Source organism: Festucalex cinctus, chromosome 6, assembly GCF_051991245.1.
Source record: "Festucalex cinctus isolate MCC-2025b chromosome 6, RoL_Fcin_1.0, whole genome shotgun sequence".
Classification (NCBI taxonomy): domain Eukaryota; kingdom Metazoa; phylum Chordata; class Actinopteri; order Syngnathiformes; family Syngnathidae; genus Festucalex; species Festucalex cinctus.
In genome coordinates this window covers 31866050-31938138 of record NC_135416.1, presented here as the reverse complement: position 1 = coordinate 31938138, position 72089 = coordinate 31866050, and the positions used below count along the sequence as shown (strand labels likewise).

The 72089-nt window shown below is 39.4% G+C and overlaps 3 protein-coding genes across 9 annotated transcripts; 2 read left to right on the top strand and 1 right to left on the bottom strand.

Annotated features, from left to right (window-relative positions):
* Positions 1-1822: 1822 nt before the first annotated feature.
* Positions 1823-12117, bottom strand: LOC144021276 (uncharacterized). Its single transcript, XM_077525416.1, has 11 exons — positions 11708-12117; positions 9219-9317; positions 8944-9105; positions 6990-8355; positions 6843-6896; positions 4561-5194; positions 4284-4472; positions 3383-3440; positions 3171-3292; positions 2939-3090; positions 1823-2509 (listed from the first exon to the last, which is right to left on the bottom strand). The coding sequence occupies exons 1-11, from the start codon at positions 11801-11803 to the stop codon at positions 2412-2414; spliced, it is 3030 nt and encodes a 1009-aa protein (XP_077381542.1). The 5' UTR covers positions 11804-12117; the 3' UTR covers positions 1823-2411.
* Positions 12118-17679: 5562 nt separating this feature from the next.
* LOC144020664 (LIM domain-binding protein 1) lies at positions 17680-45761 on the top strand. 5 transcript variants are annotated; one of them, XM_077524355.1, is made up of 11 exons: positions 17680-18279; positions 36356-36458; positions 40328-40372; positions 40573-40648; positions 40735-40837; positions 40954-41126; positions 41219-41341; positions 41432-41515; positions 42379-42502; positions 42974-43122; positions 43648-45761. In XM_077524355.1, the coding sequence occupies exons 1-11, from the start codon at positions 18252-18254 to the stop codon at positions 43876-43878; spliced, it is 1239 nt and encodes a 412-aa protein (XP_077380481.1). In that variant the 5' UTR covers positions 17680-18251; the 3' UTR covers positions 43879-45761. The 5 variants fall into 5 exon arrangements, with proteins under 5 accessions (XP_077380481.1, XP_077380480.1, XP_077380485.1 ...); XM_077524354.1 differs by lacking the exon at positions 17680-18279 and adding an exon at positions 25723-25816; XM_077524359.1 differs by lacking the exon at positions 17680-18279 and adding an exon at positions 32672-32691.
* A 1671-nt stretch (positions 45762-47432) lies between these two features.
* Positions 47433-69715, top strand: LOC144021130 (armadillo-like helical domain-containing protein 3). 3 transcript variants are annotated; one of them, XM_077525178.1, is made up of 26 exons: positions 47433-47572; positions 49351-49460; positions 49535-49591; positions 50066-50212; positions 50308-50415; positions 50480-50572; positions 50663-50737; positions 50809-50895; positions 51081-51137; positions 52177-52220; positions 52598-52658; positions 52754-52800; positions 53941-54016; positions 54304-54397; positions 55628-55729; positions 55844-55902; positions 55992-56057; positions 57738-57807; positions 58035-58095; positions 58183-58271; positions 59140-59222; positions 60186-60312; positions 60717-60792; positions 62219-62297; positions 68837-68953; positions 69086-69715. In XM_077525178.1, the coding sequence occupies exons 2-26, from the start codon at positions 49359-49361 to the stop codon at positions 69176-69178; spliced, it is 2070 nt and encodes a 689-aa protein (XP_077381304.1). In that variant the 5' UTR covers positions 47433-47572; positions 49351-49358; the 3' UTR covers positions 69179-69715. The 3 variants fall into 3 exon arrangements, with proteins under 3 accessions (XP_077381304.1, XP_077381305.1, XP_077381303.1); XM_077525179.1 differs by having other exon boundaries at positions 47459-47567; XM_077525177.1 differs by lacking the exon at positions 47433-47572 and adding an exon at positions 47674-47834.
* The last annotated feature ends 2374 nt before the right edge of the window (positions 69716-72089 follow it).

Sequence of the window (72089 nt, the reverse complement as noted above, 5' to 3'; positions counted from 1 at the left end):
AATAAAGTCGTTTTATTTTACTTTGTGATGGTAGTTCTTAAGGATAGTAGCAATGGTAGACTTACTTCATTCGCGAGCGTTTCACCGTGTAGAGTGTTTATGGAACGGTTGTCGCTCATTCGCACTTTCGTGCTCACCGGAGCGGAGGAGGTGTGTCCCTTGGTGAACAAGGAAGTGGAGCACTTTAGCGAGTCAACAAAAAGTGAGCACCGCCAACTACTTTCACCTCTTTCCTGGCACTAAACAGTCGTGGCACGATTTTCTCCTTTTTTGAGGTACGTGATGCCACTTTCGCTTTTTTTAGTGGCGCGAACTCCATTGACTACAATGCAAACGCGCCGCCGAATCGCCGTCCCTCGCTGGTAAGCATTAGGCTTAACACTAGCCTGTGGTGGGGTCTTTTTCGGTCCCATAATATCAAAAGTACACTCAAAATGTCTATCAAACACAAACCGCGTCCGCACTAAAAGAAAGGGGGTGACGAACTGGGACGCCGTGAGCGTGCGTCAGCTTCTCGTGGCCGCCACCGTGGTGCTGTTCGACCGCGTGGTTTGGTTCGTCCGCCGAAAAGTAGTTCGTCAGCAGAGACTAAATTCTCGCGAATTTAATGTTCGTGAGGCGAAAAGTTCGTGAGCTAAAGCGTTCGTCAGCCGAGGTATCACTGTATAGCTTTTCGAGCCGCAGGTATCAAAATCAATATTGCTCGTTAACTTTAAATAGGCAGTTAACGTTTGCCTTTGCAGCTTGTATTGTACTTAAAAAATCAAAAACAGCAGCGTCTTTGAAGTTAATTGCCTTCAATTAATGCAAAAATAGCTCACCAGTGATTGGACACTGTGTCTTGCTAAGGAAAATTAAAGCACAGGAAGAATGTCAACATTTATTTACTTATAAACTCAACAACGCACATGTGTCTTAATGTACCAATATTCCTATATTTTGTTTAAAAATGAAATAAAATGTGTTACTTTAAAAATTGCTGTTTTTATTTCTCCAAATAATAACCTTATTTATTGATTGATTGAATTTAAAAAAAAAAGATTATTAATTCAATCTCTGGTGTAATAACCTTATTTATTGATTGATTGAATTCTTATTTTTCATTTTATTATTATTAATTCAGTCTCTGGTGTAATAACATTTATTGATTGATTGAATTATTTTTTATTTTATTATCTGTTCTCATTGCTGCTGGACATGTAAACTTCCCAGGGGGAGCCATCGCAAAGGGATCAATAAAGTAAAGTCTAAGACTAAGTGTAATAAATTTTCCTTGCTCTGCAGTGTGTACACATTTAGACCAGGCGTGCCACTTGGTGGTAAACTAGAAGAGCTACTAACAAAAACATTTTTGTCGTCCAGCATAATAAACATGTCTTTAGGTATGCATGACTGTTATTATAAAATGCAAGTAAATTAATATAAATATCAGGATACGTATCGCCTTGAAGATCATGTATTGGGATAGGTATCGTATCGTGACCCCTGTATCGTGATACGTATCGTATCTTGAGGTTGGCGGCAATACCCAGTCCTAATGTGAAAACAAATGGCGTATTGCATTGCTTTCCATGTGACTAGCATACAATCTAGGTACTGTATATTGTAACAGTAGTCAAATGACATTTCATCATATTTTGAAATCAAAATAATCCCCACAGTTTACAAATAAAATTACAATGATCCTAAATCCAATGCTTTTCAATGAGAAGAGAGATTCCTTTCACAAAATTAATGTTGCATTTGAGGAAGGTGGAAAGTTGGATTGATCCTACTCTGATTGTCCCACTTCAATGTGTAAACAAAAATTAATAGCACAATAGAACACATAACAAAAGCTTTTATTTGTTTTTACATATAAACATTTTTCTGTTATGGAATGCAAGAAATATTTAATGGTTCTGCTATTGCATGCGGTGGTAAATGAGTACAACAACCGAAACAAGAGCTTAAACAAGGGCAAGACCGTACGTGTGCACGGCAGAGGCAGGCCTCACCACATACGAAGTGCAAAGAAAAAAAAAACAAAAGAAAAAAGAAAAGAGGAAAAAATACAAAGCAATAATTGCATTAAATTCTATTCCATTTTCATTCTGTTGTGTTGGCCATATTGATTTTCATTTTGACCTAAATTAAATTTATGCTTACTTTGTAATTAAAATTCTTATGACCAAATGTGCATGAAAAGAATGCTGATATAGTTCTGTAAACATTTTTTTTTAAATGTCTAACAACTCATTTAAAGGCAAGTACAAAACTTATTTTGGCTTCTTTTTTAAACCTAATATCAGTGCCATGAATCTCACAGGACATCCCTGTTCGGAAAGTGGGGGGCGGTGGGGATCACGTAAGTAAACACAAAAGATTGCTACATAAATGCAATGGCTTTCTCTCTCTTCTCCTCTCCAGTGCTACCTCAGTCCTCTTTGGGCTTGTTTCAGTAGCGAATCAAAGTCAAGCTCCTGAAACTTGCTCTTGGTTGCAGACGGCTCTGCATCCAATTTTGCATCTGCGGGACACAGTTTGAAACATGTTCAGTGATCGAACTGTATCTAAGAACGAGTTAATGATAACAGCCAGCATGCTTTCTAGAAAAAATATACAGTACAATAGAACCTCTAAATTCAAATGTCCTTCAAGTCTTATATGCGAGTATTATTTATGGAAAAAAAATGCCTCTGAATATGCACAGGACTTTGGAGCTCAAACCACCGGTCACTTCAGCAGTCTCAATTCTTTCGTTCCTTACGTTTTATTATTTACATTGCTTTTTTTTTTTTTTTTAAGTCAGTTTATGGCAATAATACTTTAGACTGGATTCGTTTTTTTTTATTTCCACTCTTTCCTATGGCAAATAGCAGTTCTGAAATCCAAGCAGCATCTATAAACAAATTGTGCTAGAGGTTCCACTGTACTTGGCACGTAGTTACACTCTCACCTAGATCAGCATAGTCTGAATTACAAAACTGTCTTCTTCCTCCAAAGCAGATGTCAAAGGGCAGCTCATCAGGCCTTCTTAGTTTCCCACCATTGTCGATGGCCGCAAATGCATCATCCACGTGGTAGAATGTGACAAAGCCATAATGGTCACTTGAGGAAGCAAACACAGTCATTTCAATACTTCACAATATGTACTCAGAGTACACAGCAAATGTTCTCTTTGGATTTACCCTTTATCTCTAAAGTGCAGCGACACACATTCTACTTCTCCGAAATGAGAGAAGCGCTCTCTCAATTCATCGTGCGTCATGGATCTGCGGATGCGGCCGACATACACAACTCTGCGCTCATCCTTTAGCAAAAGATGTTAGACGCAATTTAGCACGTGTTGGACATCAATTACTAAGAGACACAAGGTGCTATACAGTACTTGTGGACTTACCATGGCTTTCAGCTTCTGAAGCCTCGCCTTGTGCTCCTTCTTGAGCTTCCAGGACTCTCTGCAGGTGAATAAGATTATATTTGAGTGATTAAAGAAAAAAAGGTTTTTTGGGTGACTGTAATGGTTTAATGGCATTTCTATGTAAAAGGATTAGAGCCAGCGAAGTGGGGGGAAAAAGCGGTGGCAGGATTCTCACTTATTCTCAGAAATCTGACTTTAAAGTGAGAATTTTGACTTTAATCTCAGAATTATAACTTTAAAAGTGAGAGCTCTCACTTTAATCTCAGAATCCTGACTTTAAAGTGACAATTCTTACTGTGACGTGACGTCGCACTATGAATTGTGGGGGAAGACAGAAAATTAGAATTCTGAGAATAAAGTCAGAATTCTAAGATTAAAGTCACAATTCTCACTTTAAAATCAAAATCCTGAGATTAAAGTCAGAATCCTGAGATTAAAGTCATAAATCTCACTTTAAAGTCAGAATTCTGACTTTAAAATCAGAATCCTGAGGTTAAAGTCTGAATTCTCATTTTAAAGTCATAATACTGAGATTAAGGTCATAATTCTGAATTCTCACTAAAGTCAGAATTCTAACTTTAAAGTCAGAATCCTGAGATTAAAGTCAGAATCTGAGATTAAAGTCATAATTCTCACTTTAAAGTCAGTATTCTGAGAATAAAGTGAGAATCCTGCCAATCCTTTTTTTTTTTCTCTCACTTCACTGGCCATAATCCTCTTCCCTACATTTAAATTCATTTCAATGGTGAAAATGTGTTTGATAGACAAGCACATACATGTATGGTCGTGTAATAAATTCAACTTGAATGTCAAGCTACCATTCGATTTTTATCACTACTGCGTTGTGTGGCTATTGAACACCCTTCATTTGCAGACTCACCTGTAAACGTTTCTCCTGCGAGTATGAAAAGTTGGCGAGGAGGGCGACGGTGACCGAGAGCGAGACCAGGATTGGGATCTCGATCTGTTACGCCTTAAACGTGTACAAGACAGGCGAGGCGGCGAACGAGAGACAGAGCGAGAAGGGGACGAAGACCAAGACCTGCTTCGGGAACGCTCGTGATGGGACCTGCGCACACATATACGACTGCAAATTACAGTTGAATACAAAAATGCAAACTGAAGATCAAAAGTGGGCATAATATAAACATGACTACCGTCGTCTTTTTGGAGAGCGGGATTCCGAGCTGGAGGATGATGAAGACGAACGAAAGCTGTCTGCGAGGCGGGATCTTCTCAGGTATCTCCTCTTCTCTCGTCCTCTGCTTGGAGGGCTGGGTGGAGGTGTAAGTGGGGTACATGAAAGTGCAGAATCTGTGCTGGATGAGCTTGACTGGTGTTTCTCATCAGCTCTGATGGGAGAGTCACATTTCTTCTCCACCTCACGAGTGTTCTTGAAAAGAGGAGGAGCACTTGTATGCAAATAATCCACAGGCACACAGTAATCATGATCCACGAACACCAATGAACACATATGAGTAGGTGCTGCCAGCTCTGAACCGTTTGTCTTCCTGGATGGCAGAGGGCGAGGATCAATGATCTGGATCCCCTTGGACGGTGTTTTCCGTCTTATACTGACAACTTCCTCAGTATCGAGAATGACTTCGGTGCCGACAGGCTCAGGAGTAACGTGCTCCGACTCCTCATCATTTTCGTTGATTTTTGGTCTGAGCGAGTACAAAGTTCTGTCAGGTTTGTGTTCTTTAGTGGAGGTCTGCATTAGCGTTGAGGTCCTTTCTGAGTCTTCGTGCAGATTTGGAGGTAACACATTTGAAAAGATAGCTGGTTCACCTGAAATAGAGACAACCCAACAGGTCATGTGTGCAGATACACAAATATACTGAGGGAGTTCACAATTAGGGGTTATGTGTTGCAGTCTATCGTCTTGACAAATGTGCTAAATACATTAAATATGTCTGAAGTGCAGAAAACGTGCCAAGACTGAGAACAATGTAGTATTGAACTGCTGTAACAGCGTTAAAACGTTTTTTTTTTCTTTCTGACCAATAACCCTTGCAACAGCCTTACTTAATTTTTTGTATTCCTACAAATTTGGAAGGTATGTTACCAATCTCTGTATTGTGTCAAATTTACAAAACATCCCCACACAAAGATCCCTTGACAGACTACAAACTACATTAGGACAGAGGTCACATTTAGGCACTGTCCTATTGTTCCTTGTGTTTAAGGGAGGGGCGGGAGTTAAACATGTTTGTGGGTTCCAAGGGAGTGGCTGTTATATATGTTTCCAGGTTCATAGGGTTCAAGGGCGTAGCTGGCTGCTTAAGGCCCTGTTTACACGGAAGCAAATTCCTCAAACAAACCTTGTAGAGACAGAACCATCTCAAGACATGCGAGCGTCCAAAAGAAGACGCCTAGGACGTTTAACGACTGTAATATATATGCCAAGTCTGGAGTGGCGCTGTAACACTGCCATAGGGAGTTAAGGGAAAGCGTAGAAGAAGAATCTGTGAAGAAGACTGATCTCAATAGCCGGTTTATAGCCGGAGCCGCGAGGCCGCCATTTTCCTCCTCCCAAGAAACGTTTCTCGGCATACCATCCTATAGATTTACAGTATCAAAATTAGAGACAGTACTTAGTAGAAACAACAAAGGTCTAGCAACTGAGTGATAAAAGAAAAGGGGTCTTCAAAGTAGTTTAAACGGCAGTATACTCGTGATGGGAGGAGTAAGATGGCTGTCCTACAGCTTCATCGGCTTGCACAGGCGTGTATGGGCTATCGGCTATCCAGTATCATATTACAGATCAGTGAGATGAACACAACACAGGAGACGTGACAATGCCAAGTGATTCAAGTACAACATCACGCAAAACATTTTGCTGTAAAAACATAAACAAGCTAAAGGAGGTTGCGCAAAACAAAGACACGGCTATCCGCCACCGTTGTTGACAGACTGTCGGTTCGTGCACAGTCACGGGAGAATTACGTCATCACCAGAGTAATAGCTATCCTGCTATGGTGTCCACATTAGAACGTACGGGGCGCGTTTTGAAATCTTTCCACTCCGGAGCCCGGTTTCAAAAGTGATCAGTTTCAAGCTCCGAAACCACGCCGGCGTGTGGACGAACTGTCTAAAGGGTAATACATTTATGTGAACTAATGTGTCAGTTTTGTTTTGGAGCGTAAAAAGACACACAAAAAGACTAGCCTTTGTCTCTTCATCTCCTTATTCGCTGCATCTCCACATTTGGGATCTTTAGACTCTTCATTAGTCACTGGTCACACTACGCAATATGTTAACGTGATATTGATTAGATACTGACAAATACACTTTTGGTTAATACTCTCTTAAGGACAACAGTGCAAAATTCGTCATCATATGCTGTTAATTGCTGTCAGTCAGTTAAGGAAAACACAATAAAAACTAAAATGACGAAAAATCTTTTCAACAAAAACATTATATGCCGGCGAATTACCTTGTTTCTCCTCAAACCGCTCCAACAAGCTGGTAAGATCACAGGCTTCAATCCCTTAAGCAGAATAAACAGACCACAATGTCAACAACCTGTTCATTTCTGTGCTATATGTGGATAAGAATTTATAAAAGTCTGTTTGTTGTGTACCTGACTCAGCTGCAGCACTTTGCTCGTCCAACGTGACAGAATCTGGCCTTTTTGGCAGAGAAGTCTTTGGCACTAGCGTGAGGTTTTGTGGTTTCCTGTGTTCTGAACTGGGTTTTGTTTGAGGTGTAACTAGGAATTGGCCATCCACTTCTTGACTCGTATGAGGGTCAGCACTGGACACTGGTGAAGAGTGACAATTTGCTGGGGTGGCTATCTGGCTAACAGGCAAACGAATGATGACAGGGTTTGGGGGATCAGTGCTGAGCAGTGGCGGGTTTTTTAATGGACTTTTCTTGCTTGTAGCTCCTTTGTGCTCGGAATTGGACTTTGGGCCATCAAGTGATGTGTGTTTAGATTTAACTTGAAGAGATTTGAATCTGCAATGCCTACCAGCAAACAATGGCTTCTTCTCTTCTGGTTGGGAAGGATGACGACATGATGTCCTGCAAGTAGCTCTTTGAGGTGTATAAGTACTGTTTGTGGACTTCTCTATCAGATGGGATGAAAGCTTTACCTCAGAGAGGTTTTGGCTCTGCCCATTTGAACAGAGAATGGGGGTCAGTTCTTTGGGGGGTTGGGGAACTGAAGGCCACTTGGTGGTGTTACTCCCCGTTTTCTCCACCAGAGGTTGCCTTTTCTGTCGTAGCTGTCTGTACTCTTGGAGGCTTAACGATTTGGCTTTGACTTTAGCTTTTGCCGGTGCATCGTCAGCCGCGTTATTCATTTCTAATGATATAGATGGGCCTACAAGTATTAGACCAGCTGGACCTTCGGGTGTGTCTGCAGATGCTACACCAGGGGGAGTCTTCTCGTTGAATTCAGCTTCCAACGACTGATCAAATGAAGCCACTTGAACAGAGCCAAAACTGACTCTTTTCTTTGCCTTGGGGAACAGACAACTGGATGATTTGCCAGTGAGCAAGGCGCTTTTTAGCAGTGGACTATTTTTTTTTGCAATGCCGTCTTTGTCCTCCTGTGTCTCTTTCAGGGGTGTTTCATCATCGTCAGATACAACATTTATATCTTCATCACTGTCTCCTGTGGGCTTCTCATATTTCCATATTTCTCCCTGAGAGAACATTGTGTTTTTCTTCTGTATTTTCTCCCATGGCGATTGTGATGGTCCATCTGTGCTCTGTTGGCCCTTCCCCTCTTCCTCCACACGCATCTTAAGGCAATAGGGGTGCATGAGTTTCACCAGGTTGACCAGAGAAGAGGAAGTGAAAATATTCACTTCAGTCTCTGCTTTCTTATTTGGGCCTTGAAACAATGTTTGTTGCTGAAACACCGGCTGAAGTCGGGCGACTTCTTTTCTTGCGTCATTCTTGGCTCTCGGTCGAAGTTTGGCAGCAAACGCCATTTTATCCTATAGACAAATGGACACAGGAAAGAGTACAAATGTTTTAACAAATCTGCTCCCTGGCATTGTTACCAGGAAATGACATTTTGCGATACGTATGCTATTTGATAAAACAACAAACAGCATAGTGTGATTCTCAAGGAAAAGCTGACTGCGCTGGCCGCTGTAGCTATTTACAAAGAAAAGAAAGAAGAAACTGTCTGTCTCCAATTTCAGATCATGACAACCCCAAATATAACTGGTCATTATGATTGACCGTTGTCAACATCTGCGCTGTTGCAACACCATTTACGAGCGATTCAGCATTTGGAATCACAGCCTAACTAGTTGCAGATGGTCAGCAACTCATGAAAACTAGTTTCAGAACCCCGTACAGCGCACACGACTGAATAATTTTCAGTTGTGTTTGGTTGCATCCCTTGGTGTGCTTTAGGACCACTATTCTGGTGTTGCAACAAACCACCATTAAGAATTTTGAGTAGTTTTCATCGAAAGTAGTTGTCCAATGCAATTTATTAATTATGTCAGTTTGGAGGGGCAATTACGTTACTGAATGATTTGATGACGAAAAAACAAAATAATAGTTGCACTTACTGTAGTCATGCTGTTCCCAAGCTCCTGACAGTTGAGGAGCTTGCTATCTGGCAGGGTGTCAAAGGGAGAAATTGTGCTGCCGACATCATCCTCCACACATTCTAACATCTGAGTTAGAGCCGACAGCAAAGTCTCGTTCTCTTCCTCCGCTTGCCTTGTGTCCTGTAATATGTAACAAAAGCTATTGACTATTTTGGCTCAGGCACTTTTAGCGAGAGCACATGAACACAAGGCTATTTCTCAGCGCTACTGCCATTCGTGACTTGCACTCTGACCTCTGATGAAACAGTGGAGTCCTCAAAAATGGCCAAGATGGAGTCTTCCATACTGGATTGCATGTCCTCCCCACCCATGTTGCCTCCACATGGGCTGATCTACAGAGACATGGACAAAAAACAAACAAAAATAGAAACCTATTCAATACTTCCAATTGCAAATGATTTGTTATCTACACTGAGTTAGAACTCTGCAATATTGTGGGATGGAACAGAACAATAGAGGGTTCGGAAGTGACCTGAAGTTTTGAAGCTTGCACTGTCTTTTGCCAGGCACAAATATAACTGGTTGAATTTGTGGAACGTGTCTCTAAGAACACTTGCCACAATAAAAAAAAAATATATATATAAATAATAATAAATAAGCAAAAAAAAAAAAATGAATAAATAAATAAAACATGTAAAGACAAGGAGATGGGATTGAAATTTCAATGTAGTTAGCGGATAACAATTAGCCAATTTATCCTATGATTTATTTTCTTCTGGGTTAGATTACCAGCTGGTATGTATACAATTAATAGGTGCATTTCTGCCCCCTAATGGACAGTTTTACAGGCTTTCTAGCATGTATTACAACTTTATTCTCTTTTCACAGCTCTACAGTTTCCATCAAAAAAAAAAAAAAAAAAAAAAAAAAAAAAAAACGAATTTTTTTTTTGTACTACCTTTTTCTTCACCATTGTATTTTCCATCAGTTGTGATACAATGACACCATACTGCCTCTCCCATGTCAGTCTTTACCACTCTTTGGGGAGGTGACTCACAATTGTAGGTTGAGATATGTGTGCAGTGTGCACTGTGCAGGTCTTTTGCTCACCAGACACTGTGGCTAATGATTTCCCAGAATTACTAGCCACTCAGCATTTTCACTAGTGATAAATTTGTTGTTGGATAATAGTGGTTATGTGCAACCAATTTCCGCATTTAGCAAAAAAAGTTCTTCCGGTAAAGAAGATTTGGCGAGGTATTCAACCAAAATTTAAAAAGGTTCACATTGAGAAATTTTCTTGAAGCAACGGTACGGAAGGTCATATACTATGTCAATTTATTGTAATCCATATTAACGGAGAAGTCAAGTAAAAAAAAAAATATATATCTTTACAAAAACTTTGTGTTGCTTTACGTGTGTGCCCCCACTAGTCTGGGCTAAAGGTATTCTGATTAATATTGCATTTGTGGAATATGAATTGGCAGCAAAATCCACCCACTTTAATCTATCTCAAGGGATTGCCCATTTTGTCACTTGCTGTCAACTGCAAGTGACATTGCGGTGCCTAAGGGCTCAGGTAATGACCAATCATATCTCACCTGTTTTCTGTGTTTGACCATTAGACATTCACAAGCTGAGTTCATTGGCACTGAGATGTCGAGTTCACTTGACAGAAAATGGCAACATTCGCCACCACTTGCTATGGATAAAAGTGGGTGGATTTTTCTGATAAATTCATTTTCCACATGCATAATATGAATTAGAATACTGTGATAAGACTAGTGGGTCTGCATAGAACACATTGTAAAGTAAATTTTCAAAAAAAACTCACCTAATGACATTTTCCCCTGAAATCACAAGTTTAAAGTATTTTTAAAGTGAAAAATTATATGTTTAGGGATAATTGTCCATGGTAAATGTATGGCCTAAAACTAAAAATATAGACAGTTATAAACACTCAAAATTCAGACAGTATTTAAGGGATTTGATAACTAAATCTTAGTAAAGTGCATTGCATAAGTTGACACAGATGAATTAGATACAATTTGCTGTCGAGTGTAGAATTATGTAAAGTTGTGAACCATTATACTGTAGCACAACAAAAGAGTGATGACAGCTAATATCAGGGATTCTGTTGCCAGTACCACCAACTGCTTTAATCACATTTGACACGCTACAGGTATTTGTAATCAGTTATCAAAAATAAGGTGGCCCTGGAAATTATATACCACAGTGGTGAACCAATACACACACACACAAAAAACTTTTCTCTTCCGCTACATAATTACCAGTATTAAATGTGACGGTTTTAAATAGAAAGGGATTAAAATAAAACACAATGACGTGCTCTAATAAGGACACCAAATGTCTCTTCTATGTCGTTAGTCTTGGAACGAAAAACGGTACGATACGCCTGATTCGGTGGATAGTAGTCAGCACCGGTTTGAATTAACCAGCGCAGTCATAAAATGCTACACTACTGCTTTCAGCACTCCATTGTTAATTCCAGTTGTAAGAAGAAAGACCAGAGCAGTATAGCCCGACTGTTGGTTATACGTGACATATAGCTGTTTCTGTACTTTTGGGGGCCAAAAAGCCTGTTCGAGGTCTAGCTAACAGTTGATCGCTAACCTTCTACCCTGCTGCCAACTCAAGCCCGGTCTCAGCCACGTGTCGCCACGCGCACATGTGCCGGTGAAAGAACCCCCTCTACGATCCCGAAAAACCTCTCCAAAATCCTACTTGATCAACATAGTAGCTTAATTAGCGAAATCGATACCTGGTAGGGGCTTCTGGTGCTCAGAAAATCTACGTTGCCGGCATTTAAAGCCCCGTCTATGGGCCTCCACTGCGCCGCCATCTTGCCGCTCCACATGGTCGACTTGGCAGTGGACACGTGGTCACCGGCAGCGCGCGAACAAGGTGGCTGACCTGAGACCAGTTTGGGACTCACAGCAGATTAGGAAAGACATGAAATCAGATCCTAGGTCGGATATCTCTTTTCCGCTCACAATGCCATGTTTGGTTCGGGATGTTTTTGTTTCATCATGTTGGCCAGTTTCTGACAACGTTTCTTAGTAGCTAGTACATTTGCGTCTTGGTTAAGAACGTTAAATTCACCAAATACGAGCTTCTCTAATGCAAGCGGCTTTGATTGCGCCGAAGCGACATCTAGTGTTCAATCGACAAAATCACAGTTTCACCTACGGTACATGGCAGAGTGACTGAGACAAATCTATTTTTATTTACGGTATCTGTACTTGTACTTGAGTTAAGTATCTATTCTTTTATTCCACACATTTGAAATCAGATATCTGTTCTGTCTAAATCTTAGTACTTTGTCAAAAAGGCTTGTTACTTTTAGTATAAAGAGAAATTGAAAGTCAAAAGCGTTAAATATGTTACTTGAACTTGAGTATTTATTTATTTATTTATTTATTTAACTTAAGGTAAACGCGATGAATCAGATGGTCCATGTCTGTAGTAATTGGATATTACGTTTGGAAACAGGTATTAGAAATAGAAAAAACGACTATTATAAGAGCTCAGCTTGTCAACATCACATGAGCAGACCCAGAAAAGAGGTGAACCATGATTGGTTGTTACCTGAGCTCAAAGGTACTGTGATGAGTGATGACTTACCTGAAGGAAACTCGAAAGCAACATTTAAAATGATCCCTTTTAACGTCTCGATGAATATTTGCCAATAAAAAATAGAGCTCTACATTACAATTCAGTGCTTCTAATATGGGTGTTTCTTAGTTTATCCACTAGATGGTAGTATTGACTTATACCCTTGGCACTCCTTTCTATTACAGTATTAGCTCTCAAAAGTTGTGTTTGTTCATGGGATGATTGCCCTCGCCACCTATCCACAGAAAATACCAATCAGATAGTGGATACATAGCAAGTGCAATGCATAACAAAGTGAGGCTCATTGGCTCGTTATACTTGTGCTGTTATCTTGTATTATCTCCCCGTTTTTCATAGAGGACGTTGCATGTGTCTGGCCTGTTATCTCTTGCATACCAGCAAGGGGTTGACCTTTCTTCTGAATGTCATGCCGGTTTACAGAGTCAATGGCTGTGCAAGATTAATAGGAAATGAAATAAAGTCACATGAACCACTTGTATAACCTGGTGTACAAGCTTTCTCTTATTGTCTTCTGGTGGGTTGCTTGTTGTATGCCTCACCAGCCAGGATTACATTGCTGTTTGTTTAGAATTAGCGTACACAAAAACTGCATACACAATTTTCACAAATTTCTCCCCAATGTTTATTGCTGAATGGGAGAAGTCTGCAGAAGCTATTTGAAGGTGATTCTTATCCTCAACGTGGTATGGTTTTGTTTACTGCTGTTTTGTAATTTTAAACCCTTAAACTCCTCTGCTACTGTTATTCCCCAAGCTCTCACTCATACACCCACACATGCACATACACCGCACATCTCGAAACACATTCCCGTCTGAAATGGGGCCAAAGCCTCCGTCAGTCTCCTGCGGGTGCAGTATGTTCAGGAGTATGTGGAGACTTGTGTTGAGGAGGGGCAATCCGGTGTAAGTGGGTCACCTTACTGCAGCATTCCACACCAAAAACAACCACATCAATACCCACTCCACTGTCACATTCTGTATTTACCCCACTGAGACCAGTGTTTTTGTATGGCAATAAAATACACGCTAACTCTAAAATGGACACCTTCCCAAAGTGTGAGTGCTTCTGGGACCCATCACAATGAGTAAAAGCCTGGTTACAGTATTTCCCATCGTGTTTCTCAATGCCTCACTCTTGACCTCCAAGGAGGTCTGTGAGCTTGTTTGAAGACTTCATGAAATATATGTGTGCACTTCAGTGACCTGCAAAAACACTCTGATCTTTAACTTGACACCTTTTCTGTCGGGAGAGCAGGACATCAAGCATTACTTGGTGCCTCTGCTGTCCTCATTGGACTCATCTTTGCCTCAAGTCCCTTTGCTTTCACAGCTGAGAAGAAGAACGCTCTCCCCCATGGCACAGAGAACATCTTTTGAAAATAATTGAAGGTGTGAGAGAAACAGAAGAAGGGGGTTTGGTTAATAGAGAAAGAACAACCAAGAAATGATGACAGGGGTGGTGAAAAGACTGGAGAAGACCCTGTCTACAGAACAACACAAGAGACAGAAGTGGGTATTCAAAGGTGCACACATTCACTTACACACAAACACGGCATGGTTACAGAAGCGCGAAGACTTAAAAGAAACAAGATGCTCATTTTATATTACATAAGAGTTTGCATCACTGCATCCTTAAACTCAATGTACAATTACAAAACGCAGCATGTAAAGCAATAAAAAGCTTTTTAACTTGACTTTGCAGACATATCTTTCTGTAATTGAAATGATGTAACAGTATTCATGTAACAGGTGCACATAGAAAAATGTTCCAACATAATGACTGTGAGACATTGATGACTCGTTTATCTTTGCAATGGGAATACAGCTGTGGTCTGCATTTGTTGTGAATGTGCTGCATATGCAAATAAAATGTAGATAAAGATTACTGGTTTTTCCATGACATTTTAGGAAATGTTTCTACAATGGATATAAAAAGTTTACACAATTGCCATTTTTATATAAAAACATGAGACCAAGATAAATCATTTCCAAACTTATTACACCTTAATGTGACACATAACCTGAACAACACAATTGAAAAGTAAAAATCTTTTCAAAAGAAGATGTATTGAGCTTTTTGACTTGTACATGCAGGTAACATTGTAGGTTAGTGGAAACAGTTTTGAAATGATTTATTTTGGTCTCATTTTTTTTTATCTCACAAAAACCTGGCATTTGAACAGGGGTGTGTACTTTGAAGACTTTTTTTGTTATTTTAATACCCGCAATAATTCATCTCCAAAAGCACACTAATACTCCGCAAAAGTGACGTCATCAACGGAACACATTAGCGCATGACCAACACATTCAATGTACATACAGTAGATCCAAGTACAGAAAAAAAGCAAACAATGAAACTTGGATAAAGGGAGTACAACTATGATACTCCTATCTTTTTCCACTGCTCTCCTTTATCATTGCATTCTCTGTAGTTTTTTCTTCCCCTCTTGCTTTGTGCTTAAATTTTTTTTCACATTCTGTGGCATCAATAGACTGTTATTTGTCTTTATTACTGGAGCGTTGATAGTTCATCAGTAAATGTTACAATGTGGTTTGATGTGCTTGTATGTGTGTTAGTAGAGCTTTCAGTCATGTACATAAGATCCTATGAACTTGTCAAAGCGTCTAAAGAGACCGTGTATATGGACAGATGACAATTTTTTTTACTGGCAAATGTGTGTGTATGTGGTCGTTGAGAAGCTGATCATGCTTGTGCTATCCTTTTTCTGCCACATTGCCATGGCGACAGTGCCCTCCCGGGGTAATGGGGGACGAGTGTGCTAGAGCTATTTATTCTCCCTCCCTCACCCTTGCATTTCCTCCATCTCTCGCTCACTCCATCTTTGCCCTCTCCCTTCTGCAACCTCTCCGTCGCTCTCCTCTCGCCATCTCCCTCCTTCCCTTGCTCTTTCTTCCATTCTCTGATTGGCTTAACACTCCCCTCCTCAAAATGAGATACTGCCTAATGAGACGAGGGTGAGGATGAGAGCAAGGGAGACAAAGAGCAAGTCTCTTGTAAAAAAGGAGAAAAAGAAAAAAAAACATGGGGGTGGTGATCTATGCAGACTTATGTTCTTCTTTGTATGTGAAGAAAGAACCTGTTTCAACACAACTCTGTGATATGAATTTGGAAGCAAACAGTGGACAATGATGATAACACTTGCCTAGATATGTGACCTCCTCTCTGCAACAACAATATTGAACAACATTCTTTTTCACAACTCTCTGACTTTCAAATGTTCAGTGTGTATGACATATTTGATTAACTTTTAATGTATGATTGTTCCTCCTCATCCATCCATCCATCCATTTTCTTGACCGCTTATTCCTCACAAGGGTCGCGGGGCTGCTGGCGCCTATCTCAGCTGGCTCTGGGCAGTAGGCAGGGGACACCCTGGACTGGTTGCCAACCAATCGCAGGGCACACAGAGACGAACAACCATCCACACTCACACGCACACCTAGAGACAATTCGGAGCGCCCAATTAACCTGCCATGCATGTCTTTGGAATGTGGGAGGAGACCGGAGTACCCGGAGAAGACCCACGCGGGCACGGGGAGAACATGCAAACTCCACCCAGGAAGGTCCGAGCCTGGACTCGAACCGGAGACCTCAGAACTGGGAAGCGGACGTGCTAACCACTCGACTATCGTGCCGCCAACCTAAAACATTTCTTGGTAATATGTTATATGTGACCTCACTAGTCTAAACGACATTCTGATTAATATTTCATTTGTAGAATATGAGTTTTGAAGCAATCTCAGAGGGCGGCCATTTTGCCACTTGTTGTCAACTAAAGATGACATCACAGTTGCTCAGGGCTCAGGCAATGACCAATCACAGCTCACCTGATTTCTGAAGCTGAGCTGTGATTGGCTGTTACCTGAGACCTGAGCAACTGTGATGTTATTTTGGCCGCCTTCTGATATTGATTTAAAAAAAAAAAAAACTGCTGGAGTTCGCTGCTTAACTCATATTCTACTAATGCAATGTTAACCAGAATACTGTATTTACACTACTAGAGACCACATAGAACATATTTTTGCCAAAAAAAATTTCCCCTGGGGGGTTCAATCCCCTTTAAAAAGAGGAACATCCAATCTTTAATTCAAGTGCATTTATTCAGTGGGGGGGGGATCCTACATTCTGAAATAATTATTTTTCGTCACAATTATTAGCACCCCTGGTGTTACTTTATACAACTCCCGTTTGCCATGAGCAAAACAGCACCTGATCTTCTCCTGTAATCGTTCACAAGATGAGAGAATACAGAAAGAGTAATCTTCGACCATTACACTTTGCATGACAATTCTCGAAATCATCCACTGGCCTGGGTCCTCTTCTCTGCACTCTCTTCTTTAGCCCCCTTCCACAGGTTTTCAATGGGGTTGAGGTCTGGAGCTCATAACTTGGAAGTTATAATCATTGGTTTGTTCATTCATTTGCTGAACCGCATACCCTCATTTATGTGCTAATTTTGCTGGATTCCTTCATGTGACTTTATGATATTCAAAACTATACACATGAGCAGACAAAATTGTGAGCACTTAATTTGTGTCATGTGATTACCTGGTTCAACAACTGTGAACTTCTGACACAGCTGGACCACCACATGCAAAGTTGCACATCTATATCTGGGAGACACAAATGCCATACATAGTGATAGGAGACAGATTATAAACAGTGGGAGGGAAAAGAGAGGCAGCGAGTGAAGGAGATAAATGGCGGAGGAGGAGAGAAAAAAACGATGAGTGAAGTGAGAGAGCAACACTGTGTGACATACTGCAGACAGAAAGACTAACGGAGCGAGAAAGGGAGATGACAGAGAGGAGAGAGAGAAAGGAAAGAGCTGAGGCACGTCAATCGCCCCAACCTCCCTGCTCCTCCCCCCCCTTTTTTTTTTTTGCCTCCCCCTACCCTCCCTGCCGTGTAGCAGACCTTTGCTAGATGGTAACAAGCCACTCAGACGGCTGCAGCACGTACACAAACAAACATCATGTGAAGGAACATGCGTGTGCACGTTCTTGCATGCGTATGTGTGTCATTGAAACAGCACACTCGCTACATATTTAAAGGGGTGAAAGGACCCACATCACGTGGTTGTTTTCGCTCAAATCTTTCAGGTCACTTTGACACACTCTTATACACACACCATATACACACATACGCACACTGGCGCTCGGCCTCATTCCCTCCCTCGCTCTCCTTCTCTCCTCCCACCTGAGCTGTAATTTGCAGGGCTGATGAGGGCAGAGCAGAGGCAGGACTGAATTCTGCTCACTCTATATAACATTCACACACTCACACATCCACAGTGTTCTCTCTCTTACTACTGAGAGAATCTGATCCTTTGTGTCTGTGTGTGGAGGGGTGAGTGCGTGCGTGAGTGTGTGCGTAAGCTCTCTTTTTAACCTCTTCTTCTCGTCTGTTGCTTTTTGTCACTCTTGTCCTCCCTCCACACTCTCCCTCCATCTCTCTCTGCTCCCCGGCTGTGTGTGTGAGTGTCTATGTGTGCGCGTGTACGTGTGTGTGAGAACCGTGGGGAAAACAGACGCTCATGTGAGCAGCAGCAGTGACTGGTGAGAGACAGGAAAGAGGAGAGGAAGAGAGCAGGGATAACAGAGCCAACACCGTCATTCTCATCGGATTCCCACCAGACATGTGAGAAGATGTCGGTGGGCGGCTGCGCGTGTCCCGGTAAGTAGCCGCCGTTGGATGTGGTGATGCTCGCCGTTGACAACAGCTGCGGCGGCCGCCGCTGCCATTGTCAGCCGATGACTTTTCCACATCATTTGTTGATGTATTTTGAGTTGGAGAGCGCCGTTCCTGCTGTGGCGTGACTGAGGCACAGAGAAACAGGGAGCCGGGCGCCCTCGGGCCCTGGGCTGAGTTTGCAAAGGCTCATGGGATATTGCCTTGTGTGCTGGCCTGAGAGGAGGAACAGAATAGATGGGTCAACGCATATCTGCTTCTTTTTCACTTTGAACTTCAACATAACTTTTTGCAGGATGTTGTTGGAGTTACAAGATTGATTATGAACAGATGTTTGTGACACACACACACAGCCAAGAAGTTGTTGCTATGGTGCTGCTAATATTCCTGTTGTTGTTGATAATAATCATTTGTGAGTGATGAAGTCTTAACATGTACTACAGACAGACCCAATAGATTGCAGTAAGGAAGCTGAATGTGCTGTTAGAGGTCAAAGGTCACCGATTGCAAGAGTTGCTCTGCTTGGGTAAATAAAGACCGCTGCATTTCTATTATATGAGGATGCATGTACAAAAAAAATCACATTGATGAATCACTTCATTTGTTTGGCCTTCAGAAGCTCACAGCCTTGCCCAAACTTTCCCTAAAGTTTTTATTTATTTATTTATTTAATTGCTGGTGGTGGGGTTGGTAGTTAGTAGGGATATAAGATGTATTCAAATATCCCAATATATTATCACGATATGAAGGTCACGATACGATAATTATCACAATATTGTGGGGAGGTTGGAAATATTTAAAAAAGGTCACAATATTGCACAAAAAAAAAGAGCTCATACAAAAAAAAAACAATATTGTGCTTTTGTACATAACAGCAATACAAATAAACTACCTTCAATCTCTAATAACACTTAATATTGAGGCACTTAATTGCTAATGCAAGCCCACACTGAGTTCCTCCACATATTGACTCAGTTCAAAGCATATTACAATCCCCTCCATCTGACAATTAGTGTATTTTAAACATAGAAGGGCCAAAATATACCTAATGAAATTTAAACTGCACTAATAATCTAGCCACCAGAGGGTGCTATAACTGCACAAATAGAAATCAACCTGAATTTTTTAACACGTGTAGGTTTTAAATATCGTGAACATGACGACAACGATATTGTGGCAGTTTTAACATCACGATATGACGATATTGCTGGTATCCTTACATCCCTAGTAATTAGCATAATAAAAGGCTGTAAATTTATTGCATATTTATGTGAAAGGAGCCTTTAGTTAATGTTTGTAGTGAAAAACAACCATCTTTATCTTGACTCTATCATTTACAATCAAACTTTGTGTTGTGGTGAAAAAAAATTACACCAAAACTCCAACTCTCTTGTATTACTTTGCAAAATGGCTTAGTTTCTACCCAGAATTCCTTTCTTCCCGAGGTCATGAAAGAGGTCACGTATGCATGTATTTACATGCATACGTGACTATGTAGAAAACTGGCATTTGTGTGTTGTTTAATCATGCATTAATTTTATTGTCCTCCTTATTAAGCCTAAAACAATGTGAGAATTAAAAAAAAAATCATTTCAGATGGTTGCTTCTTACCTATTTGAATGTGGTTCATTAAGTAATAGCTGGTTGGTTTGTGGGAGTTCAGTCACAGACAGTAAGTTGGTGGAAGGAGTATCCATCATACTTGTATTAATGTGCATACATGACTGTGTTGAAACATTGCAAATTTGCGGGACTCTGTTTTATTTGTGTCTTTTTAACCCATGGATTTATGTTTCTTGTTGTCTTTGCTTTAATCTTAAAACAATGTGGCAGTGTTGCTTTTTGACTATTTAAATATTTTTTTTCTTTTTAATTAAGTAACAGCTGCTTGGTTTCCTGCAGTTCAGTCACAGACAGCAACTTGGTGGAAGGAACATCCATCATATTAAAGTACTATATTGGAAAGTGTATGATTTGTCCACTGTCTTTGAAGGATGAGGAACTCCCTGCAGGCTACATATGGTTGTATTTGGGTTCGGAGAGTCTGACAGCAAACAGATAACTCCACTCATTTTTATTGACTCTAATCACACATGCTAGGGAAGAAAAGAGGAATCAAGGTCTAGAAATAAACCCTGTGCTGGTGCGCCCAGGGCAATATATTATTAAGTGTTAGCGCGATTTATGTCCCACTGCTCATAGCACGTGTAGACATGAAATATAATCCTGTAGCTGAAAACGTATTACTACATATTACTTGTACTGTCATGCAATATTCAGCCGCGGGGGAGTGCAAGTCAGTGTGTTTTCAGTCTTTTGGAGGGTTCAGTATCACCCTGACATGGCCTCTCGTCTCCCCTCCTGACTTAACAGACCACAGTGACTGCGGTGGTCAACAGCCTGGATGACGACTGAGACGTGTGGCCAGCCACAGACTTTAATCATGAGAAGGATCGTAACACTAAATACTCTCATGTTTTGTGGTTTGGAAACTATTTAACTGGTAAGTTATTCTAGAGCCAGACACTTCAGAAGGGGCAACCAAGTTCAGACTCACAGACATTGGCTTTATCATCCCAATGGATGAACAAATAGCCAGCATTGTTGGGGAGATGCAGTAGATGCAGAAATGTGTCCGGCTGTGTGATTAAGCCTCTGTGTGATTAAACCTGCACGTGTGTTTCCAATCTCTGGGCCCTGTGCTCCACAAGGCAAATAGTGCTGCCACTTCAGCCGTTAAACAAGCTTGCACAGCCGAGGCTGGAGCTCTTGTTTAGAATGGGTCCTTAGCTATCTTGCGGTCAGATTGCATACTTAATCAACATGGTCATGGAAATTTCCAAAAAGACTTATGACTGCCCCGTGGCGAACCTCCCCTTTTGCTCTCATTTTCTTTTCAACAGTGCTTCAAATAATTTCTTTCCACAGCATATTATTGATTTTATGTCCATTCGCATAGCAAATTATTATAGACACTCATTGAAGTTGCTCCATGTAACAATTTGCCCCAAAATATCTTTACAATAGCTTTTTTATTTGACTATTTATGACTGAAACATTTTCTGATTAGTAGATTAACATCTGTCCTGCAAACCAATAGTTTTCAGACTGGATTCGGGTTCAAATTTTCCACCCTCTGTATGTGGAGGTTACGTCATGTGTGTCTTGTGTATGTAAAGAAACAAGGCACGTGTAGTTTCATTTTTAGGCCACAGGTGGCAGTAGTGATTCGAAATTTAGTGATACATGACTTATTTAACCATTTTCAGCAGTAAAAAGTTTATTTTTTGTCCAGAATTAATTCGATAACTTCATTATTTTTCATGTACAATTAATACCTTCAAAAAATAATTTTCCACTTGCTGTCTACTGAATATGACATCACCTGTGCTGAGGATGTAGGTAACAACCAATCATGGCTCAGTTTGCTGACCATACCCAGAAAACAGGTGAGCCATGATTAGTCGTTAACTAATTCCTCAGAACAGGTGATGTCATCTTCAGTCGACAAGTGGCAATATTTGTTTTAAAAGTATTAATTGTTCATGAATAATAATGAAGTTATCACATTAATTATAGACAAAATATTATCTTTTTACTGCTGTAAATGGCTCAATGAGTCAAGTATCCCTTTCAGCAGTTAAAGTAAGGTCATGATTTAAAAAAAAAAAAAAAACACTTGTTATCTGTAATTCACATTGGGGACTGCCTCGCAGTTCTGAGGTTTGACTCGCCTGAGTTCAGGTCAGGTGTGATAGGCTCTACATCCCCGTGACCTTGAACTGGATGATGATGGTTGAACTTGAAACAAAATGGAGTGCACTGCGACTTTAGCTTGTGGTCCAGAGAAGAAGAACACAACATCACCTATATGAGCTACATTTAACCTGGACTTATGACAACATTATTCTGCTCAGATACAGCCATCGAAACCGGAGCTCAGAACATTCAAATAGGACTGGACTTATCACATCATCACAATTCCATTTAATGAAATGTTTGTGATTTTTTGCCAACAAAGCTCAAACCAATGGTGGCTCGTTTCACCAGATGCCGCATTAGCTGTGGCAGAAATCATCAAACTGCAGTCACCCAATAGTTGGTCCCCTCTCTGTCTCCCCTTCTGGCTTGTTTACATTCCAGTGCCATGTTCAACAGCAAAGGGTCCTCCCCTCCTTCTTGTGTGGGCTCAGCGTTTGTGCTGGAGTGTGTGCGTGCATGTGGATGTACACGCAGCATGTGCCCCAGCATGTGGATGACATCAACACTGGAGCAGAGTGTGTGGGGATGTGGTCCAAGCTGTGACAAGAGAAAGAGAGGATGTGTTATTGTTTCTGAACTCGCAGATGCTCGGATAATTACATGAAATGACCCCCCCCCTCCCCACTTGACAGTGTAGACTAACCCATTTGTTCTCAACTTTATTTGTCACCCCCCTCACCTTTTTCATCCTCCTCTTTTCTTTTTGATGCCCCTGATTGCTAGCGTATGTTGCCTGGCTTGTTGGCAAGATGAGGGGAGAGGAGGGAGAGAAAGAGAGAGAGAGAGGGGGTGGGAGGGACTGTGCCCTCTCATGCAGGGAGTCACATGGTGTCCCTGATTGGAGGAAAATGAGTAAAGACTGCAGCCTGGCTGAAATGGCAAGAGACAAAAAGGCACAAAGGCTTAGCTGTTTGGAAACGGGTTGCACAACAAGAGAGCCTGAAGAGGAGGGAGGGAGGATTATGAAGGAAAAAAGAAAGCGAGAGTCGAAAGATGTGATTTGCGAAAGGAAGAGTTAGAGGGAGGGCTGAGATAAGAGAAAACAGGAGAGGGTGATGGAGGAGGGAGAAGTAAGAGGGATGAGGAGCAAATGGGAGATGAAGGCTGCGGGAGTGCATGAGGAGTGGGGAGGGAGGGAGGTTGAGACTGAGAGAAATCAGACTGTTTCTATGTTTTCTGCAAGGCTGAGCGCTGACGTGATTGGCTGGAGGGGGATGGGTGTGTGGCGGGGGGTAGACCTGACTCGGAGATCAGAGACAGACAAAATGGCTCCCAGAGAACAGAGAACGCAGCATCAGGCCACTGTCACATCCCCTCACACAGCTGTCAGCTGACTCTAGTCTCTGACACACACACGCGCGCGCGCACGCACGAAGAACAGTGACAATGATTGATAACGATGACGATCAGAGAGCACCCCATCGGCTACTTTTTTTCTTCAAATTTACATTTTTATTTAAATACAGGTGTACAATCACCCACCACAACGTTATAACCTCTTGCACACATACACTAGCTAATACACGAGATTTATTATATAATTTGCTTTGACAAAAACAGTATAAGTTCTGTTTGAGAGTACTGCATGAGGGCCTAATATTACAAATATTTTGATTCATTACCTCTTCTCATTACAGTGGAGTACAGTCCATTGCAAACCACACATGAACATATTCAATTTGCACTTTCGGAGTCACAATTTTGCAAAAACAAAAACTTTGATACACATCTTGTTAGAATTATATTGAGAATGAAAAAGTGGTCATAATGTTGTGGCTGGTTGGTTTGATTAATCTATACAGGGTGCCTTAAATTCACTGACATGTGACAGTGACACATGCCATTGACTTTGTTGTGGTGGTATGTCGTTGCTCACCTGAAATTCTACGCATGGGTTCGAGAGAGAGGCAAAGAGAGGCTATTCATGTTAGATTGAAACACATTTATACAATGCGGCCACAAGAGTGCGCTGCTACCAAAGGTCCGACAGACAAGACATGCGCTGCCTCTTGACAGTGTTAAGTCGACCCTGCAGGTTGCAGTGATGTAAGTTCTTTAATGCTTATCCTGTTTATGGTCATGGGTAGCTGGAGCCTTTTTGCTTTTTGGAAAAGGGCAGACAGCACCCTGGATTTGGCCCCATAGTCAATCAAAGGGCACATAGACTGTATACTGCTGGCAAATTTATTGAGTCACTTTTATCGTATGGCATTCTTTAAATGGTGCTGGTTTTTGGACACCCCCCCACCCCCCGCCCAATTTCCCTTCCAGTGCTATTTATTTATTTCTGTACCTACTACCCATCCATCCATCCATCCATCCATCCATCCATCCATCCATCCATCCGTCCATTTTCTTCGACCGCTTATTCCTCACAAGGGTCGCGGGGGGAGGAGGGGGGGGGGGGGGGTGCTGGAGCCTATCCCAGCTGGCTCTGGGCAGTAGGCGGGATACACCCTGAACTGGTTGCCAGCCAATCACAGGGCATATTTATTTATTATTTATTGATTTTACTTTATTGAACTTGCTCAATTGTTTTATTTTGGTCATTGACGCCTTGCAACTTTGTTTGGAAAGGTGCTATGTACTAAATAGTAGTAATAGTAGTAGGGATGGGCGAGTAGCAGTATTGGGCTGATACCCGGCCTTAGCCTACTTGTTTGGCTGTTTCGCGATCATGAACTATAAATAAAAAATTTGAAGAATAGAAAATTGCCATTAATTTCAGGCAATTTTAAGGAAAATGCGATATTAGAATATACTAGTATGTATAGGAATTTCTTTAAAATTATTGTTTATTTTTTGTTAAATTTTTCATATCACAAGTGCAAGTGGTATTGGTGGCTACTCAAGATTTGAGTAGTACTTGTTATGGAAAAAAAAATGGTAGGCCACTTGAACGTCCCTAATTATTATTATTAGGAGTAGTCTTAATATTACTAGTATTACTAACATTTTTAGTAATTTTATTCACACTTACATGCACACCAAAGTCATGTGAATGAACGTTGCTACAAAAGTAGTATGATCCCACCCCCCGCGGCATCATTGTCACACATAATTAGGCTGTAATGCTCATTTGTAAAACATTTCTTCTCTGTATTTAAGTAAGATAGTCATATCAGCAATATAAAATTCTGAACGCTTGACTGAGTAAAAGTTGCATTGTAAGCATGGCTTTTTAATCACTGAATACTTTACAAAAGAAATTTAAAAATACATTGTGATTAAAGTTTAATCTACAAACTTGTGCAATATGCCAACATCCTTCCATTTTCTATTGCGCTTGTCGGGTCACGGGTGAGCTAAAATCTTCCCAATTGATTTTGGTTGAGAGACCTTGAGCTTGTTGCCAGTCAATCAGGGCACATAATGTTGAGACAATGAGTATACTATTAGAGAAATCAATTTTTTTCATCATAATGTTGTACAAAATATAGAAAGCAAAATGTGTATATTTAATGGAGAAAACATCCATTTGGATTAGTCAGCTGACTTAAGATGAGTGCGGAAGGAGGGTAAATGCGATGGTTGTTATCAGAACTGAGGCAGACGTTCAGTTTCCTGTTGACTCGTGAGGGGAAGTGCCCCCTCCTCACCCTCCAATGCCTCTGAGCTGACAGTCTGGACACTGGAGATATCACAGAGAGGGAGAGGCATGAACACACGACACAGGGTGTAGGAGTTTGAGCAGTGTATCGCAATCAGCCTGACTTTATGGGTGACAAAATGGCCATGTCACAGCTCGACACCGAGGGAGGTAAGATGACCTTTTCCTTCTGGCCTCTCGCACAGCTGATTCAGCAGCACATGACTAAGGAACGTTCAAGCCAGACTGCTTTTGCTGTGGCTTTTCGCAGCTCTGGGTCATTTAAATCTGCTTTTTCCCCACATTGTTCTTGCTTTGATTAAATTGGATTAAAGTTAGAGGTCAACTTCACTCAGCGCACATGAGAGAGTTTACTCACTGTGAGCCCCCTTTAATCACTTATGAAAAAAAAAAAAGGTTGTACACAAACCACTTTAAGTAGACGTCACATTAAATGTTTGCTTGGCCACTTGTTGCTTTAGATGAATTCATAGGAGTTAATCACACCGTCCCCTGAAGAAAAAGAAAACAATTAGTTTATGCCATCCATGGCCACTTGGTTGTGTTAATGGCAAACTCGGGTCTGACAGAAAGTCAAGGACGTAAATCAGATAGACAGACAGACAGACAGGCACAAGGGAATTGCTTCATTAACATCCTGATCATCATGAGAAATATTTGTGTAAGCATAATTCCATAATGGGATCACTGTTCTGTATTATATACAAACTATAGAGGTATCTTTAGCTACGATGTGAAAGTGCCACCAAGAAGTTTTCTTGATGCCTTCACTGGATTTAATTATTATTAATTCTTTATACTGTCTTTTTAACACAATTGATGTCTGTGGTCAATATAACATTTGTTATAAATGAGATGCTATATTTGAGTTATGACATAATATTTCATTTTAACTAAACTAAGGCAAGTGTTCATATTCTATTGTGGTACATTTTCTACACCTTTGGCAGTATTTTCGTACATCGTAAATTGCTCGCTGGGATATAACATGCTCCATGGTCCTCTATATATCTCAAGGTTAAGTTGAATTATATTGTGTTTTAATTAGAATTGAGTGGCTGTTAGTGGAACAGTTAACATATCTTTTGCATGAGTTGACTTCATCACACTAAAGGCCGTTAGCTGTCATCATTTACTACCCATTCTTGACAGAGCACAAGCTGTTGCTTGCAGAAGCCACTAGTGTCTACAGTGAAGTCTGGCAAGCAAACACAAATAGAACTTGTAATCTTTTTTCTTTTTTTTTCATTAAATGATAAATTATGTCAACAAAGTACATAGTAGTGGATTTCTGACTTCAGCTGTGAGGCTAGCCGGTGCAAGGGAGGTTCGGCAGCATTTGTGCATCTATGTGTAAGTGTGCATGTGTGTCACTGGTTAGGGTGCTGCTTGAAGATAAGGTTTGCCCTGTGCCTCACAGCGAAAGAGACGGTGTGTGTAAGCCCTCAAAGCCTTATCCTGATACACCTCCCACCCCCACTGCCTCTCCATCACCCGACACATACACTTGCTCTATGGATTAACCCAGTCATGTAGCATTTCAATGGCAAAGCTTACAACACACACACACGCACATGCACACGCACAAAGGATTAACCCCTGTGTGCCCATAGATGATTCTTAGTCACTCTCCAGTTGTGAAAACTTGCTTGTGTTACCATGGCTACTGTGGCCACAGTGTAAATTAGACAAATCCACATCGGTCACACACGCACACACACAAACTGCCATGACACTTTAACCCAGCTGGTACTACACGGAAATGGATGTTGCCAAAAAGACTGACAGAAGCTATAATAATGACATAATAAATTATTTTTAAAATAATCTCACCCAGTCTGCGGCTGTGACGTCATGTGTGTGTTATGTACGTGAGGAAGAGAAAACGCGGTTGGTCCCTGGGTGGAGATCGTGGAACCGTCATTTCCCTTCGGTGCCGGTGGCGTGGGTTAGCTTCCCCGCCTGGGAGACCACGTTTGTTTGTGTGCGTGTTTGTGTAAGTGAGTGGGAAAAAAAGAAGCATATATTGAAAAAAAAGAGAGAAAATGCAGTTTCATTTTTCAGCCACAGGTGTCAGCAGCTATTTGAAATCCAAAATACATTGATTAAATACAAACACTGCGATTGGCTGGCAACCAGTCCAGGGTGTCCCCCGCCTACTGCAGAGCCAGCTGAGATAGGCGCCAGCACCCCCCGCGACCCTTGTGAGGAATAAGCGGTCAAGAAAATGGATGGATGGGTGGATGGATAAATACAAACACCAATTCAAATGAAGTTGGGAGGTTGTGTCAAATGTAAATAATATAGGTGAATATACAACAAAGACAAGATATTTAATGTTCAAACTGTTACATGTTATTGATTATTTAATTTTGGATTTGTTGCTGCGACATGTTCAAAAAAGTTGGTACGTGAACAAAAAGACTGGTAAAGTTGAGGAATTCTACAAAAAGCTGTTTTGGAGCATTCCACAAGCATGTAGGCAAATGGTCTAGTAGTTTAAGAATGTTTCTCAGTGTACAATTTTAAGGAATGGAGGGATTTCATAATCTACGGTCCACGATATCATCCGTGACCTCAACAACCTGAGGTAGCACTTTATGAATCAATGTGTAAATAAGTGTTTCTCAGCCCTGGTCCTCAGTAAACACTATACTGCCTGTTTTCCATCCATCCATCTATTCATTCATTCATTTTCTTGACCGCTTACTTCTCACAAAGGTCGCGGGGGGGGGGGGGGGGGGGGGGGGGAGCCTATCTTAGCTGGCTTTGGGCAGGGTACATCCTGGACTGGTTGCCAGCCAATCGCAAGGCACACAGAGACGAACAACCATCCACACTCACAAGCACACCTAGGGACAATTCGGAGTGCCCAATTAACCTGCCATGCATGTCTTTGGAATGTGAGAGGGGACCGAAGAAGACCCACACAGGCATGGGGAGAACATGCAAACTCCACCGAGGAAGGCCGGAGCCTGGACTCGAACCCGAGTCCTCAGAACTGGGAGGCGGACGTGCTAACCACTCAATCACCGTGCCGCCCACTTCATCTACAAATGCAAGTTAAAAGTCTACTATGCAAAGTGAAAGCCTCTTCTAAGATGAACCGACGCAAAGTGGAACAATGTGCTGTGGTCTGACGAGTCCAGATTTCAAATAGATTTTGAAAAAAAAAGGGCCAAAGAGGAAAAGGACCATTTGGATTGTTCTCATTGCATAATGTTCAAAAGCCAGCATCTGTGATGTTCGTGTCCCAGATTTTTTTTTTTTTGAATGTGTTGCAGGTGGGCGGCATGGTAGTCGAGTGGTTAGCACGTCCGCTTCCCAGTTCTGAGGTCTCTGGTTCGAGTCCAGGCTCGGACCTTCCTGGGTGGAGTTTGCATGTTCTCCCTGTGCCCGCGTGGGTCTTCTCCGGGTACTCCGGTCTCCTCCCACATTCCAAAGACATGCATGGCAGGTTAATTGGGCGCTCCGAATTGTCCCTAGGTGTGCTTGTGCGCGTGGATGGTTGTTCGTCTCTGTGTGCCCTGCGATTGGTTGGCAACCAGTCCAGGGTGTCCCCCGCCTACTGCCCAGAGCCAGCTGAGATAGGCGCCAGCAGCCCCCGCGACCCTTGTGAGGAATAAGCGGTCAAGAGAATGGATGGATGGATGTGTTGCAGGTATCAAATTTAAAATGAATGAATATTTGCAAAACAAAATAAAAACAAAAACTGTTCTCAGTTTCAACATTAGGTATATTGTTTTTGTTGCGGATTCAATCAATTATAAGTTGAAGAGTATTTGTAAATAATTGTATTCTATTTTAATTGATATTTTACAAATCTCAACTTCATTGGAACTGGAGTTTGTACAAGTTGTCCCACACCGGCTTCCTCCCACATCCTACAAACATGCTTCTTAGGTTCATTGCAGACTAAATTGTCCGTACTGTGGGTCTGAATGTGAATGTGGATGGTTGTTGTACCCCACCTGTCACTTAATATCAACTGATAAGCCCTAGATCGAAAATGGATGGATGGAAAAGTTGTTTCAGGTCAGGGTAATCCACCAAGTTATGAAACACACTTTAATTAAGTCTGTAACGTAAGACTGATATATTAATATGTATGTGAACCCTTAATCACTGGAGTCGCCTGACTTAATACGACTGCCTAATTATTGTCTTTATCCCAGACTACAATAGATGGAAATTATGCTACCATAATACAATTACTGTTAGATTTGTGCGACGTGCGCTAGACTTTAATTTAGTGCAGATGTTGGGTGTTCTAATCCGGGCTTTCTTCCTGTGTAGAGTTGACACCTTCTGTTCGTGATTGCGTGGGTTTCCAACAGGTACTGCTGCTTCCTCCCGGCAAACTGTCCCTAGGTGTGAATGGTTGTTTGTCTGTAAGTGTTTTGCAATTGGCAGACAACTAGTCCAGGGTGTAAATATTCAGGTTCCTGCCTGAAGTCAGCTAGATTCCAGCTCACCCATGAAACCCAATGAGGGCTAGCGGTGCAGAAAACGGATAAATGGATGGATGGATGGATGGATGGATGGATGGATGGATGGATGGATGGATGGATGGATGGATGGATGGATGGATGGATGGATGTGTTTTCATTTTCTGTGTACCTGCAAAAATCTGAGCCCTGTTTGTTCTGTTGGGTCACGGTTCACACATGACAGACACACTAATGCGTGGTCTTTTGTTTATTTCCAACTTTATCCGTATGGGTGAATCCTTCTGGCTGTGATCTGAATATCTGATTATATTTTGAGGCGATTTAAGCAGATTTAGAGGCCATGGGATTCTCCTTTAGGGATAATGCTTTGTGTTCGTGTGCATGTGTGCTTGTGTATGCGTGGGTTGCTGTGTGGAAAAGAGAGAGGGAGAAAAGCGATACCTTTCTAATACTTTGCTGGTTCTAGTTCTGATTAAATCAAGAATCACACAGCCTGATGAATACAATATGTCACCATATTTTTACTGTTCTATTAGAAATAAGATTAGGAAAAGAGGTTTTAGTGTGAGCGAGAGGGAAAAAAAAGTAAGAGACAAAGAGAGAGAGAGAGAGCAGGAGTTTGCTAACTCCTAAAAACCAATTAACTAACATTTTCAATGAATATGAGACTCATACTGCCATGCAAACTTAATACTACAATTCTTGAGTTTAACAATGAGAAACTTCACAGAAAGCAAGGCACACTTAATCATGAAACTGTAGTACAATATGCATACACTGTACTATTTTTTCCGTCCAAACAATATATTTATGGACAAATACAAAGTAAACACAACCCTGTTAAAATGCCAGGCTTTTGTAATCTAACAGGTGAGATTAAAAATATTTTCAAAACTTTTCCCGTCATTAATGTGACCTATGACCTGTACATCTTAACTGAATAGTTTTCGATAGGGGAAGTACAAAATAACCGAAATAGTGTAGTTGGATAAGTGCGCACACCCTCTTATAACCAGGGATGTGACTGTGTTCAGCACCAATCACATTCAAACGCAGAAAAACACCAATTCATGTTATCTCAGCTGACTTATGGCAAGAGGCAGGGTCCACCATGGACTGGTCAACAATGAGTCACAGGGTGCATAATGGACATTCACTCTATAAACAATTTAGACAAGTCAATGAGCCTAGCATGAATGTTTTTAGAATGCAGCAGGAAGCTGAAGTACTTTATTAAGAAAAAAAACCACACAAGCACATGGGGGGGACATATAAAGTCAAGCCGAGACTTGAACCAGGAGACTCAGAACTGTTGCCCCAATAAATGTTAATATTTATTTTTCAAAGCTGAACACAAATATTGTGGTCAAACTGACTTATTTTCTTCGCAGAGCAGTTTTGCTATTCAGTGACTTCGTTTGAGGAAAAACTTTCCAATTTTGAGGTGCATTTTTACTTTTATTTTTATTTTTATTTTTTTTGCATGTTAATTCTAGAGACCTGAAGCAATGGTTTTATCAAACAATAAAAATACAACAAACTGTATTTCCGTGTCTAGAAACATTTTTAAATTTTGACACCTATAAATTTCTGTTTAAACTTAGTATTTCTGAATGTGTTGTACTACTGTAATGTAATTTTGAGGCCTCAAAAGTTACATTAAAAACAAACAAATAAAAATTACTAATATTATGAATATTTTATACTTATTACTTTTAAAGCTTATAGGCCATCGTTGGATGGTTCTGTTGAGTATAACTTTCTCTCCTGAGTCCAGTTAGTTATTTTCCTGCTAGTTTACTGTTCAAAGATGGATATGGCCCGCTTTAACGCAGTTCTAGCTAGACTTCTGTGATAACTGTCACACAAGCACTTCCTGTATTGTAATTTAATGTTAGCTGAGCAATTCCCTATGTGAGAACAATGTCAGAAGGGTAGCTTTTTCGCCACCATAGAGGCGATAATTGATTTCGGAGCAACTCCACGTGTAAGCTAGTAGGCACTAACCAGACAAACGTTTGTTGTTAGCTAGCTGGTGTGGCATACATAGCACCAACTTGCTTGGACCACAAGGTATATAAGGTTCTTATACAGGTCTATGCTCGTCAAGCCCAGTGAAGAAAAACATAAATATCTGTGATTCTTAGTTTTGCTATTGAATGAGTTGTGATTGGGTGCAACATGGTTATTTTGACTTGCTAATGGCAATGCAAAACAGCTTTTTTTTTTAGCCTTGGTATCTGTGATTTCCAATCATTGTGCCAGGTGTTCTGTAGGAATTATACAATTTCACTGGGCTTGCGACAGTGGACTCAGCTGGGAAAGCCAAGCCACACCCATGACAAGGACGTTGTGCAGAAGATGGATTATAAGAGATACAAAATGTGTTCAACTAGCTGGGGTGTCCAAGCTCGGTCCTCGACGGCCGGAGTCCTGCATGTTTTGGATGTTTCGCTGTTCCAACGCACCTGTTCCAATAAACAGGATCGTTATCAGGCCTATGCAGAGCTTCTTGATGAGCTTCAAGTGTGCTGGAGAAGAGAAACATCCAAAATCTGCAGGACATAGCAAAAGGTGCATAATTATCAACCTTTGTGTCCACTTTTTGTGACATAACATTTTTGTATGAAATTTAACAACTTTTCTTTCTTTCTTTCACTGACACGTCTCAGTTGTATGCAGCAAGCTGCTGTGCGTTAATTAGGTGAATATGAACAATAATTTCCACACGTACTTCCACTTGCCATACATTAGGCCAATTCTCATCTATGTCACTTAGCAGGAAGGCAGGGGATGAAGAAGGAGGAGGAGTGGAAGAGGGAAAAAATGCTTAGCAGACAACCTTTATGAGCATTGGAGTGGGGTGGAGGGGGTGACTGACGGTGGCGGTCAGGGGAAAGAAGAGCAAATGTACTGCGGAGAGAGAGGAGGAGGAAGAGGCGAAGGAGGAGGGCCTAGAGCTATTGTTCATGTCCTCCCGTGAACAAAGGGCTCATCGGGGTCCGTATGTAAACCCACAACAGGCTTCAGCCCTCTGACAAGGCCTCATGCGGGACAAAACATAGCGGTCGCACTCCCGCTATTTGGGCCGTATCGCTTCTTCGGCCTAACAGTTCGCGGAGAACTGCATCGATCGCGTTCATTGGGACGTGTTGTGTAGGTACGTTGCGCGGAGCCGTCCATTCAGCGGGCCTATCGGAGCGTACGCACGGACTGTACCACGGATCTGTAAACATTCGTTTTCTCATTGGACTTCAGCGCAGGTAAACGCTCGCTTTTCCCGTCTTCAAGCGTCACATCTTTTCCGCTGCCGGTGCCACGCTTAGTTGTGGCTGACCAGCTGACGCGCCTCCGATTTCGTTGGTTATTTTTGCTGGCTCTTGGTTTAAAAGGGGATTTAATGCTAAGGTGTTAGCAGACAAGCTAGCGGTATGGTACCAGCTGGCATTTGGGCTCGCTAATGTTAGCTTGGCCACTAAAGGATAATTCCTCGACCTGGTTTGATTTCATACACTGGCGATGGAGACCAGTTGGAGTATTTGTTCTGAATGTTTATAGTTTGTCTGATTTTGTATTGTTTACTTACATGCGCGCTTGAATCGTCTTTTGCCTCGAAATGTGCAAAGCTAACGTTTCACCTAGCTAAGAGCTAACGGTTAGCATGGTGCGCTTGGTGCCTTTCTAATTGCCTTTGTAACCTCTCAGTCCTCATAAAATGTGTATAGATGTATTTAGTTGGGGGAAAACATGCGTATCCACATTGCCTTTTACAAACGTTACGTGGAACTTTTGACAAATTCCCCTTTTCACAGCAGGTTTTGTTTTTCGGGAAAGTTTATGATTTGTTTGTGTTTCGGGGCAAGCTGCGTAACTGCTATTGTTATTAGTGAATAGTTGATGTTGTGTAGAGTTTTGTGCAGTCAGATTTTTAGTGATCTGGTCTCATACAACGTAGTGAGTTAATGCATGTTCAATGTGTGTGTTTGGACAGTGCAGCGTCTGCTTGTTGGATAGGCACGAACCAATTTCCCAATGGAGGAAGTGGAATCCTGCTGATGTGATTGGGACTGCCTGTCATTAACCACTAACAGGGGATGAGAGGAGCTAATGGAGCTCTCACCAACTAATGGACACATAACATCGATTATTTATTTATTTATTTATCAACTCCATTTGTGTTGTTTTTCTCCTCCCTCTTGTTGTTGCACTCAGCCCATTGCACACTGCTGCTTGCTTGTATGGTAAACAGCTTCTGTTGACCATGAAAGGAAGTCATAGTTTTCTGGTTGAAATTGTGAAACTTGTTTTAGTTCTTGACAGAACAAATCTTGCGTTATTTCAGCCAACCCCCTCCTATGGGTTATACATTTGGAATTGAAGCAATAACATGGCACTGGCAGTGTTTTTTTTTTATTTTTTATTTTATTTTTATTTTTTGATAGGCTCCAGTATGCCCGTGATCCAAGTAAAGATAAGAGATTCAGAAAATGGATGGATGGATGGATCTATCCATCACATGAGTCTACTAGTGTTGTTCTTATCGTTGAGTTTGGCATGTATTACGTTAACGCAATTGAAACGTCTTAGACATGAAATGAGTTTTTAGTTTTGGTTGTTTTTCCACAAGCACGAAGTTAATTTACATGTGCTTGAAAATCTGTCACACAAAGACACAGCCATATGTTTATTATGTTGAGACAAGACATTTTGAGGCGGGGTTTCACCATGGTAACGGCTGGGGTCATGACCTGGCGACTGCTACTCTGGATATCCTTTAGAGAGCTGGCCAATTAGAGTAATATAAGGGCAGGAGGCATTTGCGAGATGGCACGAGACTTGGGACCTTCTCAGATGCTTGTTTTCACCAAGAACCTTTTCTATCCTATCCGAGCAACATGACCCAGAAGTGTTTGGAGTTGGAGGATAGGTCATTTGGCCATTTTTTCATTCTAAAAAATGTTTAGGGAAGGTGGCTAGATGCAAGCTTTAAGCCACCTTTCGCAAAGGTGTTACTACTATTGACCAACCTTTATGGATATTACCCACAATTCTCTAGATCAGCAATATTTTAAAGCAGCAGGGCACCAATGTAGTTGACACGTGGAGGCGCTTGAGCCAAGATTTAAAAAGAAGTTAATTAAATGAAATGAAGAACAGTATATTACAAACATACATCTAGAATACTGTTGCAGCGAACAGTAGCAAAGGTGAACATAAACATTTGCCTCAATCATTATAGGGACTAACATTTCTATCCATACAGAAAGAAACAGTTGTAAACAAAAATATTGTAAGAAACAAAGTCATTAAGTTTGAGTGGGAAGAGAAACGACAGGAAAAAAAAAAGGCAAACTTATATTTATTCAGAAAACAGCACCTCCAAACACAATTGTTATGAGTGACATAAGGTCAGTGGCAAAAAGACAGACTATCCCATTACGAAAATTTATATAGAGCACATAAATAAATAAATAAATAAAAGGTTTTAATACTGTTTGGATTTGTGGAGGGTCTCATGGTCCTAATATATTGGTTGATTTAATTTTCAAAAATGCAAATGAGTTTTTCGATGTTCAAAGAAAAAAGTGCAATGTGGTTCAGAAATAATGTTATAAACATCTTTCCGAAAATGATAGAGGTTGGCAATTCCAAAATCAATTAAAATATATTCAGGGGATCCTTCACAAAAAGTATTTTATTTATTTATTTATTTATTTTAATCGTTGTAGAAATGCTTTTCATGGGTAACATCTGAATTATTTTTAAAAGGTACTTCTTACCTGTTTTTTTATTAAGCAAACTGTTTTGCAGGTAAAGTCCTCAAGCCACACTTAACGTCAGCAATATTTACCATCGCGCAATCACATCAGTTAGGAAAAGTGGAGTCGATTGATTTGAAACAGTGCTGTCCTTTCCTGTTTTTGAAAGAAGCACCTTTTTATTGCTCCTTGACCCAATGACACAGTCCAACAAAGGGTAAGGAAAGGTGGCATAAAGGTTTAGCAGATTTGACTTTCCGACAAGGCCCATGGTGTTTAGCCATGTCTGTTGGTACTTGTGGCCTGTATTATTTGGATTAAAAAAAAAAAAAAAGCCATGCATTTCAGTGGGTCCACTGTACAGGAACTTCTTTTTCTCCTTAAAATGTAGACCATAATAGCCCCAATTGTGTTTGTCTCCATGAAGTGTTGAACATGTGCATGATGTTTATGCTATACCCTTCTGCTTTCCCTTCCAGGCTGTTCCTCCAAGTCGTTCAAGCTGTACTCCCCCAAGGAGCCTCCCAACGGTAGCACTTTCCCACCCTTCCATCCCGGTACCATGCTGGACAGAGACGTGGGGTGAGTTTTGTGACTGTGAGTCCATTTTGCTTATGATAAAAGCTAAGCAGGGTCAGGACTGGTTTGTACTTGGATGGGATAGCGACTGGGAATACCAGCTACCATAATTTTACTTGCCTCTGGCCCAACTCAGTGCCAATCTCAAGCATAGATAAATAGGGAGTGTTTGAGTCGGGAAAGGCATCAGTCCATTAAAAAAAAATAAATAAAATGTTGAAACGTCATCCAAAAACAGTGATCCCAATTAGGGAAAATTCTGGGAGAATTGCATTTTGGGTGAGTTTGCCTTGTAGCAACAGACATTTTGCTCCAATTCAAAAAAGCCAAAGGAGCAATTTAGTTTAGTTTCTGAAACATATTTATCTCCCTAAAGGATATAGGTTGGAATAAATCATCCTCTGTTAATGATGTAACAGCTTGTGGTAGGGCTGGGCAATAAATCGAATTAATTCGATACATCGTCATTTTAAAAAATCGAATGATTGAAAGTTTGCTAAATCGTGAAATCGAATTTTGTCTTCTGGATGATTAAAAGCTGTTGTTCTTATATTCTGTTACATCAAAATGCTTTTATGTAATGTAATTTTGTGTTAAAACTGATCTAGAATCAGTATACGTTACTGGTGTCTAAATTTTGCACAGGAATTCTTTTTGAATAAATGAAACCTTTAAGTAAACGTCTGTTGGATTTATTAGGTTAAAATCGTAATCGTCCTGAATGACTGCAAAAATCGAGATTTTATTTTTTGGCCATATCGCCCAGCCCTAGCTTGTGGTGCATTTAATAATGTGAAACACGCAATTACTTCAATTGGCCAACACTTCTTTGGACAACACTTGGACTGAGTTATGATAGCGGACTAGCGATGCATTAAGTTTTACAATAAGAGGAGCTACTCTTCTCTACTGTAATTCACTACTTGGTGTCAAATATGATGGCTGTACACTCAAGCTTAGTCAACAGGTCACAACTATGTCAACGATCAAAATCGACAGTTGACAAGTATTGACAAGTAATTTAATTGTCGACTACTAGTAATGTTTTTACTATTTCACGCTTTACTTTTGAAGCTGTCTTGACTCCCACTTCTCTCGCTGTCTATGGCACACTTGCGCAATAATGGTAATCAGGGTCATCCGTGACATAAACAGAAGCATTGAGGGCAATGCATTGTCATGGCTAAGTGCCTGAAAGTTACGGCGCATTTCACCAAAAATACATAATACGACAGTGTTTCCTCTAGGATTTTTTTTTTTCCCAACAGTTTATGTCATGCTCGTTCCTGTGGACATTTAGTGTTAGCCCATTAAGACCGGGAGCGCAGGAATGCATTTCTACCGTTAGCTGGGAGCGCTGCTCTTCTCATTTTAAACCCGGGAGGGCGGATACGTAATTGTTTTGTTTTGAACTATTCTTGGTCTCTTAAAGATTAAGTGCGTAAGAATATACATGAGAGGGTGACGTCGGCCTCGTAGCATCCTGGAATATTATGCGAGCATTTATGGTTGACGGAGATTCGCGGGAGTTATGAAATAACGTGATTGACGACGCCGTGGGAGGAATTCGAATCAGTGTAACGAGTCGCCAGTGACCAAGTGTTCAATATGTTTGTAGACAATGAGGATGTTGAAAATATTGTCAGCTTTGTAACTGAATGGACGACGAATAATTACCCCTCGATCCCCTGAGGTTATTACAACTGCGCTCCACTGTTGAAGGAAAATATACCCACAGATGCAACACAGGTGTTGATTTATAAAAAAATATATATATTGAAGGTTTATAATAATAAACGTAGGTATGTGTGAACGCTATATGTGTAAGCTCTGAAATGTTTTTTGAATTATGTTTCTATCTGCTTCAGGAGCTGAGATATCAATAATTTAGTAAGTAGGCATTGGCAATATTGTTGAATTTCCAGGAAAACTTCAGGTTTCCGGGGTGACTTTAGGTTTTAAAGGGATGTTTTGGCAGGTGCTTTAGGGGATAATATTTTGGTCTTTATAGGTTAGGCTGATGGTACAATTAAGGAAATTGGAACATTAATTAATATGAGTTTATTCATATACTTCAATTAGTTATTAGTTTATCATACGCTTTGACATATAGTCTTTAGTGTTCACTTAAACTCAACAAAATTCATCAATGTTTCATAAAGCAATGATATGCAAACATGGGCTGTGCTTTTTGACATACATGTATGTATAAAATAAAACGGACCAACCAAAATGAGGCAAAAACTGGAGCCTTTGCAATTTGAAAATTGCATCCTACTACATTGTGATGTTGATTTGAACTTGATTCATTGCTCAGCCCTAGTTTAAATGTCAATATTAATATTATTAAACCTCTGTTTGTGTAGTTTTTCGGTAACAGTGCCCTGGAGAAGAATTTTATGCTGGTGAAGTGAACAGTTTGAGAATGAGGAAAATCCTGCAGGCACTTATCGCTTCTCTGGGAGAAATATTTCACATAGGTGGTTAGTCGGTTTCAGCAGAGTGCAACTTGAACCTTTGGAATAAAGTTGAAATGACCACATAGTCATTGCAGCTTCATTTTTATGGCACATAAATGTTTTATTTGCCATAAAAATGATGCTAAAGTTGGTGCCAGTGTTCTCTGTTTTTTTGGTTTATAGATCAATTGTATTAGCACTGTGACACGATTTCCAAAAAATTAAAATCTGTCAAAATATAAAGTCTGGAAATGCCACATCAATCTGAGTACAACAAAGCAAGAGTTTTGAAAACTGGATGGTATTTGTGTGAGGAGAAAAAATGGCCGTTCTGGGAACACTTTTGTTTTATATTGTCAATATTGTTATATTGAATTGGATTAACTCAACTCAACTTTATTTATAAAGCGCTTTAAGAACAGGCGTTGCTGTATACAAAGTGCTGTACATAAATATCAGTTTTTCAGTAAACAAGAACAAAGCAAACATTAAAACTGTATAACTTCATTATTTATTTTATTATTATTATTATTATTATTATTATATTATTATTCTACTTTTCCATACAAAACTTAACACATGAATGTACTTGGCCATGCTGAATTAAATTTTAACAGATTTTTTTATTTTTTATTTTTTTGTGAAAATGCTAATTTAAAAACCCCACTTAGCATAAATTGACAAAAAGTGTACTCTTTTTTTTTTTTTTTTTTTTTTATTATTATTATTAAAGGGATAAGCTATTTTTCCAGAAGGAAAATAATGAGGCTGAGCTTGTCAAACTTTGACATAACCTAATATATGAACCCACAATGTAACTGCATGTTTTGTTTTACTCGTTCAAAGTTTGGCGAGTTGCGTCTGCTTGCAAAATCACTCGTTTCTATTTTCAACTGAGCTAAAATCTCAGTGATAAATTACATTTTGGATCTAAGCAATTGCTATATTGAAACTGAAGTCAATACCAGTACTTGCCTATAAAGGCTAAATTTTCCATCAACTTTGTTTGACATTGTTGTACGGCTGTGCAATTAATATTGATCCTTTCATTTTGTCTGCTACAAGGAGAACCCCTAATCAATTAGCTGACAAGTTTCAGCCAAAAATATCCACCAAACACTCATATGGGCCAAAATTCCTGGGTGTGCTTCAAGTGGGCTTCTTAAAATTAATTTGTACTTGTATGCTTGATATTATTTCAGTTGTGCAAATGAAAATTTTTGGTGGGCGATATATTGGTGCATCCTGATTCCCTACCCTGCATCGAATAGTTCTTGTGAGCACTGTTAGGTAACTCAGCAATAGTATTGCATGTAGCGTAGCTACACTCTCATCCTATTTGTTAAAGTTTGTGTGATTTGGTTTAGTTGCAGTATATGTGATTAATAAGATCTCTCTTTCTCACTTCTCCAGTCCAACCCCAATGTATCCTCCCACATACCTGGAACCAGGCATAGGGTAAGACAACATTAAACCGCTATACAGATAATGTTGCACTCTCTTCTCGCATCCAATTGAGCATTAAACTCTGACCAGGGCTAAATGAGGTTGTTTAACTGCTTTGATAGTGCTGCAGTTCAGAATTTCCCTCTGTTTTATTACCACAAGCCAACTGTTCTACTTCTTTTGTTTTCACCTCCTGTCTTTTTATGGTGTAGGAGGCACACACCATATGGCAACCAGACAGACTACAGAATATTTGAACTAAACAAACGGCTACAGAACTGGACAGAGGTTTGTAAACAGTCACTAAGTCTTTCACACTACATTAGCACTATGTGTGTCGGTAACGGAATATTTGTTGCTTCTCCAAACTGTAGGAGTGTGATAATCTATGGTGGGATGCATTTACTACAGAGTTTTTTGAAGATGATGCCATGTTAACCATTACTTTCTGTCTGGAAGATGGGCCGAAGCGTTACAGTAAGGATGAATACCATATAAACACCCTGCAGACATGCTGCCTATTTAGCATCCTCTGTATGTGTAATGTAATTTGTTTTTTTCCCTTCCCCTTTGTTTCCTTTCCACTCGTCAAGCAATTGGTCGGACGTTGATTCCAAGATACTTTCGGAGTATATTTGAAGGTGGTGCCACTGAGCTCTACTATGTCCTGAAACACCCCAAGGAGTCATTTCACAACAACTTTGTTTCACTTGACTGCGATCAGTGCACCATGGTCTCCCAGAATGGTAAACCAATGTTCACACAGGTGAGTGACCCTTCTCTCATAACCGTTTTCCGATCAAATCTGAATGAATATACACATTCTAATCCTCCTCTGACCCGACTTCCCTTCTGTAGGTGTGTGTTGAGGGCCGCTTGTACTTGGAGTTCATGTTTGATGACATGATGAGGATAAAAACGTGGCACTTTAGCATCCGACAACACCGCGAACTCATCCCTCGCAGTATACTGGCCATGCATGTGAGCAAGCCGGAATCTTTTGCATGATGTTATTGTCTGTCTGTGTGTCTCACTTATTTATTACTCTGTGTCCTGTTGATAATGTCTCAGGCCCAGGACCCACAAATGCTGGACCAGCTGGCCAAAAATATTACAAGATGTGGCCTGTCAAACTCTACTCTAAACTACCTCCGAGTAAGTCAAAAATAAAACATCAGACACTCCACTTGGTGTTACGTAGTTTTTCCTTCAATAATAATTTATTTTAAATTTGACCATATACCGAGAGAACGTCTTGCTTGCAAGTGTTATGTGTAGACTTCACAAAAGGCTTAAAGGGTACTATATACTGACAAGTGTGTGTGTGTGTGTGTGTCTTAGTTTCAAATATGTGTACAAGTTGGACTGGGTCTTCAAGTTTAGTGCCTTTTAACAATGTTTACTGCATGCGTCACAGTCACGTCCTCTCTTTTCTTATCTGGTAGAGCTACAAACTAAGAAAATGCTTCTTGTCTGAATATTCTTAATTGGGTGAGAAAACATATTCTCGGTTATTTGATATTTTGCATTTTTGATGATGGGAAATAAAAAAAAAAAAGCAAATTCATGTTGAAAGAGAAAATTATCTTACCACAATTCCTCACAACAGCTAAACTCCAATGTCAGTTTTAAATAAAAGGAAATGCAGAATACCAGTTGATGAAAAAACAGCAGATCCCCCATTGGGATCGAAATAACTTGTGCAGCTTTATTTTTGCCCTATGCTGGTTTCAACAAGTAATTGAATCGATGTGAAGCACACCCCCCCCCCATTTTTAAAGCTGGAGAATGCTCTGGCAGTGATGTGCAGCTCAAGTTGTGAAGGAAGCTTAACTGCGTTAGTGATATTTTGATTTTCTTGTGTGTCTATATTGAAATGGTTGTCATACCAAAATTGTACCTGTAGTTTACCTGCACTCATATTACCATCTTGAAAAGTTGGCAATAAAATATGGACCTTTGGTGAATATATATATATTTTTTCAACACCATCCTTTTACCCATGTTCTGTGCTCCAGCTGTGTGTGATCCTGGAGCCCATGCAGGAACTGATGTCCAGACACAAGACGTACAGCCTCAGCCCCAGAGACTGCCTCAAGACCTGCCTCTTCCAGAAATGGCAACGAATGGTGGCACCCCCAGGTATGTATGTGAACACAGTACACACAAATGCCAACAATTGACAATACAGTCTCCTCCAAAAGCATTGGTACGGCAAGGTCAACAATGGCTTTGTTTTTGTTGTACATTGAAGATGTTTAGGATTCAGATCAAAACTCAACTATGGGGGTTGACAGTGATGTCACTGATTGTCTACATGTTTGCTTAGCATCAAATTCAGCTTTCACAGTTGAAACCCAAAGCCAAAAACAAGCACTATTTAATGTATATGCAATCAATTGAAAAGGTAGCACCGGAGCTACTACAGACTCCCATTAGTCACATGTTCCAATACTTTTGGTCACTTTAAAAACAAAACAAATAAAATGACACAAAACAAAAGCTGGAGTTCTAAACTTTTATCTCATATTCACCTCTTGATCTCATGATCTGGAGCCCAAATACTTTTTCTACATTTTCTTACATATAACTCTCCCTGCTTCCCGTGTGTAGCCGAGCCATCAAGACAGGCCCCGAACAAACGGCGGAAGCGTAAGATGTCAGGTGGCAGCACCATCAGCGGAGGAGGTGGAACTAATAACAACAACAATAACAAGAAGAAGAGTCCTGGCAGTGGCTTCCCTCTCTCTAGCCAGGTTCCAGTAAGTACATTAGTGGAATTGTGTAGGTCCAGAATCCAATATTACAACTGTTGAGGTAGTATTAGAGTCAGACTTTTGTATCGATATCAGTGCTAGTATCGGTATTGTGATGGTGGCTGAAACCCTCTAGTGGCCGTTTTAAAATCAGGTACTATAAAATGGAAATGACAGGAATTGAAAATTGCCATTAATTTTGTGCAATTTTAAGGAAAATAAATACTATATGGGGGATTTATAGATCTTTTTTTGTTTGTTTGTTTGTTTTTAAATATCTTTATTTATTTATTTATTTTTTTTTTTTTGGTGGAGGAATTTTATGTACTAGCATTATGCTATGTATAGCATCAGTGACTACTGAAGAGTTGAGAATTGGTGTTGGAACAGAAGCTATGTTGCCATCGGATACCGGCGAATTGCAATCCAAACAAACAGAGATATTCTACATGATTTCTTTCTTAATAAATCGATTTCGACTTTTAATTTATCCACTTGCCAGCATTTAACATTTTCCCTTTGTCTGTACAGGATGTGATGGTGGTGGGAGAGCCCACGCTGATGGGAGGGGAGTTTGGTGACGAGGACGAGCGTTTGATCACGCGGCTGGAGAACACCCAGTTTGACGCAGCCAACGGCATCGACGACGAGGACAGCTTCAACAACTCCCCGGCTCTGGGATCCAACTCGCCCTGGAACAACAAGGCGCCCTCCAGCCAGGAGAGCAAGAGCGACAACCCCACCTCACAGGCATCGCAATAGAGTGCGGGCTCCTCCTCCACAACACAATCCCCTCATGCCCTCCTCTGAGCCTTCCCAAAGCCAAAAGTCACGAGAGCAACAGGTTTCTTAGCAGCCCCCCCCTCCCCCGACATGCGTTTTGAGCTCTGACTCTCGGTGGTGCCTGGCGGAGCGCAAGTTGGACTTCCTGCCAGAAGCTTCATCATGACTGTGACTTCCCGACTTCAAGGCATCCTGCCCCCCCCCCCCCCCCCCCCCCCCGCGTTTCATACTGAAAATGTCCTGTCTGCTCTTGCTAATTTCCACTTTGGACAAGCAACATGATGGTTGTGATGAAGGAGATGTGGTGATAGAATCCAGGAGTGTTCTAACCCACACTAAACCCAAGAAGAACGCTACAAAGCAGTGTGGCATGGCCATGGTGGCAAGTAGCTTCGGGAGAGCTTGTCCACCGACCTCTAGACGACTCAATTCTGGACTGTTCTGATGCGTCAAGGCACGAGAAACCCTTGTTGGAGTATCTGCGTGCGTGCGTGCGTGCGTGCGTGCGTGAGAGTGTGATTGAGCGAGAAAAGTTAGTGTCTTTGCCAAATCGAGCAGACCAGAATTTAGAGATGTTGTGCAAAATTGTTGAAATTGTCACACTTCTCGTGTGGGACACAGCAATTCACAATAAACATACACACTTAATACACACATGCGCATACACACAATGATGGAAGGAGTTTTAGTCCCTTTGGTGCATGAGCCATCTCTGAATAGACTCCAGCGTAAGCAACATACACACTTACACATTTTAAGAGTTTTTATACAGTATATATTTCCCTAGAATGTTTTTTTTAATTTCTATTAAACAATCTTCAGTTCAATAGTTACTTTTATTTTTTATTTTTACCAATACTGAAAAGCTACAGACCAAGGAGCACCACAGGACTTTTATTCCTCCCCTAAAATATATTGTTTTTATCTTTTTGTGTTTATAAAAGAAAAATTATTTAGTGTGGATGTTTTATTTTGTCTTTACGTTGCTTTTGGAAATTTGAAATTTTGTGTATTTGTGCTTGTATATTTAAGGTAGTAGCAAAAGTTCTGTCTGACTGTAATAAGATGTATTCTTACTTAGATATACCTAAAGCCATCCTGATCTAATGTAAAGAAACAAAATAGGAGAAATGAGGAAGAAGAAAAAAACACACCCAGCGCTTTCCTCCTCCCTCTTTTTTTTTTTTTTTTAAAGGGTAGTGTAAATGAAATGACAAAAGCCCTAAGGGTACAAATGGCACCATAGGAAGGTGTATCCTAAGTCTTTTGTTTTTCTTATGTATTTATTTAGGACATTCAGAAATTCACTCAGTTGTTCATGTCGACATAAATTGTTAGTTCTTTTCCCTCTCCACTATCAGAAGTATTGCATAACCTTGACTCAACCCGAGGTCATGTGAATGTGCTGAAATGTTTGACTGTCACTTCAATCACTGGCTTTAAAAGTTGTTGAAATGACTGAACCCCCCCATTGTTTTAATTTGTGCCATCTTCAAACATGTTCTAAAACCAGCTTAACATTATGTTCATCCTGCATAGTTTGTAACAGTTTAGTCTATAAATTGCATTCATGAGTCATAAAAAGCCTGAAAGTCCTGTTGTTCTTCATTTGGCCCTTCTGGTATTCATCACGTCCATAAGTGAAGTGGAATCTTCTAACTCTTTGTACATTTCTATTTTGTTACACTTTCAACCCATTTAAAATTGAGTTCGAATGGTGATTTGTACCTTCCTCAAATCCTGTAGAAGCATTGTTTGGTATCTCTTTTTTTTTTCTTCTTCTTTTTTTTTTTTTTTGGTTAGTTTCTGCCCTTGCTAATTAATGTATGGTACCAATAAAAAAAAATACATTTTCACTTTAAGAGATTGCTTCGGATGTTATTGATAAACTATCAAATTGGTACTTAACATTATGATATTTAACCACTTCGATTTTAATAGCATACATACCTGTAGGTGATATATAATACTACTACTACTAGTGATGATGAAAACAAAACGTGTGATAAGGAGCCAATAGAATTAGATAGGATATATATATATATATATATATATTAGGGGTGTGAATTGCCTAGTACCTGACGATTCGATTCGTATCACGATTCACAGGTCACGATTCGATTCGATACCGATTAATCCCGATACGAATTTATAAGTCGATTGTTGCGATTTTTTTTCATTCAAATTTAGAAAATACTAATCAGTAAGCTTGTAGAGTGTAAGATTTATATGAAAATGTATTATTTATTTATCTGAAATTTCAGTCTTATAGAGGTTGTAATCTGTTTCATGTTTGAACAGCATTAAAATAAAATATTAAGGCTTAATGTTCCGTTAATATAACATTCTTCCATGCTCAAGGTGTGAATCCTAACCCGAAGTCAGACGTTTTGTTGAATATTTTTCCATTAAAAATGGAAGTTTAAAAATCGATTCACACACAAAAAAAAAAAAAGAAAAAAAAAAGGCAATGATGATAAGACGTTGAATCGGTAAGACTACCGAATGAACAATTCTGAGCTCTTTAAAAAAAAAAAATTTTTTTTTTTTTATTGAATCGATTCGAGAATCGCGCGATGTAGTATCGCGATATATCGCCGAATCGATTTTTTTAGCACCCCTAATATATATATATATATATATATATATATATATATATATATATATATATATATATATATATATATATATAATCAATTTGTCACAGCAGCAGGTGTTACACATGCGATCAATGACATACACAACCAAGAAAACAGCATTGGCAGGATTAATATAAAATTTTAGTCTAATCTAAGAATGAGAACATGATTAAGATGCTGCATGTTAGAATATGTAAGATTAATCATAAATTATATATTAGTATTTGTACAGTTGGGTACAAAGGAAGTATGTTGGCAGTGATATACAATATTTGCCGATTGCCCTAAGTGATGCATTACAGTATACCCAATGTGTACAATACCGTCCAAATTAAGGGGTAACAGATAATGTAACTATTGACAATTGCTCGTGTACGTCATAAGGTCTTACTCGGTGAAAGGACGCTCTCCGCTCACTGAAAAGCATTGGACCTTATTTCAAAATGTGATCAAATGTTTGACTACTATAACAATTGCGTTGCGTTGCAGAAATATCAGAAATGTCCGGATGCTCTGAATTGTCCATACAGGGTAGTAGTTGTAGCAGTATACGAACATTTATATAGGAATCGCGAACACAATGGAGTTGTTATAGAAATTAAGTGAATGCTTAATCCTTATAGGGTTACCAGGCTATATAATAATTACTTTAACAATAATAATTTATAATAACAGTCAGTAATGGTTCACAGGTTAAACAGCACATTTAATTTGAAATGATCTGTTGCTTACGTTTCTAAATGCATACTGAAGTCCATCGATATTGATCATTTCGAACAAAAACATTTAACAAGTTTACAGGTTGTCTTGCAGGGCTGCAGGTTTCTTCCTCAATAATAAATTATAAACCACGTTAGAACGAGTTTATTTTGTTTTATTATTAGGCAAAATGTTCAGCACTGTACTATATGTGTGTATCTGAGTGTAGTGACACTATGGACCGGTAGAAGGCGCCACACGAGTTAGCGGTATGCTAGCTGAAGAGCAACTGTTGTGTCAAGGATTCATGAGCTACATCATACATTCAAAGTGAGGTGAGAACGAACACTGTCTTATCTTTGCAGAAACGTGGCCAAATAATGCAACACAATAATGACGTAAATTTCCACGACCACACGTTTCTTGTAAAAGCTCGTTAAATGGATGCTAACGTCGCATTCCTGTCAGACTTAAGCTAGGCAGCGTTAGGTGTAGATTCGCTAACCGAGAATTCAGAAGCAGGGTGTTACTTGAGCATGTGGGGAAAAAATGCCCTCACTAACCCGATGAACAGATTGTGCTTTATTCACATATCAGGTAAAGTCTAGAAGACGGGTTAACAAACATTTATGTCTTCTTAGCTAACGCTAGCTGATTAGCTGCTCATCTTGTGCATCATGAGCGATTCCTTTGAGCCAGCATTAGCTGGTAAACAAGTAACAATACGTAATAAAGGAGCACAATTGCGAATTTCGGTGCGAAAATCCTGCCGTACATTTTTTTAAACAGCAAACTGACTGACAGAACGAGTCAGAGGCGGCGGAAACGTTAGGGGCAAAGTCACCCCACCTTTTTGGTCTGCCGTTGATGTGCCCCATTGCCCCTTTTTCACATCACATCACATCCCTTATTTCTGGCACTGATGGTGCTTAAATTAACACATATTGCCTATCAGTAGCATAATTAGGTGTAGCAACGCATCAAAGACTAAAACACTTTTCAAAATTGACAAAGAAATCAGTAAACTATCAATGTAACAGACAGCTCACATCACTTGCATCCTAAATAATTTGGACAGTCTAATTTTCTCACCAACTACGACAACGTGCATTCTACACTTGTCACTGATAGCCTATCATAAATACTGTGTTGCAGGTTGCCCTCTTCCCTTCCTCTACCTCTGGTACGAGCTGTTAAATTTCATAGTAGCACTGGTTCAAACTTTTAAGAGTTGCTAACATCAGTGCTCTGCTATTCAATATACTGTTCAAGAAATAATTGACGTTCAAATAAAGTTCACTATTGTATTAGAATTGCATAGTAATATACTAAGATAAGACACCACAACTGTGTATTTATACTCTATTGTGGGCTTAGCTGCTACCCCACATTATCAAGAAATAAAGTCCGTAATTAAAAGTCCAAACAATTTGTACTGAACTATATAACATTCTAGATGATGATTAGTGTTGTCTATCCATTACTCTTAGTCAGTGTCTACCATATACTATATGACATATATGACAAAAAAATTATCTATGTCAGACCAGAATATGAAAAATGTACATGTGAGTATGTGTAAATGATCTAGATAGGTATTATGGTATATGTTTAGTAAATTTATGTATATATGTTTTTGGTAAATGCGAATATGTTAAGTGCACTTGTGTATATGTGTGTATATGTATGTATGTATATGTGTATATGTATATATATATATATATATATGTGTGTATGTATGTATATATGTATATATATATATATAACTTGGATTATATATATCATTTATTATTATTATTATTTTTTTTTATTTTTATTTTTAATAATTAGTAAATTAAAATTGTATTAATAATGAAATAAGTTTAAATATATTGAGTAAAAGGGGTAGGACTAGATAAGTTTTTAACTTCTTCCTACTCCCTTTTGAACATGTAAGTTATGATTGATTGAATGATTATTTTATTGTGATTTTCTTCTCTTTTGATTGTTGTTGTTGTTTTCTGTTTTATTTCTGCTGTTCATCTGTTTATATGTTCAAAAAAATAATAAAAGGAAAGGAAAGGACATAACTGTTTATATTCATCTGTATTTATTTATGTGTCTATATCCTTAGACCTCGTAATGTCTCAAGTGGAGAAGAAGGCAGGTTTGCTGAGGAGGACGTCATCCTCCAAGAAACCACTGAAGGAGAAAGTGGTGTTGATGTATGATGAGATCTTTGCAGTGAGTATCAAGCATATCAATATCAATGTTTATAGTCATATTATTTTTGTAAATGTGTCATATGTTTGTTTTAGAAAGAGGACCCAGCTAAGAACAATCCTCGCTTCTGGGATGAGCTTTTTCTGATGAAGGTACAATATAGAGTCAATACTTTAAGTGTAATAATGTATGAATGTGATCTTTATAAAATTAGCTAAATGATTGTATTGTATTAATTAATTGTATTAATAGCTCATTATATTGTCTTTCACATAAGTAATAATGTTAAGGTTGTGCTCTTTAAATAAAGGTAAGTGATAAGTTGAGTTAATTTTAGGATATTAAACACCTTAAATAAGGCAACTATACCAGTCTTATTAAAAACATAATTTATACAGAAATCAATTAGAGGTCATAATTCCTGTATGGTCCTAAAGGTCCAGAATAAGATTAATAGTGAAACATGAACTAAAAACACAAGTGACTGTCCTATATGACTAATTGTATAATTGTGGGAAAACATGCCATACAGTTCAGAAAATCACAGAAATGTTGCCCAAAATAAGCCGCCAAAAGTGCATTTTTAATCCATATCAAAACCGCATCCCTCATTTTCCACTTTCCAGGTGAACTTGGAGTACTTGGAGTCGAAGCTGGAGAGTGTAGATGGCGAGGAGGTGCAGCGGATTCAGGACAACATCAATTCTCTCTTCCATCACAGTGTTCAGGCTCTCGGGGAGGAACATCAGATCAAAGTGGTCAATGCTCTGCAGGTGACTAACATTTTTTGGACTGTATTTTGTGCTGTATGGTTAATCTCTAACCAAATTCTCACTTTGCCTGACATTGTTCTCCCTTTCTCTCCCAGACTCTATGTGCTCTTTTCAGGGGAGTTCATCAAAAGAACAAGTCAGCGTCTGGCTTTGACATCATTAATATGCTGATGGGCTTTGACAAGGCGGAGCAAAGGATGAAGGTATGAAGAAAATCTGACGCTTATGCATGGAAAAGAGGTTTAATCAATGGTGTGTTTGTGACAGGACCTGATGGAAAGACTGGACAGCCTCCTTTGTGGAGATGGCTCAGAGAGTCTGAAGAGCCTTTGTCTCAAACTTCTGCTGTGTCTAGTGACGGTGAGACATCACAACATTGTGGAAGAGTCCAGTTTCCACTATTACTGTTAGGGGCGATTTTTAACTTGATAAACCTTTGTGTGTTTGCAGGTAACCGATAATATTAGTCAAAACACCATCTTGGAGTATGTGATGATCAATAGCATCTTTGAAGCTATTCTGCAGGTAAGGATAGATTACCTCAATGGGTATTAATTGGGTGTTAATTTTGTGTAATTGTAAAATTCTGTCTGCAGATTCTTTCTGATGCATCCAGTAGAGGGCAGCATGGTTATGACACTGTCGTTCTTCTGGCCCTTTTGGTCAATTACAGAAAGTATGAGGTTTGTTGTTTGACTGACTTGATGAACCAATACTAGTAATGTAACAAATACAGAACATTGGTTGGTCTTGGGCTGATCTTCTGCCCTTCAGTGCATATGTTAGTGTACCGGTAGTTTACAAAATGTTTTTAAAGTCCTTCAAGGCATCTAATTTCACTTTTTTTTTTTCTCTCTCTCTCTGTCAGTCTGTAAATCCATATATCGTGAAGCTCTCCATCGTGGATGATGAGCCAACACTAGATGTAAGTACCCGATATGTTAAATAAGTACAATTCACATAACAATTTGGAAATAGACAAACAAAAAAAATGAAAGGACATCCCTCTAATGGTGTTATGAAAAACAAAAAAAAACAAAAAATAAATCTTTGTAGTGTGACAGTACACGTAAAGGAGAAACGATTCATTCAATTTAAATTATTTTTTTTTTTTTTGTGGGGTTTGAGATAAAGATACACATGCAGCTGTGCATTTATTTATTTTCAGTTGGTGGAAAGTCCACTCTTGGGAATATAATAATAATAATAATAATAATAATAATAATAATAATAATAAAGAATCAAATACCCTTTTGTTAGTTATTTTCAATGTGCCAAAAATTGGACACAAGCAGACGAACATAAGCGCGATGCACCTTGATTTTTCATTTTCATTTCAGCCATGGTGTAGTTTGCGCTAACCTGGCAATATGATTAATGTGATTCACTCAAGGGAGTTCTCCACAATATCAATCTGGGACTGCTCTATGGTGTATTGCTCAGGAAAGGCGGGACATTCTGTACAATACTTGGAGCTGATTGGCCGACTAGGTGCCCATCTACCTAACTTTTGTTTTGACCAATCACGTCAACGGATGTGGATGTCATTGCCGTCGTAGGGGGAGAGAAAAAAAACAAAAAACACAAAGCATCACAAAGCTAAAAATGCATGAAGCGCCTCTTGCTTGTCCATGTTGGGTTTGTTTGTTTCACCCGGCCTCGGTGCTTCTTGATTTCATCACAGCTGCATAATCCCGCCCCAAAATGCACTAGTGCTTTGTGATTGGTCCGTACAAAAAAAGTTAGCCGATGGGTGAAAATCAGCGGGATTGGTACAAGATGTGTTCTCGGAAGTTTGTAAACTCAAAATAACCGTGCAGAGCAGGGTTAGGTTTGCCCGCCACAGAGTGATATTTTAGTCTTAAAGAATTGCTCAAACATAACATCTGTATATCATCATGACTGAAATTGTAGTTAATACATCAATCTAATGTGTGTTGCTTGTTTCGGTTTTTGTCTCTCAGGGAATGGGCCTCGTTGTCCATCATGCTCTCACAGAATATAACAGGTAAGATGTAACCCTTTCCATGTATAAATCAAAAACAATGGTCTAAAATGATGATGTGTTATAAATAAATGCTCTATTTCTACAAGTCTAAAGCAAATAGTGAAAAAAGTTATTTATAGCTTGCTGTCCTTTGTCGGTCAGAAATCTTTTTATGTGCAGCAAGGTTTGGAATAAAAATGCTGTTTCTAAAGTAAGTGCTTGTGTCAGTTGAGTTGACAAATGCATCCAAGTAATGAGTGATCTGTATAGTCCATTGTTGTGCATATAATACAAAAACATCATTATTAATTAGTCTTTGTTTGAGTCTGCCTATCATTCTGTAAGCGTCATTGCTTGATTCTTCCTTTTAATTGTCCCTATTCATTCTCTTGCTACAGGCAGTATAAAGACAAAGAGGAAGAGCACCAGGGTGGCTTCTTCTCCACACTCACTAGCATGGTAGGTATTTACTTCTTACAATTTATTGAAAGGAACGATGTACAGATTTATATTGATGTTCATTGAGCAAAGCTATGTTCTACATTCATCCACAGGTGGGCAGTATGTTTATAGCAGATGCGGACGAGAAGCTCTCTGTTCAGTACGTGACAAGTCATCTCACTTTTTAGCAATCAACTTTTTGTTCGTTTTAGTGGTTTCAACAATTTCTCTTTTGTGTGGTTTGACCATCCTTGTAGATTACAAAACAAAGAATTTTATATTTCTGCCTCAAAGGCAGCTACAACATGTGACACTCGATTATAAAGAACTAGATGGAATTCAAATGGCGGATTTTTGGTGTTGCTGGCTCGGACTTAAATTGTTTTTAGCCAAACCAATTTAAAGTCGAAAGGGTCACCAACTGTGGGCACCAGGTGGCTACCAAGTACCACATGAATAGGCCATGGGCCTGTTCTAAAAATAGCATACCAGTGATGTAACATTGTGACTTCCTAGAAATGCTGTACAAGTGATTATTTGAAAATAGGAACACTGGCAGAGATTTATAGAAACGTGTTGCACATTGATATTTGTCTATTTTCTAATTATTGTGAGAAATGCTTCAGAACAATCAGTGTTTTCACATAAGTGAAAATCAAACTGGTAGCCTTCACTTTAATCAGTACCCAAGAAGTAGCTATTAACTCATTCACTCCCAGTCATTTTCACTGAAGCAACCCCTTTCGCTCCTGTTTTACTGGATTTTGACTGATTTTGCAAGGCCAACAGAATATTGTGTTCTATTGCTATAAAAACATGGAACCTACCAAAAGAAAGATTAGAGTCTATTCTTTCATCAGGAAAAAAAAATCTATCGGTTTCAGTTTAGAACTGTGGTGAAATCAGCTTATTTTCAACATGGACCTGGTCGATCTATTATACTCTTCTGCCACCTGCTGGCCGTTTTTGTAATAACTACCATTGCGTCAACCATTTTCTGCAGGTCAGAGGCTGCAGCAAAACCTTCTGTATGCTCTAGCATAAAAAAAAGAAGAAAAGCAAAAACGTATGCATACGTTTTTGGGACACTTAATACATTTTGAATAGAACGTATTTATAAATTTTTTAGTTAACCTTCAAAAAGGTTAGTGGCACCTGCGCTAGACTTATCTCAGTTTGTTTTGAACTTTACTGGAACAAATTGATCATTTTTAATGGCAAAGTTGTTGCTTTTGTTTGACCATTTCTCTCTTTCATTGAATCTGCTGGCTCTGACTTTGAATTTGGATTTTGTTTGTAGGACCAATGAAGCAATTTTGCTGGCACTGTATGAGGCCGTGCACCTCAACCGCAACTTCATCACTGTATTAGCACAGGTAACATTCAAACCTTTTCTCGTGGTTTGAACATCTGTCCACACACATTGTTTTGCTCTGTGTTAACTGATATTGGTCTGTGCTCTTGATGAAGAAATCATTTAGTGAGTCGTAACCTTTGAGATGATGGCGTTGGTTTTTTGGGACAATTTACAGTTAACTTCAAGTCTGAGTAGTCATTTCTCATGGCAATTGTTTTTCTCAGTACGCTGATGGAAACATGAGTCTGTTGTTCACTGAGTGACACTTTTATAATAACATCTTCTATGTTTTTGGTCTTTTCACAGAGCCATCCTGAGATTGACATTGTAGCAACGCCGAGCAGCCAACCTCAGACCACACCAACAACGCCGCTTGGCACGACACCGCCCTCTCTAGACAGTATGTCATTCTCTTTTTTTCGTTTTCTTTTTTCTTTCATGTCCTTACAGCCGTGGAGCTGTTTTTTTGCCAATTAGTTAGGGAGATATACCATAAGGAACAGCATGCTAGATTACTTTTAGCGCCCTAAAACATTTGAATTTCTAGGATGAAAAAGTAATTTCCCCTCTAGTGCCCCGAGCAAACTCTCCTGCTTTCCAATTTTAAGTATCTCAGAGCCTCCAAGGGAACTATGTATTTACAAAAGCTTGAAACCACAACTTGCACTTTAAGCAATTTGGACGTACCTGAAGGGGGACATAAATTGGAATAAAGCATTTTGAAAGCTTTTTTTAACGTTAAGGTTCTCTGCCTCTTTGCCTCTTTTTGAGCTGTGTTGCAACATTCATTTTTCATAGCTAGCTACCTTACCAAACATTGCGACTTTCTCCTGTCGTTAACCAACAACTCTTGAATACACAAATGCACCTACACTAGCAGCCTTTTCAAATATTTACTAGTTTGTTTTAGAAAGTGGAGTTGGTTCAGTTAACGGCCCTGCCAAGACAACTGGAAGACACCTTTTTATTTATGTTTCTCATCGAACCAAATCGCTTCATGTTTTGTGTTTCCATGTGTGGTTCATTTGGGATACACACACTGTTACTCCTAATTGGTACGTTTCTATCTCAGGCTAGTTTTCCCTTGGCTGTATGAAATATTAACTCCTCTGTTAAAATTAACGTGTTACATGAAGCATGCATTAAAATCTGATCATACTTAGTATGCTTGAAGTCAGGAATATAGTATACAAGCGCATTAGAATTGTACAGAGAGAGTGGGATATGGTCCTGTGAGCGTGCAGTGATCGGAGGAAGCTGTAAACAAACAAGAATTTGAGCGACGTGGGCAAATAGAAATGACTGATTCGTCATTACTGAAACAAGCAGTTGTGAGCAGAGTTTCACTGTCTCGAGATACTTGTCTAGACAACACAGCAGCTTCAGATCTGAGATGTTCCTTCGCTTATCCGTGTTTGCTTGAATGAATACAGCCACAACAAGGCGGCGCTCTTACTTTTAGACGGCCAAGTCAAGGCTCAGGGATTTTTTGATGAGGTTATCAAGGGAATAACTGACCTGGAACTGACTTGTGGTGAATAGTTGGTCAGATTTAAAGTCATTCAATAGAAGTTTTCCATACACGTACACCCAAATTGGCTGAAGTTTTAATTGTTCATGCTCTGTGTAGTGATGAACAACCCAGAGCTGCCACTGGATCCCAATCTGCAGACAAGCAACCTTCTCATCACCTTCCTCAAGTACGCCTCTATCGTAATGCAGGATACTAAAGGTAAAAATATTTCATTTCCAATCTATCCCCTTTCTTTTGATGCTTCATTTATCCCTTATCTTACACATACATATTATAATTTTCATGGATCTCTTTCTCATAAAATGTCTTCAGATGAGCATCGACTCAACAGTGCCAGACTTTGCCTAATCATCCTCACATGTATAGCCGAGGTATGAGTAGCGTGCATACTTTGACATCCTTCAGTCACCTGGGCCCTGGATTTCACTCGTGTTTACCACATAATATATGTGTGTGACAGGACCAATATGCTGATGCCTTTCTGCACGATGACAATATGAACTTCAGAGTCAGTCTGCATAAAATGGTGAGTCTATAGTATGAAAATGTTGAATGGTTTATTGTGTCTTCCTGTGCTATCATATCATCTTGTGCGTCACAATGGTCATAGGTTTTGAAACAATTACTTAAATCTGGTCCAAATGAAGCATAGAGGTATTGTCATAAAGCAAAACAAACATTTCTTGACAGTTGGACATGTTAGTTGGGGTGATGGTCTTGCGAATATTTAATAATTGGTGGTTGCCGTTTGCTAGAGGTTTTAACTTTATATTGAATTTCTGCATAATACATGGTTTAATAACAATCAATACTATTTTAGTGGCAATTTTAATGGACAATTCCAGAGATGTGAGTGATTAATGCAATTAATGATAGGCCACTGGCACACCCACGGTGGTGTGGAGGTGTTAGAACAACTTTTATTATTAAAAAAAACAACAACAACAATCTGAGAGAGTTTTATTGATTATTGTAATTCTCATAACAGCCTCATGGTGAATCTGTTTTATGGTCAAACCTGAACCAATTGTTCACCACTGGGCATTAATTCAGAAAATATTTAAATAAAATCAAACTATTTATATAGCACCTTTCATACATTCAAATGCAACTCAAAGTGCCGAACAATTAAAACATCTATAATACAATAAAAAGAAAAGCCATCCCTCCCCCCATATCCCTATGATCGTACCCACATACACGCATGTAAACCACAACATGGCAGGGCACAGAAGAACCCTGTGAGGAAAGGCCGTTTTGTCCCCAATATATTACTGATACTTATATTTATGTTCACCTAATGTGTCATGAGGTTTTCAATTTTATCTTTTATGTTCACACTACAGTAACAAAAAGACTTAAGACAAGGAAGTATGTTGTCTATTATTATCATCATCGTTATTATTATTAGTATTATTATTATTATTATTATCATCATTATTATTATTATTTTATTATTTATAATATACAGTACAGACCAAAAGTTTGGACACACACACACATCTCATTCAATATTTCTGCTTTATTCTCATGACTATTTACATTGTAGATTCTCACTGAGGGCATCAAAACTAAGAATGAATACGTGGAGATATGTACATAACAAAAAGGTGTAATAACTGAAAACATGCTTTAGATTCTATTTTTTTCAAAATAGCCACTTTTTGCTCTGATGGCTGCTTTGCATACTCTTGGTATTATCACCTCTGGAAACTCCTTCAAGACTGTTGGAAAACCATTTCAGGTGACTACTCTTGAAGGTCATCGAGGCAATGCCAAGAGTGTGCAAAATATAATCAGAGCAAAGAGTGAGTATTTTGAAGGAACTAGAATATAAAAAATGTTTTAATTACAGTATTCCACTTTTTCTTAAAGTACATAACTCCACGTGTTCATTCATTTGATACCTTCAGTGAGAATCTACAATGTAAATAGTCATGAAAATAAAGAAAATGCATTGCATGAGAAGGTGTGTCCAAACTTTTGGCCTGTAGTGTACTGTGCATATATTTATATATTATTATTTATTATTGTTTAATTTGCTATTTAATGCAGTGGTCCCCACTGACTGCTTTATCCAAGTATGTTGCCTTTGGTGCCCTACAAACATCCATGTGTAGTGTTTCATCAACCATCAGACAATAAAACTATAAGAAGGCATGTCCTTGTTCATGTTAGTACAGTTAAATGTATTTTCCTTTTGCAGCCCATGAGGCACAGAAAGAAAGCTGTGGAGAAGAACATCCCTTGTCTGCCGCTGGTATGTGCGGTTCTAGGTAAGATGATGTTTTACATTAATTATCACTTTTGCCTCATCTTTGAGGCTTCATTTAATTCCTGATAATAATTACACGCTGTAATTTTTGGGAGTTGTATGTGTTACGGTAATATTACTGACAAACTCACTTAAACATGTTTTGTCGCCTGGGTGTTGCGGGCATTTTGCAAACGAGATATCAGCTTTTACAATTAAGTTTTCAACTGCTTTCTAAACTTTCCATAGATCTGATGGTAGAATTTATCGTCACACACATGATGAAGGATTTCCCCATGGATTTGTATTTGTGAGTAAAGCGTGCACACTCAACGGCACTCAAAATTACAGACACATTCTTCACCTTTATTTATTTTTTTGTTTATGTCCCGATCAGGCGCTGTGTTCAGATCATTCACAAACTTCTCTGCTACCAGAAGAAGTGCAGAATCAGGTTACACTACACTTGGAGGGAGCTATGGTCAGGTATGTACTTTAATGTACTTTATCACAATTAAGTTATGCTAGCAGCATAGCAGCCATGGCTTGTTTACAGTGCTTGTTCGTCTCGTTAGTTGGGCCATGGCTTTGGTCAGTGACTCGAAGGGAAGACGGATTAGTGAAGTAGGATACATTCTAATTTTACTAGCAGCCTAAGAACTGCAACCCCCACCCCCCCTTTAAAATACTTTTTTTTTTCTTTTTTTTTTAACTCAAGGTCACAATTTTGCTGTCTTTTATCTCCACCCCCTTAGCTATGGTGCGAAATACTGTTTTTTCAGATTTGAGTTGTAAATCTCTTGATGCTTTAATTTGTTGTGCGGCAATGTTTAAGAGTTTACACCCCTTGCAAGCAAAACGCAATTTGGCTCTGAAGTCATTGCCATGTGCATTTGGAAATAAATTGCACCATTGAGTTTGGATAATGAGTCTCTAAAGAAAGCACAATCCATCGTGGTGGCCTTGGTTTCAGCCTGGTCAACACAACACAGGATCACATTCCACTTTTTAATGGTCCCATTGCGCTGTGTCTCATTAGAATACTGATTCCTCTAATCAGACCAATAATCAGCTTCATTCTCTGGATGGTGTCGCATTCCCTGCTTGTGGTAATGATAATAGAGTGAAAAGAAAAGAATGAGTCAAATTGAACCGGCAGATGCTTGTTAACGTTAAGTGTGTTTTAAAACTCATGTTTCTTTATGCTTTTTTTTTTTTTTTTTTACATAGGTTTCTCTCTGCCCTACGTTATGTCTTAATCACAATGTACAGTATACTGAACAAAGCTTGGTGCCACTGTCTTTCTTTCTCCGGATTTTTTCCAATTAATGACTTCTGGTCTCTCTCTGCATAGCTCTTATCAACCTGCTCAAGTTCCTACTGTCAAATGAAACCACGCTGCTGGCTAAGCACAACATCTTTCATCTGGCGCTACTGGTAAGAAACACGTGTGTAGGGTTGCATGATTTTGGGGAAAAAAAAAATAATAATAATTGGGGTTTTTCAGACCAACATTGTGATTGAGCTTCGAGTTGCGATTTTTGTATTTTACACATTAAATTGCATGAAAATGCTACAATTATGAGTCAGTTTATATTCAGACAAATAATGTTATCAATATTATAACAATGCAATACTATAATGTCACTATATGATTAAAAGTACATGTAAAGTACTTCTGGTGAATGTGCAAAGGGGAGGCTTTGACCTACATTATGCTTCTGAAACAAATAACTTACCAATAAAAACAATACAGAGAGAAAGAGAGAGAAAACCCATACGGTTTTGCAATTAGATTATTGGACTAGGTAAAACCTCAATGTTGATTATATTTAGTTTTATCGTGCAGCCCTAGTGTTAAAAAGAAAAGGCTACCTTCTGTGTGAGTAAAGTGCACAAGATTGAATTAAGAGTTTTGTCAGAAATCCTCCAAGACTGATTTCACAACAGATATATTTCCTTGTGGAGTGGCGAGAATTGTAGCAGGACAACTCGCGATTCCTTCTTCGCCATGACAATGCATCTGCTCAGAACGCCTTGAGTTCCTGGCCGAGAAGAACATCGCCATGCTGGAGCAATCTCCCGTCCTTACGCAACCTGGCTCTGCGTGATTTTTTTCCCACCCCTCTCTTTCCAAGCTCAAGGGGTTCATTAAAGACCTGTTTTTGAAGACGAGTAAGACATCAAATTCCCAGAAAAAAAAAAAAAAGATCCAATCCCTGAGTGCATGACATGACAGAGGAGGCTCAGAACGTGTGGTAGACTCAAGGGGGATTATTACTTCAAAACCTTTGAGTTTGGATTTGAAATGTTATAGAACTTATTTGATACACCTTGTATTGTTGTAGGATGACGATGAAGTTAATTACTTATTGTCTGCCTTACTGTTTCTCTATCCAGGTGGTGAACCTGTTCAACATGTTCATCACATATGGAGACACATTTCTGCCCACATCGAACAGCTATGATGAGCTCTACTATGAGATTGTACGAATGCATCAAGTGTTTGACAACCTCTACTGTATGGGTACGTTTACATTCTTAATTATAAACCCAAGTCCACTTGCTCTTGTTTTTGTATGACTTCAAGCTTTAATTCAGTGACCATCCACTTCTTCTCAGTACTCACTGTCTGAGAACATTTAAAGAAAAATAATGGCCAAATATCTGTACATTAATCAGTACACGTGAGCACAAAATGCCATCGACCAACAGCAAAGTAACAGATGAAATGATAGTGCCGATGTGTCTCATGCTCACTCATTAGTCGGATTTTTGCTTGCATCTTAAAGCGGACAACTGAGTGAGAGCTCATAACTAAAAAAAATAAATAAATAAATAAATAATAAATAAAAAAAATACATAAAAAAAAAGTGGAAAGGTTAACAAGGCACCACTATATAATGTAATTTGCAACTTGTTGTTTTTCAGTGCTGAGAGTGTCAACAAACACTGGCCAGTGGAAGGAGCCTGCGAGTAAAGTCACACATGCCCTTGTTAATGTTCGGTAATAACACACATGCATACACAAACACTCTTGACCACCTAAAATGTATGCAAAAGGAAAGAATCCGATTGTGTGGCGTGTTGAACGTATTGCAAAGAACAACGTGTGGGTGGCGGGCTAAGGTCATAATGAAGTGACTTATTTGTATTTAATTTTATTCCTCTCTCCCAACCTAATCCCTGTTTGAACTTCTTCCACCTCTCCCCAGTGTCCTTCAGTAGGATTCACAGGTATACTGTCTTTTCCCAGTCGTAAAGTAATTCCTCATTCGTGATCCTCTTGGGTCACCCTGGCTTTGAGGTCCCTTTGGCGCTCATATGAGCTGGTTTCTCCTGGCGGTTTCGTTCACCTAATCAGTTGCATTCTCCGCAAAGCCTCGGCTGTTTAAATTGGCACTTGTAAAGGTTGAAGGGAAGGCAGGTGGATGTGAGCGTCAAGGAATCATTTACCAAAGCATAGCTAAATGAAGGCATGGAGGAATAAAGTAGTCAGATAGTCGATGATGAAGTTAAACCTCAGACCAAACGTAAATGACAGCAGAAAAAAACATGGCGCATAATTTGGCTACTTTGCTGTCAGGAGAATTTATTTGCTATTTAATGCCAGTACAAGCTGAACCATTGCAAGCGCACGCTTGTGCTTATGGCATCAATTTATATTTGGCCTATAAAACTGTTCATTCCATAGAATTGAATGCTAATGTAGGAAAATATTGCCTTTTTTTCCCCTTCAATGTGCTCCCTAAATAAAAAGCAGCCAATTAAATCCAGTCAAATAGAAACGAGGTGCAGAGCAGGTCAACTTTTGCAAAGCTGCTTTGTTGTCAAACCTGCACATTGTAATGTCTTACCTGGATGCACATTAGGTGTGAGCCTAAGTCATTTTCCCCCAGATTTTTTAGGAAACACAAAAAAATTAACCATTTGCACCACGAAGATATGATTTTAGAAAAAATAAATAAATAATAAAATATATGTATATATATATATGTATTTATTTATTTTATTTTATTTATTTATTTTATAAAAAAATGACTTGGACAGTTATTTTAAGGGGCTGACGGTATGTGATTGATGTACAACATTGCGAATGCTGCCAAATCAAAAAACCTCTCCTAAACGTATTTAGTTTATAAAACGTTTTCATCTCAATGCGATTAGCCAGTCGTTGGTGTGCCTTGTGCCCACTCTGCTGCAATCTTGTGAGCCTTGACCTCATCTCCCTCCTCTGGGATGAATTGGACTCAGACTGTGAGCCAGGTCTTCATCAGCGCCTCGTGGCCCTAATGCTCTTGCGGGTGTTTGGGAGCAAATCCCCGCAGCCTGCTTCCAAAATGGTGATGAAAGCTTTCGCAGCAGATTTCATTTGTGTAACTTGTGAATGAGGTGTACAGTCACAAGTGTAACACGTTCGTTTTGTCTTTCAGGGCAATCATCAACCATTTTAACCCCAAGATTGAGTCATATGCTGCTGTGAACCACATCTCGCAACTGTCAGAGGAGCAGGTAACAGAACACATTCACACCAATGCATCATCGGGTATAATTTAGACTAATTCATATTATACAATGCAGGGTAAATTTCATCCATAACATATCCATTGTTGTCACTAATTATGTAGTGGTTTACTCTGTCCATTTCCATGCAGGCAGTGTGGGTTCAATTCCCACTCGGATGGTGTGAATATGAGAGTGGACAGTTCTTTGTCTAGATTGTCTCAAACGTACAGCAACCTCCTATGTCCAAATTTGGCCAATTCAAAGTTTTCCGCAAACCCATATTATTGTTTTGTCACAATGTGGTTCTGTTGTTTTTAACAATTTTTGACCAATCTAGACTGTTGAGAATGGCTTGCTCACTTTGATAATGCGAAATTAACAGCTCAACATTTTTTATTATTATTATTATTATTATTTCCCCCCTGAAGTGATAGTTTTGGGGATGTCAGGATTCTGCCCGACACCATCAATATATGTCCGGCTAGAGCTAACAAATATTTTGGTATTCGAGTATCATACTAAAAAATTTGATGGCATAAGCGAGTATTGATGAGCGTATTTTTGCTTTGTTAAAAAAAAAAAGTTCTGAATACACAAGAGAAAAAAAAAATTTCATTTAGTTGCCCCTTTTTTTAAAATTCACATTGTTTATAGCAGCAAACTCGTCTTGGAACATTTCCAGTGAGGCAATTTTAAACACAAACTCGGCAAAGTGGATTTTTTTTGCAGAAATTCCTTGGGAATGCTGAAAGCTGAATTCTTGCACTTACATATTTCCGTAACACCAGGCAAGTATTTAACATGTGAGCCAACTTGGCTTGTTGAAAATCATGGCTAATGTCCTATAAAAGTGTTATCTGAAAGTACCCTCCATACATTTAGATGGAAAAGTCGAACTAAGATCGTTGGTATACATGTAATCACTTAGCATAATTGCCATGGATACATTTGCAATGTACAGTTGGAGGTGGGTTTCGAACCCGCGACCTCCTGGTTACTGGACAATGCATTTTACCAAGTGCTCCACTGAGCAGTATCAGAGAGCTGGTAATGATGAGAAGTTGTATGTATGGAAGTGAGCGTGGAAACTTGGGACTTAGAAAAAGTTCAACGTCAGTCTCATTGAAAATGAATGGGGAAAAGTTGATATTTAACATTAAATTGTGCGAATACTGTAAGTACTGTGAAATCAGATGTTATATTTCCAAGATGGCATGAATTTTTTAAGGAAGTTGAAATTTGAATGGTGTAAATCGTATTATGTGGAAGTTATTACACGGCAAAAAAGTGGAGAATAAAAAATCGAATTACATATGTGGGTATGCTGCAATAAACATAAATACAATAAAAATAGATAAATAATACAGTTAAACTACTTAAAAAAACATAAAGCAATGATTAAAAATAAAGGAATTAACAAATTGTAGTAGTAGTTGTGTATTTCTGATCTTAGATCAGCTGAATAGAAATTAAGACCAGTATTACTCATAGAAGTTTTGAAAGTGTTCAAGCTAAAATGGAGACGACATCATCATCATCATCACCACCAGATGCTGACTGCTCAGTTAACTTTATCATAGTTATGTTTTTATTTTCATCTTCTTCACTCCAACAGCTGTGTTCTTAAACACCTCTAAAAAATCCTGTCTTACGGAGAAACGTTTTGTCGTGGGCATACTTGTCATCATTGTAATAATGCCAACAAATTCGACAGTGTTCCTAAATAACATAAACTTGCGTTATGTTATCAAGGTTCATGAAAGTTAATCTCCCTTACATTGTGCAAGGGCTGTTTTGCAATTATTACACGTCACAGCGCCTTGAGGCATTAACATTTCCTCAAGCAATTTTTTTTCTTTTTTTTTTCCCTTTTTTTTTCTTTCTTTTTTTTTTTTTTTTTTTTTACAGGAGGTACTCAAATTACTTGCGTACTCGTTTCAGCCCTAGATACTTTATGCGCTTGTGATTGAGCGAGGGTGACTACTCGCCCACGACCCAAATGAGGGCAGGTTCTATAGAAAATGGGATGGAAGGATATATAGTCGAGGCCAAGAAAATATCCATTACATCACCAGCAGCCGGAATCAAACATTTATGCATCAGACTACTCCTCTTAATGATGCAGCAGAAATGAGAGACAAGCAAGGTTCCTTTCATCTTGTACCAGCTCACATTTAAGATCAGCCTGTGTGAAATGACATGTTTTTACCTCACACCTGGTGTGGTCTTCCCCTGGAGCTCGTCTTCTGAAAAAAAACTTTTATGTTTATTGTTTGTGGTTATTAATGTTGCTGACTTGTGGCTGCCATCAACTGACTTTCTTACTAAATCCTACTAATTGTTGTGACAATCCTTGTAGATTTTCCGCAATAATTATTAGCCCATCTGGCTCCTTCCTAAATCAGCTCTCTTGTGTATTATGATGCTTAGTTTGGCAGTAGGCAATCTAAGTGTTGAAATAGTGTGACTTGCTGCCATGTCATTGCCGGATGTGTTTTCAGTTTACTAGTGATAGACCGATACATTTTTTCATTATTATTATTCATAGTCAAGGAGACCGATAACTGATATCTCAAGCCAATATTCAATTGCAGTAAAAGAGAAAATATTAGCAAATTTTTTTAAAATGACATTTTCTTTTAATTTTACAAATGAGGAATTGACAGCTTTTTAAAAATAAAGAAATTGCAGAGAGATTGCAGGGTCATCAGCATGTGTTTAATAAATAAATAAATAGCTAAAGTTTTCTAAAATGTCAACATAATTTCTTAATTTTATTTTTAAAAAAAAGTTTAGGGAGGTCCCAGTGTCAAGTATTAATATTATAAAGTGGAAATTTGAATAAATCCATAAATGAAAGAGATAAATGCATGCAATTGTAACTTTTTTTTTTTTTTTGTCAGGGTTTGTAAAAAGGTTTCAAAAGAAAGAAAAGAAGTAGACAATGAAAAATTGTGATGAAGAGCCTAAATTTGCTATGTTCGCAAGCATTCAATGCTCAGTGAGATACCGGCTTCAGATTCGTAAAACGGCTTATGCCAATATTTGTCAAAATGCCAAATATCGGCGCCGATAATCGGTCTATCCCTACACTTTACCTACAGCTGTGGCTCTGGTATGCTAAACACACTCGGACTTATTTATTTAGTCTTAGAACATCAAATGAAATCTTTTGCAGGCACCCATAAAGACAAAATGACTTTTTTTTTTTTTTTTTTTTTTTTTTTTTGTCATTAAGGAAGAGCTGCATGTACTGATGACTAGACAAGCTCATTAAAGTCAGAGAGCACAGCGAGGATAAACAAAAGAGCATTTATCAAAATGATAAGAGTGATGGATGTGATCATTATAATCCCACTATACTCTTATCTGCTTGACTTAATCACAACAAGCAAGCAAGCAAGCAAGGAAAATGGAAGTTTGGTGAAGACTGAGCTGCTCGATTCACACTGTGTTCCAAATTCGACTAAAGAAGCCTAATGGCCTCGTGCTTCAATATTGTCTCACTGACTGCAGGCTGTTGAATCTCTTCTGATATCGGCTGCTTGTGGGGCTCATTTCAACCGCGGATCTTGAATTTCCCAACTCTGCCAACTCACACCAAGATGTACAGCATCTCCTTGCCATCTTCATTCCCGATTGTGACACGAAGATTGATGATGTCCACAACCGCAAATCCACATTCAAATGCAAACACAGCCCAGTACTAGGCCGGTTGCATTGTTTGTGGTTTAAGATGAAGAAAAGGTGCAACAGTGACGACGCGCCTGCTCCATGATGCAGAGCGTCGCTTCGGCAGAGAGTTGTAGCCTCTTGGCTCAAGCGTCTCTGGATTCCTTTTTCATGCTCTGTTTACTTTCCTTCCATTTTTCATTTTTCTCTGCTTCCAGCCTGTTTGTCACAGCTGACGCTTCTCCTCTGACTGTCCCGCCAGCTTCAACTCGTCCATGCTTTTTTCCTTTCTTTGCCTGGGAGGCACGTTAACTGAGGTCATCATCCAAACATGCCTCACACAGACATGGGGTGAATTATTCATCACAGTGCTATTTTAACAATACAAATGTGTGGAGAGCTTCTGGTTAAAGTGAAATTAGTGAAAGACTGATTTTATTTTTATTTTTTTTTTATTTTTTTAAGGCCGATACTGATTATTAGTGGACAAGGAGATAACAGATATTTCAAGGCGATACTCATTTGCAAAAAAAGTAAAATATTAGCATAAAAAAAATATTCTTTTAATTTTAAACCTATAAAGAATTGACAGCATTATTTAAAAATTACAAGAAAAATTAAAGGGAGCTTCCAATGTCATCAACATGTGTTAAGCTAAATTAAGAATTAAGCAAGTAAATAGTTCCCTCAAGTTTACTACTTTAAAATTTTCAACATAATTTGCTCCCAAAAACGTATAAATACGTTCTATTTTAAACCTCCCAAAGACGTGTTTATACGTTTTGTTTTTTTATGCTAGAGCAAAGGCTTTGATGCAGTCTCTCAACTGCAAAGAACGGTTGAAGAAATGGTAGTTATTACACAAACGGCCAGCAGGTGGCAGCAGAGCAAAGGAGATCAACCAGGACCATGTTGGAAAAAAAAAAAAAGCTCATTTACTCACAATTCTCAATAGATTTGTGAATAATGATGAAACTTAGCTATAGTCTAATACTAATTGCTGCAAAACGGAAACATAGAAATATACTTTTTTTTTTTTTTCCTGATGAAAGAAGACTTTAAAACTTTGACTGCCGAAGATTAGTAATGATTAGTAAAATTACGATGAATGGAATGCGATCTTTTATTTAGTACCCACATTGTCTATGTAGTAAAGGCAAACAATATTCTTTTTGCCTTGAAAGATGAGTTAAAATGCTCGAAATCGGCTGGCACTGTTTTGTTTTTTGATAATGTGTGGCAGTCAAAGAGTTAAAGGCAAAGTCTTCCGTTTTCACTCAGGAAAATGCACTATATAAATACAGGATATATACACATGAACTCCTTCTCAAACTACATCTCTGGGCTTCTGATAATGTGTGGTGGTGATTTTTTTTCCTAACCCCCCTCCAGCCCAGCCTGTATTTTGCCATTTTGTGCTTGTTTTGTCAACAGCGGGAGATTTCTGTGGACAGACAGTTGTTTACACCTCCAGCCAATCTCATGGGGGGGTCACAGAGTGTGATTTTTTTTTTTTTTTTTTCACTCTTTAAGTGAGTGGGGAAAAAAAATCTGTGTGTGCTGTCAAGTTGCCGCGGGAGTGACGTCATGCAGCCGACAAATTCGCCCGGCCCCGTCTGGCGACAGTGAGTGACCCCACCCCCCGCCCCGCTCTTGGAGGGGTAAACAAATGTCTGTCCACAGAAATGTCCCACTGTTGACAAAACAAACACAAAATGGCAAAATACAGGCTGTGGGGGAGGGGTTAGGAAAAAATCACCACCACACATTAACAGAAGCCCAGAGGTGTAGTTTGGGAAGGAGTTCATGTGTATACATCCTGTATTTATATAAGTGCATTTTCCTGAGTGAAAACAGAAGACCCCGCCTTTAATCTTTCTTTTGGTAGGTTCCATGTTTTTATAGCAATAGAACACAAAATTTTGTCGGCCTTGCAAAATCAGTCAAAATCCAGTAAAACTGCCGGGAGTGAAGGAGATTGCTTCTGGAAAATTGGCTGGGAGTTTAGTGTAGGGAGCTCCCAGTGTCGACATCATTTTTATAAAGTGGAAATTTCAATAAATCCATCAAATAAAAGTTCCCTGTATCACTGAACGACAAATGCATGTGAATGGAGCTAATTTTGTGTTTTCGTCAGGGTTCATAAAAGGTTTCAAAAGACCTTCGCAGACAGTGAAAAATTGTCCGAATATGTTTGAAATGTCTTTGCGACAAGTCAAAACTGAGAACATTTTGCAAACCCTGATGAAAAGCAAAAATTGGCTACATTCGCAAGTATGAGATGCTCGCCGATGCTATTTGTCAAAATGCCAGATATAGTCAGCGATAATCAGTCTATCCCTAAGTAAAATGTCTAAAACTGCTGAGGTGTCACTTTTAGACACACTGCACGTCATATGGTGAGTGCATACGGTAAATGAATCAACACTTAACATCAATATGTTTCCATTTGTCCACATCAGCGGCATTTTTGTTTGTGGAGGAAAACGTTCCAGTGTGAACGTTTCATGCTGTGTTCGGGGGGTCATTAATAAAATCATGAAAAAATGTGCGCATTAGCGCCTATTTCATGGATGACAGGGTAACTGTCAGTGGTGGAGCTGTGGCAAATCTTTGCACAATTACCTCAGATTCTCATCTCAGCTGGACAAACACACACACGTCGAGTTTTATCATTTGGAATCAAAGAGCTGAGAGCAACACATCGACGCAGAAGAGTGGGAAAGAAAAAAGGCGAAGAGCTTGAAATAGCTTTTAGAGGGAGCCAGCGGACGATGATGATGATGATAATGATGCAGCATGTGAACCCTCATGAATAAAATGTTAAGCTGAAGTATTCAACCCTAATGAATATTTGACTGTCTGTGCGTTAGGTGTTGGAGGTGGTGCGCTCCAACTACGACACCCTGACACTCAAACTGCAGGACGGTTTGGACCAGTTTGAGAGATACTCGGAGCAGCCCAAAGAGGCGGCCTTCTTTAAGGAGCTGGTAAGACAACAAAAAAAGTGCACTTCCCATTTCCCGCCATCAGTAATGCTTCCTTCCATTTGTTGTGTTATTTCAAAATGACTTGCGTCCCATCAACTTCTCCGAAAAGACGTGTCCCGTGTATGTCCTCAGGTGCGCTCCATCAGCCTGAATGTGAGGAAAAATGTGTCTTTGAACACCCTGAGTCAGGATGTGCTTCTCAAAGAGTTCTCCAGCATCTCGTGAGAAGCATCCTCGCCGCTCACACCAACTTGAACATGTCCTCTTCGTTCCTCTTGGATTGTTGAAACTTCTCTCGCGGGTCGGAAGCACTTTCTCTCCAGGATGGCTGTAACCGTGCATGTGGGTGTGTGTGGGTGCAGGTGCGGGTGCGGCTCCTTGCGGCTGGACTGTTATTCCAGATAGTTTGAAGAAGAATTTTCAAAAGAGTTCTAGTGCTGCCTGCTGTGATTGGGTGTGTCTAACTTATTTCTCTACTTTGCGCTTTCAAGTTCTGTACGCGTTCAATTACATTTCAAGTATTTTCATGTGGCGCATTTTGCTGATAGAAGACTAGTAATGAAGTTGATGCGCTGAGTTACCAAAAGGAAGCCATGACTAACTACTGTATATCTCATCAGGCATTTCTTACTTACACTAAGTTGAATTAAATTGAGTATGGTGTGTTTTTTCTGTCTTTTTTTCTAAAAGGCATATCTTTTTTTCCCACATGGATTGATTTTTGCTTCAAGTCTTACAAATAAAAAAAAATAAAAAAAAAGACACATTGGTTTGTCATGGATTCATTGTCATTTACAGTACTGTATTTGTTGTTTATAGAATTCGTATTTCATGCTTGTATTTGTTCCTGTTTATTGTGTAAACAGAGAAGATGCAGCAAAAGTTTTTACTTAATGTGGTATGGTCTTTCTGATAGTGCAGTGTTTCACTTGGCTGACTTGATCTCACTAAATGAAGATGTGAATGCAAGTCAAAGGTGTCGTCCGCTTTTGCCAAGCTAACTTGAATCTCGATCCAGATAAGAGGCTTAAGCGAATGGAATGGATGAGTGTTTAAGTGCATACCAAGCCAGACATTTTTACCGCGACAATGCATTAATGCTGCTGAGTATTTGGATTGTTGCATTTAGGCATATCGGCTTTCTCATCAAATTTTCATCCGGATGGAGATTGCCTACTTTGTCTCTGCTGATCCTCCACCATTGCCCCCTCATTTGCTTCACTTTGTGTGTCCTGGAATGTAACTCTGTGTGCACAACACAAGAGCAAAAACTTCTCCGGAAGATGAGCTGTACAGAATTGTTTTCTTTTTTTTTTCTTTTTTTTTCTTCATCATCCATGTATAACAGTCAAGCTGTGTTTACTCACTCATTTGTGCACAGGGACTGAATCTGCCTCCAACTTCTCATGGAACCCAAAAAGAGCACAACAAATACTGAGGGATGTGTAAATGTCCTGAAAACAGTACAAATACAAGCACTATGGTAGAACTTTTAAGCAACCCAATAGCCTACACTTTACAGTAAGCAGCAGTTTGGCAAATAAAAAATAAATAAATAAAAAAAAAGTCTTCAATCTGTATTGCCGCTCCCGTTTGGCATTTGCTTTCAATTAAACTAGACATTAAACAAAGACAATTGCAAACAGCCTATAGATGCCCCGCTGTCCTAATGCTATTTATATTTAGTGTCTATTTTTCTGTGCTTGAACCCTTTATGTGCAAAGATTAACCTTGCTCTCGCAAGATGAATTCTCGCGGTATTGGTGAGTTTACAAACCCCAAAGTATGCATCTTGTACCGCTCCCGCTGATAACCGCCGTCCCAGAACCACTGGTGGTTCGGACCGATCACAGAGCGACATTGTGTTTGGGGGCGGAATATGCAACTGTGACGAAACCAGGAAGCCAGCGCCGACGCAGGGGCTAACAAACAAACAAACCTAACATGGACGAATGGACGCTTCAATTAATTCGGTTCTCGCAGAATGACTCACCGGCGGTTCGTGCATTTCACCTCCCTTGGCAAAAAATATACACGAGATTTTCATCCGCGGTCGTTGATTGGTTAAAACAAACGTGTAGAATGGTGCATCGTCCAATCAGCTCGAATTATTCCTCTGTTTAACTAATTTCCTTGTCTTTACGATAGGCTACACTATTTACAAAAAGGAGAAGGCATTAGGTGAATTTTCAAGATTAACCTAAATTGCGCTACATATAACCTAAAATTGTATACATATGTCCAAATGTTTCATTGCTATTTGCACAACAATTTATTCTCTAATACGGAAGTGTGGAACTACAGGTGAGTAAACAGTTTTGACTGGGCTATGTCGTTCAAGCGTACTGGTAAAATGTAGGCTAAATCCAGTACTAAATAGCGAGCATTTGTTTTTGTCCCCATAATGCCGCGGGGTATTGACCTGCGCATGCGCAATTGTGGCACTTTGTTTGTTTACATTTGTATAATCAGAATCCTATTAACCATTGAGTCATTAATAATAAATTATGAATACTTTGTGTTTTCCAGTTTATAGCGTGAAGTGGCCATATGTGCCATATGTAACAAGATGCTAATGAATCATGAAGTTCGTCTTGTTGCGTGTTCCGCCTCCTTCTCCACATGTGACATTAATGGTCCCCTGTGGTCGGACGAGGCGAGCAAACGGTGTTTTGAAAGTTTGTGCAGAAAGAGGAGCAGCTGGAGATTGGATGAGCAAGGAGGGGGTGGGGGGGGGATAATCGACATAATCACGCTCCTGCACACTTTGCAGCCTTGGCGATGTTTGGGAGATGAACACACACGCAGATCGCGTGCAGGTCCAGCAGTGCCACCGGACCTGGAAAGTCGAGGGTCAACCATGAAATCCAGAAGTCAGGACCACAGCTTGTCCGAGTCCACGGAACTGGATCGATCTTACGACCCGCTCACAGGTACGTGGACGTCATCTTATCTTGCCACTTCTGATTAATCGTTGATGTCTAAATTAATTAGACAATTATTCCACTCAGTTCACTTCCAGTGAAGAGGGAGGAGGCAACAACATATACACACAAAAAGCGCTCATATTTTTCATTCATTGTTATTGTATTAAACGCGGCACAAATAGTTGTAATCTTATTTTAACTATAATTCA

Bases quoted from the DNA above. Each gene is read 5' to 3' on its own strand.
- LOC144021130 (XM_077525177.1), top strand. From the start codon at position 47,774: ATGTGGGGAAAAAATGCCCTCACTAACCCGATGAACAGATTGTGCTTT. The intron at 54,017-54,303 runs GTAACATTCAAA...GTCTTTTCACAG, and splicing joins TCATCACTGTATTAGCACAG to AGCCATCCTGAGATTGACAT. The intron at 62,298-68,836 runs GTAACAGAACAC...TCTGTGCGTTAG, and splicing joins CGCAACTGTCAGAGGAGCAG to GTGTTGGAGGTGGTGCGCTC.
- LOC144020664 (XM_077524354.1), top strand. From the start codon at position 25,774: ATGGGTGACAAAATGGCCATGTCACAGCTCGACACCGAGGGAG. The intron at 40,838-40,953 runs GTAAGGATGAAT...CCACTCGTCAAG, and splicing joins AGATGGGCCGAAGCGTTACA to CAATTGGTCGGACGTTGATT. The intron at 42,503-42,973 runs GTATGTATGTGA...TCCCGTGTGTAG, and splicing joins ACGAATGGTGGCACCCCCAG to CCGAGCCATCAAGACAGGCC.
- LOC144021276 (XM_077525416.1), bottom strand. From the start codon at position 11,803: ATGTGGAGCGGCAAGATGGCGGCGCAGTGGAGGCCCATAGACGGGGCT. The intron at 9,318-11,707 runs GTATCGATTTCG...ATGTCTCTGTAG, and splicing joins GCACCAGAAGCCCCTACCAG to ATCAGCCCATGTGGAGGCAA. The intron at 3,091-3,170 runs GTAAATCCAAAG...TGCTTCCTCAAG, and splicing joins CTGCACTTTAGAGATAAAGG to TGACCATTATGGCTTTGTCA.